The sequence below is a fragment of the Cryptomeria japonica genome, chromosome 9 (genome assembly GCF_030272615.1).
Source record: "Cryptomeria japonica chromosome 9, Sugi_1.0, whole genome shotgun sequence".
NCBI lineage: Eukaryota > Viridiplantae > Streptophyta > Pinopsida > Cupressales > Cupressaceae > Cryptomeria > Cryptomeria japonica.
This window is the reverse complement of record NC_081413.1, coordinates 584123513-584195601: the sequence shown is the minus strand read 5'-3', so window position 1 is coordinate 584195601 and position 72089 is coordinate 584123513. Positions and strand designations below refer to the sequence as shown.

Here is a 72089-nt window from a genome sequence, read left to right as displayed (position 1 = left end):
TTCCTCCCTCACCCACCTGAATGACTCCGTTCTCTTGGTCGTCAGTAATTCAATTGTGCAGAGCTTTCTGATCTGCCGGCAGTACTCTCCGTAGGGGGCAAACACCATGTTTCTGCGCTGGTAGGCCATGTAATGTGCCGCCGCTGAAGGTGGCCTATTTGCGAAGATCAGATCGTGGGTTTTAAGGAATTCTTTGGCCATGGCAGGAGAAGAGGCCACAATCGTGGGTACCGAGCCCAAGCGGAAAGACATGATGGGCCCGTGCTTTTTTGCGAGGTCAGCTAGGGACTTGTGAGGAAGGCTTCCCAAAAGATGGAGATTGCCTATCAGTGGCCATGGCCGTGGCCCTGGTGGCAATCCCAACTTCCCCTTGTTGCTGTGGCACTTCCTCTTTGTGACAAATCTGTATATTATCCAGAGGAGGATGAGCGGAAAACCTAACTCTACGGCAGGGGAATTGAGCCATGCCATATTTGGTTAGCCCGGTTCGCAAGTCTTTCGTATGAGCTTATCAATATTTAACGTAAGGTGCCGGGCAAAAACATAGGAACGTTCCTGTAGTAAATGCTGCTTAACAAGATTGGCTTTGTCAAACTCAATGACGATTGATAAGACTACCTTTCTAATTTGACATTTTTTTATTTTAATTTATTTATTTGGAAGATGTCATTTCTAATAAGACACATGTTTTTTATTTATTAGGGGAGAGGATTAGGAGAGGATTAGTAGTTGAGGTGTTTGAATTGTTGTGATTGTAGTTGTTGATCTAATATTCACATTTGTTGATTTTATGTATCATTTTTATGTTTATATTCTTATTATGTCTTATATAGTTCTATCTTTGATATTATTACATGATTTATGTGTTTTATGCAATATAACAATTTTTCTTTTCTTCTAATTTATTGCATCACTCAAATTAGAGGGAACATATATTATAATTAATGTATTTTCATGATTATGATTACAATGATACATTTATGACAATTGTGATAATTTTTTATACTAGATAGACCTTCAATACTCGTGCTATATTATATTAAATTTCATAAAGTATGACAAATATAATAAAATAATATTATATTATGTATTTTAAATTATATTTATATTATATATTATATTGACTATATTTTATGTTAGAAACCTAAGAAGATGTGTGGGATTTTTGTTGAAATTTTATTAAATATCATTATACAATGTATAAACTTGATGACATACAAGTTGAAAAACTCAATTGGAGGTTAAAAAACATGAAATGGAGGAAAATTAATACTTCAATACTTTAGGCATTTATCAAAACCAACTATAAAGAAAAAAGGGAAAGAATTTTTTTTGACTAAAAAATGTGATTACATTTCATCTTCCACAACACAAGATTGCATCTTTTAAAACATAAAATGTGTTCATATTTTATGTTTCACAAAAGGCAATCATTATTTATAAAACATGAAATATAGAGCTTTAAAACAAATGCAATCCCATCTCTCTCTCTCTCTCTCTCTCTCTCTCTCTCTCTCTCTCTCTCTCTCTCTCTCTGTATATATATATATATATATGTGTGTGTGTGTGTGTGTGTGTGTGTGTCCTTTTGCATTTCCTCCTTTCTCGAGCTATATCTCCTTCCATCTTTCCTTCTCTATATCTCCCTCTCTCTTATCTCTTTATGTATCTTTCCCACTCCTTCACTCTCTCCTTCTTTCTTTCTCAATTTGATTAGTCAATGCAAGCTAACATTTTCAATGGGAAGACCATGCCCCACCATTAGGGTTTAATTATTACCTATACTAGTTCATCCTAGGCCTTACCTGGGTTATCTCTTCATTTTTATTGTTACCAATCCCTCTCTCATCCAATGAAGTAATCACTATATCCATGATTTGAATACTCTCCTCAACAAGAAGCAAGTTTTGGTCCTTCCCCCTCTACACAAGGTAATTTATCTTCTTAGAGCTCTTCCTTGACCAAAGCAAAAAATGTCACTTTTGAGGACCCCTTTAAGCTTACTAATATATCAAATGATGAAAAGGGTCCACTTTCTCTCCATCCTTTGAAGATACTAATTAATATCCTTTTCCTTCCTTCAAGGTCATTACTAGAACCCATCCCCTTCCTCTTGTGGAGGAAACACCTATTAATTTTATTTCTAAAGACTCTATGGATTCTATGAAACACCCATTTATAGGATCTGTGACCAACTATGTAACAAGGTTAATGACCTTTGTAAGGCTTATATGATAGAGAATGGTAAAAAATAATATTATTAATTTAAAGTCTATATCTTTAAATAGTTGATATAAGAAAAACCAAACTATTACATAATCATAGATACTAACTAAGTAGTAGTTTATTGATGTAAAATACAAGTAATTAACTATAAACTAATACATAATACTCCAACATTTCCCCCTTATTACATCAATCCATATAAGAGTGGAGCATTGGAAGGGTTGAACACAACCCTTTTGAATAATTTGATGAAGCACCTTCACCAATCCTCCTCACTCACCTAGGAAACACCAAACTAATTAAATTAGTGGATTTCTTAACTGTAGAACCTGTGACTATCTACACAAAATGACAAAACATAAAGTGTTCCCAAACTCCTTGCACGAGACACATTTCCTCCAAAATTCTATATCTCCTTTGAGTGTGTCTAATGTTGAAAATAATAGATAGCTCGGATACCTGATTATTGAATTTTAATGTTGTCAATGACAATTAAACTTGTCATATGTATTATCTCTCATGTAAATGTGTTATTGGGTTGGACCCAAATGTGTAACGTGAGGAAGCATGTAACATGGAAGGCAATTAAATGTAATTACTAGATTGGACGCAAATGTGTAATGTGAGGAATGCACAATGATAATGTAATATAATTAAATAAACATTCAAGCCGACTTCGGGATATTTGGCGCCAAAAGGTTGATATTAAACTAACAACAAAATGAAGTCATTTGATCATCAATCTACCACGGATACAATTTTCTCTCCTACATTGGAAAACTCTCCTTCACTTCTGTGAACTTATTTAAGGCTATGGTTAGGCAAAGTTGTCAGGATCTCCAAGCGGACTTGAAGGCTCTCCTTGTGTGATTCTGCTCCATCCTATCTTAGACATCTATTGTTGATCACCTTTAGTCATCTACTGTTGATTAGAGCTGCATCCTACATTTCTCTGCTAACTTGCTGTTTGGACACCAATTTGAGATAATTTTTCTATATTGTAATTTCCTACATTTGAGATAATAAACATTCTATTTTTGTGGCTAGGTTTTTCCCCTCCAAGAGGGAGGTTTTCCGAGGGTATTGGTGTGTCTTGTCTTTTTTTTTCTTTACTGTTACTATTCATCTACAATCTATTACAATCTGGTTACATAAAATTGCTTAAAACTAACATGGTATCAAATCTTTAGGTTGATTCAAAATAATTAGATTATTAGTTGTCCTTTACCTTTATTTTGTTGTTTCAGTTTTACAAGATAGTTACAGGTCTAAAGGTAGAAGACAGACCTGAAGGTTCCCTCAATTTCACATCATGGAAGGTTCGTGTCCTCCTTGCTCTTGGAGAATTAGAGCTGTTATAGTTTGTGGAAGACAAGGATCTCACTGAACCTTCAGATCCGGAAGAACTAAAGAAATTCCAGAAGAATGCTCTAAACAAAAGAAGTTCCTTATTGATTCTGTGAAGGATCATCTTGTTCCAGTTATCTCCAAACTGAAGAATGCCCAAGAGATGTTTAAACATCCTGAAGGGATATACAAGATCAACAATATCAGTCGGACACTTACATTGAGGCGGCAACTTCTTCAAGTTAAAATCAGAAAAGGAGATTCAGTCATGTCCTTCTTCATGAAGATTTCAGAATTGAAGAACCAACTCAGCATCATTGGAAGCGAGGTTGTGGACAAGGATATTTTCATGATTTCTTTGAATGGTCTTCCTGACTCTTGGGATCCTTTCATTCAAAGCATAAGTTGAAGAGATGAATTCCCTTCCTTCGATCACCTTCGGTCAAATTGCATTCAAGAGGAGTCATGCCTTGCTGCCAGAGAAATACATAAAGGAACTCATGGAGGAGATCAACATGTGTTTGCATCCCAACATGTTAGAAGAAAGGGAGGCCATTGGAAGAACAACAACTTCAAAAGAGATAGAAACTTCAAACCTCCTTCTTATGATTCAAGGAAGAAGAGAAGGGATCTTTCATGTGTTTGCTGCTTCAAATTTGACAAGTTTGGACACTATGCCAAAGAATGTTAGAATCTGCCCCTGCAAGGAGAGGCCAACCTGAATGAAGTTACAAACTCATAGGATAATGAAGACTATCTCTTCATTTCTGTATTGTCCAGCAACGTGCCAATTGGTAGTAACACTTGGTTGATAGACAGTGGTGCATCTAGACATGTCATGGGATATCGAGAGCATCTCTAAGACTTGATGGAGAAAAAGTCCAACCTTCATGTGGTAATTAGTGATGATGCTTAGTATTCAGTAAGAGGTTTTGGTAGCACTTCTTTAAATTTATAATCTGGGATGTCCTTGCATCTTAGTGATATTTTATTTGTTCCTGGAATTAAGAGGAATTTAATCTCTATTTCTTCCTTAGAAGATAAAGGTTATCAAATAGCATCTTTTGAGAGTAAAGTACTTGTATGGCCTAAGAAATCTAGTATTAAATCTGCTCATGTTATTGAAAATAGATATGATAGTTTGTATAAGCTTTTAGCTAACCCCATCCAAGCACTCATTCATGAAGCCCCTGAATCTTGCGAACTATGGCATAGAAGGCTCGGCCATCTTCACTATCAAGCACTTCCTTCACTTGAAAATATGGTTAAAGGTATGCTTAAACTTAATCAATCTCATGATGAAGCTTGCAAAGGCTATGCATTAGGTAAGAACACTAAAAGTTCATTTCATAAAAGTGAAAGTAGAGCTAAGGAAAAATTAGCATTGTTCATTCTTATCTATGTGGACCCATGTCTGTTCCTTCACCTAATGGATTTCTATACTATATTACATTTATAGATGATTTCTCTAGAAAGACTTGGATTTACTTTCTAAAATCTAAAGAATCCGATGAAGTGCTGCGTAGGTTCAAAGAATTTAAAGCTCTAGCTGAAAATATGTCTGATAAAAGGATTAAAGTGTTAAGATCTGACAATGGAGGTGAACACACCTCAAGTGGCTTCAATGACTTTTGTGTAAAAATGGGAACTAAGAGGTAGTTATGCATTCCCTATAATCCTTAGGAAAATCATGTAGCTGAACGAAAGAATAGAGCTATGATTCAGGATTAGGATCTACAAACCTCCTTATGGGCTGAAGCATCCAAGACTACAATTTATATTTAGAATAGATGCCCTCACCATGTCCTGAAGAACATAACTCCCGAGGAAGCTTTTACTAGAGTCAAACCAAATATCAACTACCTAAAGATCTTTGGAAGTCTTGTCTATGTTCATGTGCCAAAGGAAAAGAGGACTAAGTTAGAGCTTTCCGAGAAGAAGGGTATCCTTGTTGGATATAGTGAATCTTCCAAGAAATTTCACATCTATATTCTTGGTCAAAGGTATATTGAGGTAAGTAGGGATGTCACCTTTGAAGAAAATATTGCTTTCAAGAAATCTAAAGGTTTTCATATTGATAATGATAAAGAAGTTAACGATAATCAAGATATGAATATTGGTACTAACCTTGAGATTCAGAGGGAGTCTATTAAGACTCCTGAACCTATTGAGCATGATGATTCTCTCGAGCCTCCCATTCCAACTGATGGACCTAGAGATATTGCAGTTAGCAAGAAAAGACCACTTTGTGTTAGAAACACAATTCAAGATGTAGTAAAGTTTGCAGCTCCTAGTGGCACTTTCAGAGAAAGTAAGAGACATCAAAATCTCTCCAACTATGTTGCAATGATGTGCAACATCATTGAGGCTAAACCTTCTAGCATAGAAGAAGCTATAAACCAACAAGCATGGAATTTAGCTATGGACAAAGACTATCAATCCATCATTAAGAATGATGTTTGGGATGTTGTGCCTAGACCTAAATGTAAGTTTTTTTTTTCTTCAAAATGGTTGTTTAAAATTAAACATGTTGTTGATGGTAGTATATAGAAATATAAAGCTAGATTTGTAGCTCATGGTTTTCTTAAAAGGAAGGCATAGATTATGAAGAAACATTTGCTCCTGTTGCTAGATATACTTCCATTAGAACTATTATAGCTATTGTTGCAGCCAAAGGTTAGAAGTTACATCAGATGGATTTAAAGACTGCCTTCCTTAATGGTGTTATTATGGAAGAAGTCTATATTGAACAACCTGAAGGTTATGAGATTCATAATAGAGAAACTCATGTGTGCAGATTGAAGAAAGCTCTCTACAGCCTCAAGCAAGCTCCTAGAGCTTGTTATGAAAGAATTGATAAGTACTTAGTTAGTTTAGGGTTTTACAAGAATGATGTTGATCCTAACATTTACTTTAAAGTATTTAATGGTGAAATGCTACTTCTGGTTTTATATGTGGATGATCTATTTCTAACTGTTGAAGATAGTCTCATCATTAGGTGTCAGAAATAATTAACTACTAAATTTGAAATGAAGGATCTAGGTCTAATGCATTATTTTCTAGGGTTATAAGTATGGAAAAGACCGAATGAAATTATTCAAAGTCAAAGTAAATATACTATTGATATATTGAAAATATTTGGTATGATGGATTGTAAACCTATGTCTACTCATATGGAAACTAACTTGAATAAGTTGAGTATTTCTGCAACTAACTCTAATTTTGTAGATCCTTTAGAGTATAGGCAGCTGATTGGATCCCTGATGTATCTAGTCAACACTAGACTAGATATTTTCTATGCAGTGAGTGCACTTAGCCAATTCATGAACCAACCAAAGCATGTTCACTTGGTGGTAGCCAAGCACATCTTGAGATACTTGCATGGAATAGTTGGCTATGGACTGAAGTATCCAATCAACACAGTAATCGATTTGGAATGCTACTCTGATTCTGATTGGGTCGAAAGTGTTCTTGACAAGAAAAGGACTTCAGGAATCTATTTTAGCTTGGGTTCTGCTATGATCTCTTGGGCCAGTAGGAAACATTCCTCAGTTGCATTAAGTACTGTAGAAGCTAAATATATTGCTTTAAGTGTGGCAACTAGAGAAGCAGTTTGGCTTCACAAGCTTCTTGCTGGGTTGTTTGGATAGCCTTGGGAATCCACTGTTATTTATTGTGATAATCAGAGTTTTATTAAAATGTCTAATAATCTCGTATTCCATGAGAGGTCAAAACATCTAGAAACTCATCATCACTATATTCGTGATATGGCACAAAGAGGTGCCATCCAGTTGAAAAATATCAGCACTGATGAATAGGTTTCAGATATTCTCACCAAGCCTCTATCTCAAGTGAAGCTTGGAATTGTGGAGAACACAACATTAATTGAGAGGGAGTCTCAATCTTAGTGATGCAATTTAGTTTGTATCTTCCACCCTCTGCGGGTAATGCAAGGTGGAGTCACCCTCTGTGGGCAATGCAAACTGACATTGTATCCTTCTCTGGGAGAAGGTTGAGGTATAAGACCTCTTCCACTATCTGTGGGCAATGAAAGGTGGATCCATCCTCTGTAGGCAATGCAAGATGGATATCATGAAATGAGTTCATGGTATTTATGTGTTTTATTGTAGGTATACTCTATACAGCTTATACATTCATCCTTGCGGGCAATGCAAGATGAAAGTCATGAATGGATCATAACAAATGGCAAATATCCTCTCTAGCTAAGTGGGAGTGTTGAAAATAATAGTTAGTTCGGATACTTGATTATTGAATTTTAATGTTGTCAATGACAATTAAAATTCATATGAATTATCTCTCATGTATATGTGTTATTGGGTTGGACCCAAATGTGTAACGTGAGGAATGTACAATGATAATATAATATAATTAAATAAACATGCAAGCCAACTTGGGGATATTTGGCACCAAAAGGTTGATATAAAACTAACAACAAAATGAAGTCATTTGATCATCAATATACCACAAATATAATTTTCTCTCCTACATTGGTGAACTCTCCTTCACTTGTGTGAACTTATTTAAGGCTATTGGTAGGCGAAGTTGACAAGATCTTCAAGTGAACTTGAAGGCTCTTCTTGTGTGATTCTGCTCAAGCCTATCTTAGACATCTATTGTTGATCTTCTTTAGTCATTTGATGTTGATTAGAGATGCATCCTTCATTTCTCTGCTAACTTGCTATTTGGATACCAATCTAAGATAAGTTTTCTATATTGTAATTGCCTACATTTGAGATAATAGATGTTCTATTTTGGTGGCTGGGTTTTTCACCTCCAAGAGGGAGGTTTTCCTAAGGTATTGGTGTGTCTTGTCTTTTGTTTTCTTTACTATTACTGTTCATCTACAATCTGTTACAATTTGATTACATAAAATTTCTTAAAAGTAACATCTAATGCCTCCTCTAGTGCTGCACATGACACACCTTTCCTCTAAAAATACACATCTCCTCCAATTATGTCTAATGTACCCTCTAATTTTGGAAACAATGCCTCCTCTACTATACAAATCGCAAACCAAAAATTAATACACCAAAGTACACTTGCAAGAAAATCTAGTTCCCCCTTACTCCTTGAAGGGACAAACATCATGCCAAGCTTCCTTTTATTTAGAGACACAAATAGGGTTCTTCTCATGAAATGAATCATCCCTAAGAAAGAAAGCTAGCTCGATATGATAAAAGACCTCCTATCTTAATTGTCTCCAACCTTTGATTTGAGATTTTCACACTTGTACTCTTCAAAAGTAGCACTAAAGGAAGTAATAAAACCTCTAAGATCCCAATAAGAGGACACTTTTGAATAGGTTCTTTTGTAAGAGAATCATAAACAATATTAGTGCCATTAAAATAGGTCCCCATGAAGAATATTTTAACTTCAATCCTAGCTACAATCATTTTCAAACCTTTTATCTCCATTAAAAAATTAAATCAATCTTTGACATAATATATCTCTTATATCCTCAATGAATCCCATTATAAAAACAAATTTTATCAAATCACTTCTATCACCAAGAATGATTAGGTCAACTACAATGTACTCCACATATCTTCAAATTTGTGATCTATTTATTTTCATTGCATATGTATACAAAAAATTTAGGCACACAATTATATATTTTTTAATATCTTGAAATGAACACCTTCATGCCTATGTTATTACACTCAAACATAGTTTATTTTTCAAAATCAAGAACTATCAATCATTGTATTTCAACCTTTCTCATAGAAAAATTCTGAAGTGCTAACTAACAATATAGAGTGAAAAAAAATTGCAACATCATTCACTTGAATATCTTCAAAATAATAATCACTCATGCAATAACCAAGAATACCTCAACTTAGGCCATTGTTCTCACAAGAAAAATGTAGAGGCTCTCATCTTTCTGGGCATTGATTTGATAGATCATTGATTATTTGAATTGTACTACACGCTTACTTGAAGTATTCTTTAACAACATCCACTTTCTATGAGGATGGTAAATATAAATGTAAAAATACCATGTTTAGATTGATTCTAATTTTCAAAACCTCTATAGACTTGAAACACATTCATCATACTACACTTGTGAATTCATACGATTGCAATGAGGTAAACTGAAATTGCACTGGAAAACACTAAGCCACATTGCTTCCTCCTCAATACATAACTATTATTTAAAATCTCCATATATCTCCCTTAAAATTTAACCTCTAAGCACTAAAAGTATAGGAGAAACTCAATTTTATAGCTCATAGAGGAAATAAAAACAAACCAATATATCTATGTTCTCCATGCCTTTGTTCACCTTGTGCTAGATTTGTCAACCCATTTTGTATTTATAAATCAACATTCAAGTTTCATTTAAGCCATTTCATAGTCATAGAACATTAGCTAGAGATTTATCATAATAATACAAATAAAATCTAATTCAAATCACTCTCTATAATTGCCCTCTATAACTACTCTGATACCAAATGTCAGAGGGTAAAAGCATAGAACTATGTCACGTTTTAGGCTAACTTATCAACACAAGTGAATTAAAATAATTCTAACTAAAAATTAATTTTAGTCAAACATATGGTCTATATAGATTCATTATAGATAAGTTATATATGGACCACAACTTTTCCAATTGGAAGTGTCTACTAAATGTATATTTTATACAAATTTGGGTCTAATTGCCCCCCCCCCCCCCAAAAAAAAAACTTGATATTTCAAGAACTCCCACTCTTATAAATAATTATTTTTTTAAAATGTAAAAATACCCTTTTATAGATCTATAAGTGAATTTTCCAATATATATATTTTAATATTTTGTATTTTGTTTTAATTGAAAGTAGGTCATTAGCACTACAATATAAGGTTGATTTTCTTGTCAAAAAAAATACTAAAATTTTGGAAACAAATTTGAAAAAATATGATGCAGTAGAGAAAGGAATCTATGTTGAGATGATATAATTCTTTTTTAATTTGGATAAATAATTAAGAAAAAGGTTGGTGGGAATTGGAAAGAGTTATATTTCAGCACATGCAACTTTTTAAATTTATTGAAAAATATATATTTATAAAAAACAGTAAAAAAAATATCCATGCACTAAAGTTTCAAGTTATCAATATACACCAAAAATTTGATGAAAACAAAGTAAAATTTACTAAATAAAGTGTGGTGTCTTGTGTAACTTAAATTTCAGCATTGTATCAGCAACTAAATTATAGTGTTTACTTTATAAAAAATTACATTCAAATAAATTTTTTATTTTTTTCTAAAATTACAAACATAAAATAGATAAAAGAATATAAATTTTATTAGTTTAAATCATTTCAAAATTCAAAACATATATTTCAGTTTCTATTTATTTACTTTAAAAATTTGAATCAACATTGACCATTTCCTTTATAAAAGTGTGACACAACTTTGTACTTTTACCCCAGAATGGTAAAAACTTTATATTATTAATTCAAAGCATTTATGCCTTTAAATAGGCGATACAAGAAAAACCATAACCATTACATAGCCACAGAAACTAAACAAGTGGCAGTTTAATGATGCAAACAAAAAATAAAACTATGAACTAATGTAATACTCCAATATTATAACCTTTGGGACAATATTTTAAAATGACAACTTGTTGAACTACACAAACAAAAAGAAAATCTGTAACAAGCCAGAGTCCATTGTCTTGACCGAATCTTTGGATTGGCCAAATGAGATGGTGGATGACGATATTTTGGAGGCCATAAAAGAGTTTGGAACCACCTTTGATAAATAGGCAATCCTAAAGAAACATGTGAATATTATGAAGTAGGTGGCTAGTTATATGTAGGATTGCTAAAAGATGGAATTGCTGGTTCAAAGACTCCAAAAAATCTAGGAGAAAATATACAAAAATATGTATAACATTAGAGTCAATTGCAAAGATACTATGATGAACATGACTGTTACCCTACAAGTGTTTCAATGTGAATTTGTGTAATGATCTCTATTATAATAAATTAACATATTACACAAAATACATAAAAATAAACATAAAATAATTGGACATACTCAAAAATATTAATTAATAAATGTTATTATATTATGACATTATTTCTGAATACATAAACTAAAATATTAGGGATGACATGGAGAAATCATTTTCTTTAATTGAGACCATAAGGTTGAATAAAATAAGTAAATAAAGTACATTATTGAAGACAATCCTGGTAGGTGTCTCCAACTTGCAACCAATGAATGAGAATACCATGAGTGAGAACATCATTGGAGTGCTTTACCACCTAACCTTAAACCACTACACTTTCCCAAAATCCTTCCATTGAAGAGTACTCAACCCCATGAGGATTCCTAGCAATTTGAAAGTAGCAAGAATTGTGGAATATGTTGCAACATGATATATCTACATTATAAATGTTAATGTAACAATATCATAATATTGAAGAGAGAAAGAGAATAAATGATCAATTAGCAAGAATATACTAATGATCAACAAATTCTGACCAAGGAACCAAATTGATCCATCTACTGAAAGGTAAGTTTGAAGTAGAAACTTGCCCTTTTTTGTTTATCCATATATGGCACTTGTTTGACCTCACATAAAAAAAAATTGAAAACTCAAGATTGCATCTATGCATATATAAATTTTATTTTTCAAAAACATGAATGCACTAATTCAATCATTGCAATTCCTTGAAGATAATCATAAGAACAAAGTAATAAGTACAATGCATTACTATGAGTAACATTTTATGAAAATAAGAAAATTTGAAGATTCAAAATGAGGAGGTGAGAGAGGTGAAGCAAGGGTTTTAGGAGGGAGAAAGGCAGAAGAGAAAGATTCAGAGGAGGAAGATGATATTATAGTTTAGGGACCCCTTATACATGACAATTTGCTTTATTTGTCTCCTACTAGTGATTCTAGAATTGATGTGGTGTATCTCCCCCATGTTTAGGATTTGTTACGCTTGGTGCCTACTTTTTATGGTGATGGGTTTTATGGCTACTTTGACCTCATTGGTTGCCTCGTTGGAGGCCTCTTTCTTGCAGCTAAGGGTCCAACATAGTCTTCTTCTTAAGATAATATTTAGTGTTTGTAGAGTTTGTTTGTCTCATAGTTATGGTTGGATTTCTGATATGGTGTATGGTGATTTTGTTGGCTTGTGTGCATATTTCCTCTCTTTAAGTACAATGGTACTTCCTTCTACAAATCTTTGATGGGTTGTGGCCCATCATTTTCCCCTTCCCTATTCTTAGCTCTTAGTTTCACTAAGGTGATAGAGTGTGTGCTTCCATTTGATCTTTCTATTTGGTTGATGATGTGGTTGATCCTACTTTGGGGAATTTTGATGTGTGGGGTTCTAACTATTTTGGGCCCCTATCTTTAGTGAAGGCTAGAAGGATTTTTTATGGTGCAGAGCCCTATTATAGTGTTGGTGGTGGTGGATAGGGTTTCAGTGGGCTCCACCTACTATGTTAGAATCCTTCTATGTTTGTTTCCCTAGTATTTATTCTACTAATCTCTATTTAAAACTCTTTTTTGCCTCTATTTTTTCTTGATACTCCCAAGCCTTTGGGTTTTAAGGTGGTTATTGAGGAATTTTTTTTCTCTTCGTTTGGTTTACTTTGTGTCTTAGCTTTTTTCATCATTTGCTATCCTCTCTTTATGGATTGACCCTACTAAGGCTACCATCAACATTTATACAAATCATTATGATGTTGGTGGTGCTTAGATGGGTTTGGTAAATTTCTTATTTAAATTTAAAATTTACTAATTGTTAATTTTATGTTCTTTTCACTGGCTTCTTAGCTAGAGGTTGTTTGGGGATGATTTAGTGAGGGATCCTACTACTCATTGGATTCTCTATTTGTTATTGGTGGTGCACTTGATGTAATTTTCTCATTCTCTTCTTTGGGGTCTATGTGTTTGTATGATAGTTCTAACTGGATGGTTATTCATACAAGGAAAAAGGACGTAAAAATGCATAATATGGTTTATAATCTTGTTTAGCCCTATTCTAGTTAAATTGTTGTTCAATTTAGATTGTTTGGGGTTAAGGTTCTGAAGGTTGTTTCTACTCTTTTTCAGTCTTTCCTTGGGTTACCTATGGGGTAACTTTGTTGTTTTACCTTGGAAAAAATCTTTCATGTGTTGTTTGTTCTAGTTTGTGTCTTCGCTTGTTCATTGGTGTTTTGAGGCCTTGATCTCCAAGCTTGATTTTTAATGGTTTTTGGTTTAGATATTTTATAGATTGGGGCCCTTCCCCACTTTATCTAATAAAAACAAAGTAATGATTCAATAAATGAATGTTTACATGTGATAAAAAAACTTACCAACACTTCCTCTAAATATACATGAGATACAGTATGACATATCAAGGTGCAAATCATTACAAAAAGTCAACCAAGATATGGAATATCATAAATTTATCAATGCATAAGAAGAATCTTCAAAATATGAAATATATTGATATCTTATAAGTTGCTAAAGAAAAAATACTTGAATCATTACTAAAGAACCTAAACCTTCATACCTATACTCAATATACTCATACTCCTAATAGGTTCAAAAATATACATAATAGATCCTAACCCTAGGCATACTTGGGCTTTATCATTTTTTTAGAGAATTTTAAATAATGACACCAAGAATAAATCCATTAATACTGTAAGGAAAGCACAGTGTGGAAATGCCTTCCTAATGTCAATTAATAGGGACGGTCATGCAAGAATGCAGTTTAAAACTTTTACAAAACGTTAAGAATAACATAGACAAAACACATAGAATCAACATAGAGACAGAACAACAAGAATTACGTTGGAGAACCCTTTGGAAAAAAACCCACCACCAATAGTTGAAACACTTTATTTCTAGTAAATTAATTTACAATAAAGTTTCAGTCTGCAACTATAGGTATTTGTTCATAGATTCTTACAAACTGGACACTACAATCGGCATACGATAATCTGTCACTTTTTTTTTACCATAGTTATCTAATGGCTACATATATCAGATTGTTGACACTTCATCTGAGTAGCTACACAAATGGTTTGAATTCTAACCATCTATGTTGGTCTACATTCATGAGAAACACAATGTCCCACATGCACCAAGAAGTCGGGTCGATTTGTATTCATATACACTGACAAGACCATCTTTAGTGTCCAAGTGTTTATCTTTTGGAACCGATATCAACTTGATCACAAAATGCGACATCATTGGGTATCGATGTAGAAAACAACCAGTTCTCCTGATCTTTGATAATACCTCGATCATCAAAGGCAATTCCATTGGGTCGTCAGCAAGACAACCAAATAGCTATCGCAATCATCCGATCTTCCTTGATCTCATTCTGCACTCCACCATGTGGCACCCCATTGATTGGCTCTGGGGTCCCTGTCTTGCCACCTTAGCATGACCTCACAAACTGCTTAGATTGAAGCTCTTCTTTGTCAGGACCCACCTTGGTCACCCAATTGTGGAGGGTAAACTTGGTGTATCTTTCCATAGTGGTATAGCAACAATCGTCTGATCATCCTGGACTTTCTCACCAGTTAACTCATCTAAGTTTCTTTCTTGTCGGGTCCCACCGTGGTCACTAAGTCACAGAGGATAAATTTTGTGCATCTTCCCATAGCAGTATAGCGAACATCGTCTGATCATCCTGGACTTGCTCACCCGTCAACCCATTTGAGTTGCTCTTTTATCGGGCCCCACCACTTAGTCGCCAAGCCACGATAGATAAAATTCGTGTATCTCCATCATGCGGTATAGCGATAACTGTTGATCTACCTTCAACTTGCACGGTCTTTAACAAATTTCTTTTTGCATGTTCTTTGTCACCAAGGTGCAAGGATTAATTGATGATCATCATCCCATAGCGATAGAGCAATAGCCGTTGGATCATCTTGGACCTGATCACCCATTAACCGATCACAAAAAGAAGATTCCATCAGTCCATCGGCAAGAATCTCATGGGCAACTGTTCAAATTGGATAGGTTACTTTAATCAGTCTAAACATAGGTCAAGTTAATTTGAGGCACATATTTCCAACAAACTCCCACTTGACGAGGAATTCAATGGGTCGATTCCCATTTTAGACGTTAGGGATAATCATGGGTATCAAGACCCATAGAATTAGAACACCACCTGAACTTGTGAGTGCTCACTAGTTTCGTCAAGCCGTCTCCAACATTTTCCAGAGTGTCTACCTTGTAAAGGTAGACTTTTCCATCTTCCACCATGTCACAAACAAAGTGATATTGAACATCATTAAGCTTTGATTTGGCATGGAAAGTAGGATTCTTTGCCAAACATATGACACTTTGACTGTCACTCCAAATTTCAACTTGCCCTGCATTAAAACCAATATCTGAACTCAAACACCTAAGCCAGACAACTTCTTTACAAGCATGTGTGTCCTCCATGTATTCTACTTCTGTAGTGGACAAAGCGATTACAAATCACCACTTTCTCATCCAACTAATTGCTCCACCATTCATGACAAAAACATATCCATTGGTGGATCTTCTGCTGTCTATGTCTCCTGCTCAATCAGAATCCATAAAACCACATACACTAAGAGTTTTCTTTGAATCATCAGAATGACCATGATAGCACAAAGCAAAATCTCAAGTTCCCTTCAAATATCTAAACACCATCTTTACAGCATCCCAATGCGGCCTTCCTGGATTCAACATAAACCGGCTCAGTACTCCCACTGGTTGGGCAATATCTAGTCTTGTACAAACCATAGCATACATCAAGCTACTAATAGTACTTGCATAAGGGATGTTCTTCATGTCAATAATCTCTTTTGGAGATTTTGGATTTTCAAGCACAAACAACTTAGTTCCCTGCAAGATGGGAACAACTTGTGATTTACAGTCAGACATATGAAACCTGTCAAGAATATTGGTTATATATTTTCTCTGGCTGAGCCAAAGTTTCCTCTTGGATCTATCTCTTTTGATCTCCATTCCCAGAATGTAATTTGCTGCTCCTAAGTCCTTCATTTCAAATTTCATAGATAGTTGAGATTTTAAATCTGAGATCATACCTTTTGTATTTCCTACGAACAACATGTCATCTACATACAAAGCTATGATAAGAATCTTATCACCTTCAGTTTTATGGTAAACACAATGATCAACTTTTGATCTCACAAATCCCAAGGACAAAACAAAAGTATCATACTTTTGATACCACATTGTGGGAGACTATTTCAAACCATATAGAGACTTCTTGAGTCTGCAAACCAAGTGTTCTTTACCTTTTTCCGCAAAGTGCTTAGGTTGAGACATATAAATATCTTCTTCAAGATCACCATGAAGAAATGTTGTCTTCACATCCATCTGCTCAATCTCCCAATCATATGCTATTGTAAGTGACAAGAGAAATCTGATAGATGTTAGCTTAGGCACAAGAGAAAAGATCTCTCCATAGTCAATACCTTACTTTTGAGAATACCCATTCGCAACCAATCTTGCTTTGTACTTGTCAATGCTGCCATCTGGACCATACTTCTTTTTGAATACCCACTTGTAGCCTATAGGCTTTCTACCTTTAGGCAATGGCACCAAATCCCAAGTTCCATTTTTATCCAATGATGACATTTCATCATTCATGGCTTCCAACTAGGAATCTGAATCAGGCATCTTAATAGCTTCTTTGACAGTCCTAGGCTCATCGGTATCTACAAGTAAAGCATATGCACAATTAACATTCAACATAGAGTGAATATACTTATTAGGTGTATACCTATTAGGTTGTCGCCTCTCCCAAGTAGATCTTCTCAACTCTAGTGTTGAGGCTTCTTAGGGTTCAACAGGAGGCTCATCATCACGTTCTTCTTCATAACTACTTGAACTACTTGAACTCTCCTCATCTTTAGGTATCTTTGGATATTCTTTCTTACCTGGAGGAATTTCAACCTCAACTTCTCCTTCCTTTCCTATGTTGTGATCTAGTGACATAGGTTTCAGCTCATGAAGTATCACACTTCTGCTATACATAACCTTACCAGTCACTAGATTCCAAAGTTTGTATCCTTTCACACCAACTCCATAGCCAATGAAGATACATTTCACAATTTTGTTATCCAACTTAGATCTATTAACATCAGGCACATGAGCATATGCCTCTGCACCGAAAACACAAAGGTGCCTTAAAGAAGGTTTCTTACCAAACCAAGCTTCCATAGGTGTTTTGTCAACCAATGCTAAAATAAGAGAATGATTCAGTAGGTAACATGTTGTAGCAACTACTTCAACCCAGAATTTTTGTTCCAGCCCAACTCTGCTCAACATGCTTCTTGCTTTCTCCATTAAAGATCTATTCAACCTTTCAACAACTCCATTATGTTGTGGAGTATAAGGTACAATCTAATGTCTCTTAATTCCATGATCAACATAGTACTTGTTGAAATATGCACTACAATATTCACCACCATTGTCTATTCTTAAACATTTAATCCTTCTCCTAGTCTGATTTTCAACAAGGTTCTTAAACTCCTTAAACCGACTGAACACTTCTGATTTACTTTTAAGAAAGTACATAGATGTCCTTCTTGAATAATCATCTACAAAAGATACATAGTACTTAGACTTAGACAGAGAAGGAACATCCACTAGACCAAACACATCAGAGTGAACATAATCTAGAACGTCAGAAGACTTATGAGAACTAGAATAAAACTGAACACAATTATGTTATCCATATATGCAGTGTTCGTAGAATCGAACTCAAAACTACAATGATCTAGACCTTCAACCAGATTCTTATTCTTCAAAGCTTTTAAACCTTTTTCACCTATGTGGCCTAACCTATTATGCCAGAGCATTGTTTTCTCAGCAAGAAGTTTAGCTTCCAATGAATTAGCATTATGCATCATTATAGTTGTCTTAACAGACTTTTCAGAGGTTACATTACAACATATAGGTTCAGCATTGAACTTATATAGCGTACCAATGTGATCACCCTTTTGCATTTACTCACAGAGAGAAGGTTTATTGTCGAACTTGGTATATGAAGATCTCCATTGATCCCCTTCACTCTACCATCTGGGAATTAAATTTTAATTATGCCTCTCCCTATAATATCAAATATAGAATCACTAGCCAAGTATACCTTTCTACCAGCATATGGTTCATACTTTGAGAACCACTCCTTATGGGAGGTCATGTGAAAAGATGTGCCAGAATCTACTAACCAGGTGTCATCTGAGGTAGGCACTGCCACGACTGCTACAAATGCATTTGCATCACTCTGAAAAGATTTAGTGTCAGAATACTTGTTCTTCTTCTTCTTCTTCTCCTCCTCCTTACAATCCTTTTAGATGTGCCTTTTCTACCCATAGTTCTAGTACTTCATCTTTGATTTCTTGCATGGAGATTTTGATCTCTCTTGAGACTTGGACTTGGACTTCTTTCCTTTCTTCTTGTCTTTGTCCTTCGGTCTTCCTCGAATGGAGAGTGCATCTTTTGTCATTTCAAAAGACTTCTTTCTCATTTCTTCTGATAAAAGAGTATCAACCACAGTATCCATCTTGAACTGGGTCGTAGTACTACCCATTGCCATCACTAAGTGATCCCAAGAGTCAAGCAATGAACATAATAGTAGCATGCAACGTTCTTCTTCTTGAATGGACACACCAACAAAAGTTAACCATGCAAGAACCATGTTGAATGCATTCAAGTGGTCTACCAATTTGGTGTTCTTGCATCCATCTTCAAAGAGTACAACAGAAAATCTTATTCACCAAGGACTTGCCTTGATAAATATCTCCCAACTTATTCCAGAGAAGATGTGCAGTTTTCTCTTCATGGATGTTTAACATAACAAAATCAACAAGACATAGCCTGATTAGACCCCTTGCCTTTTGGTCAGCTAATTCCCAATCCTCTTGCTTAATGCCTATAGGTTTCTATGCAAACATAGCAATCCAAAGGTATTGATCAACCAACAAGTCTTACATCTTGAGTTTCCATAGTTTGAAGCTGCAACCATTAAACTTCTCCATGTCTATGCACCCTGAGGTGCTCGCCATCTTAGCCTATAAAACAAACAAGTAGACACTCTGCAAGACTCCTACTGAAAATAGAACTGGCACAAAAAACTAACCCTACCCAACAAGGATAACAAAATGGGCCAAGCTTTGATACCAATTGTAAGAAAAGCACAGTGCAGAAATGCCTTCCTAATGTCAATTAACAGGGAAGATCATGCAAGAATGCAATTTAAAAATTTTACATAACGTTAAAAATAACATAGACAAAACACATAGAATCAACACAGAGACAAAACACCGAGAATTATGTGGGAAAACCCTTTCGAGAAAAAACCCACCACGAATAGTTGAAACACTTTATTTCTAGTAAATGAATTTACAATAAAGTTCTAGTCTACAACTACAAGTATTCGTTCTCAGATTCTCATGAACTGGACACTACAATTGGCATACCATAATCTATCACTTTTTTTTTACTATAGTTATCCAATGGCTACATATATCAGATTGTTGACAGTTCATCTGAGCAACTACACCAACAGTTTGAAGTCTAACAATCTGCGTCGGTCTACATTCATGAGAAACACAATATCCCACATGCACCAAGAAGTCGGGTTGGTTCGTATTCATATACACTGACAAGACCATCTTCAGTGTCCAAGTGTTTATCTTTTGGAACTGATATCAACTCGTTCACCGAAGGTGACCTCATCGGGTATCGGTGTAGCAAACAATTAGTTCTCCCGATCTCTGATAATACCCCGATCATCGAAGGCAATTCCATCAGGTCATCAGCAAGACAACAAAACAGCTATCCTGATCGTCTGACACTAGTACATTCAGGTCAAGATTTCAACAGTAAATCATCGGAATTCCAACCAAATTTTGTCGCACTACCAACAAAAAAAGTCATCAAAAACTTTCTGTCAGAAGCTCTGACTATCCTTGTGGTTGTCGCAATTCCGACATCACCTCCAACCTTTTCGATGGCCACCATGGATGGTCATACCCCGAAAGAATACCGTCGCAATCTTGGGCTATTGTTGGAATTCCGACTCCAAAGGATAAAATTCTGATAGAGGAGTGTCATCAAATGCATAGCATCCTTGTCAGGCGTTTCATTAGTTATTGTCAAAATTTTGACAATGAGAGATGATGTGGGTCAAATGGCTTTGCCATCAGTGAATGAAAGCATTGATCGAGTTCTATTTTTAAAAATTGCATTAAACATTTTAATTTATTTGATTCGGTGTTATTTGCAAAATATGATTATCAATGATGTTTCCTTTCTCCAAGAATTGTCTAGGATCTTTCCATCAGATAATATGTAACATCGAATGACTAAATTTTTTCTTTATAAATGCTTATTTAATTTAATTATTATCTAAGTGTGAATTAAAATTTATATTTGTACGGAAGCAGAACATACAAGTTGAAGAGTCTCTTGCAAGCAAATTTCCTAAAAGAAAGCAAGCAGGCATTATCTTGAATGACATGGAAACAAGCTCATCAGCTACCTAGAAGAGAGCAATTGGAGAATGGCAGAGGAAAGTGTTTAAGGTTGATAAATAGATAGATAGTATGCAATACAAACAAACAATGTCTGGAGTGTCTGATGTGACGTCTGTAATTTATGTCTGGAGGGACTAACTGGTTTTGGAGTTCCTGCGAAACTTATTGGGCCACGCTTGGAGGAAATCAATGTGTTCATGCAAGGAGCACCTTTTTTCGATTATGAGAATGATACTTTTGCACCGAGGGATATTTGGAAGTCAATATCCAAAAATTTCTATAGTGCGGAACAAGAGTTGGCGGACTCGAAGTATAATTGTCAGCTTTCAGAAGACCAAGAAGTTATGTACACAATCTTCCAATAGAAGAGCAATTTCAAGAATTACCTCTCCCCCCCATGACTATTCAGGAAACACTTCCTCAAACAGAGGACTATTGGCCTCCATGGGATCAAAGAAAAAAATTAAAGCATAGACTCTAGACGATATGGTGGTGTCCTTCATGAAGAACTCTACACTATAATTGAAAATTCACGAGGGAAATTGCAAGATAGTGAATAGAAATACAATCTTGAAAAGTGGGAAGAGTGGATCTTGGTTTAGGTGGGGCCAAGTCAAGTGGTTCCTCTAGAGGTTGATGAGATAGAAATCATATTAGGATTTTAAAAAGATCACACTCATGGAACTTTGTGTGCGAATGATCGATTGCAGTGTTTGGGTAATGCATTCCAAATAGATATAGTTGCATTCCAAATGGGTAATGTCTTGATTAAAGACTTTTATCCTGATGGCATGCAACTATATCTATTTGGAATGCATTACCAAAACACCACAATCAATCACTCACACACGAAGTTCCACGAGTGTGATCTTTTTCAAATCCTAATATGATTTCTATCTCGTCAACCTCTAGAGGAGCCACCTGAATTGGCCCTAGCCAAACCAAGATCCATTCTTCCCACTTTTCAAGATTGTATTTCTCTTCACTATCTTGCAATTTCCCTCATGAATTTTCAATTATAGTGTAGAGTTCTTCACGAAGGACACCACCACATCGTCTAGACTCTATGCTTTAATTTTTTTCTTTGATCCCATGGAGGCCAATAGTCCTCTGTTTGAGGAGGTGCTTCCTGAATAGTCATGGGGGGGAGAGGTAATTCTTGAAATCACTCTTCTATTGGGAGATTGTGTACATAACCTCTTGGTCTTCTGAAAGTTGATAATTATACTTTGAGTCCACCAACTCTTGTTCCACACTATAGAAATTTTTGGATATTGACTTCCAAATATCCCTCGGTGAAAAGTATCATTCTCATAATAGAAAAAAGGTGCTCCTTGCATGAACACATTAATTTCCTCCAAGTGTGGCCCAATAGGTTTCGCAAGAACTCCAAAACTAGTTAGTGCCTTCAGACATAAATTAGAGACCTCACATCAGACACTCCAGACATTGTTTTTTTGTATTGCATACTATCTATCTATTTATCACCCTTAAACACTTTCCTTTGCCATTCTCCAGTTGCTCTCTTCTAAGCAGCTGATGAACTTGTTTCCATGTCATTCAAGATAATGCCTACTTGCTTTCTTTTAGGAAATTTTCTTGCACATGACTCTTCAACTTGTATGTTCTGCTTCTGTACAGATATAAATTTTAATTCATGCTCAGATAATAATTAAATAAAATAAGAATTTGTAATGAAAATATTTAGTCATTCGATGTTACATATTATCTGATGGAAAGATCCCAGACAATTCTTGGAGAAAGGAAACATCATTGATAATCATTTTTTTCAAATAACACTAAATCAAATAAATTAAAAATGTTTCATGTAATTTTTAAAAGTAGAACTTGTTCAATGCTTTCATGCACCGACGGCAAAGTTGTCTGACCCACACCATTATGCATAATAGAACAAATCAATATAATAGGCTATTATAAAGAATATATACAAAAATATGAAAGAACATTAAATTACCATTACAAACCCATAAACCATTAAATAGTGAAAATAGATATAAATTTGTAAATGTCTCCCTATAAACACCACAACCATAACCAAAACAAAAAAAATTCTTACCCACAAAAACTTAGCTGGTGAGTTGCAAGTCTACAACATCTCTCAGATGATCAAACCGTTTCTTAATTTTGTTCTTCTGGTTATCAATGGATTTAGTTGCATGTTCAAGTTTTCTATTTGAAGCCTTCTGTTTCCATATTTGAGACATAATAAAATTATTGTGAGTAGGAAATTGATTCAGGAGTTACGTGTGAAGAATTTGGCAAAGTAAATGATGACAATTAAACTCAAATCTTATCTGTCTTGATTAAAGACTTTTATCCTGGTGGCATTAAATTAAAGTTCTTTCTCTATTTTTTGGTGATCTCTGGAGTAGAGGTTGCTTTGCATTGACCTGGGATACATTTAACTTGTGTTGTATCTATGGAAATATGTATCCTAGGATGATGCAATGCAACCTCTGCTCCACCAATACCAGATAGAAGAGAAAGTACTTTAATTTAAATTCATCATGATAAAATGCTTTCAAGACATGTATTAGGTATAAAAGGAAGCCTACCCTATCATTTGAAGGGGTTTACCTACAATTCAAGTGATCTCTTAATTATAAAATCAATTCAATTCCAAGTGAACATGCAATCAAGCATTCATCAAGAATTGAAGGAGAAATCAAGTTAATAAAGATATTTAATAAAGATATCATCTTTTAAATTAAGAAATGAGCAGGAGATGAAGAATACAAACCTTCCATATTGCACACTTCAAGGTATATTAAAATCAATTTAAAGTGTATTCATTTAGGGACCTTTCATAAAATATTCTCAACTTACATATCATAAAAGGATCTACTCCACCAATACCAGATAGAAGAGAAAGTACTTTAATTTAAAGCCATCAGGATAAAATGCTTTCAAGACATATATAAGGTATAAAAGGAATCCTACCCTGTCATTTGAAGGGGTCTACCTACAATTCAAGTGATCTCTTAGTTATAAAATCAATTCAATTCCAAGTGAATAGGCAATCAAGCATTGAAGGAGAATTCAAGTTGGTGCAGGTGAATTTGGAAGACAAAAGGATTCAATGAAGCCATTAAAGACTTTTGAAGGTCTTAGGAGTGAAGAGCCAATAAATTATGATGTCTTAAGGGGGCAGCCTTAAACAACACATGCTAAGCTTTGACTGCTTAGGTGTGTTGTGGGCCCATTCCTTCCCTTGACGTCCCTTCCCGTCTATTTCCATTAAAAAGACAATCACTGTTAGCATTTGAATTCAAACAATGTCCTATCATTTGAATGCAAGTGGCATAAGAAACACTCATCTACCTCACAGCTTTCATAGAATACCTCACTGGGGAGATATTCTCATGTCCTTTCCTGCTTTATGTTGTTGATGAAATACATAAGCGTCCTCACAATGCAATCAATGCGACAAATAGATTTCCATTTCGATCAGTTTTATTTGCCAACGTACTCTCTACCTATGCCAAAATGGGAGCTTCGGAATAGAATATGAGCTTCCATCAAAGCAGAAGGTAAGGGCAATTAATATCAGATGCTTACGGTTGGAAATTCTATGTTTGACATGTTTGGAAAATGTGGAAGTATAGACATGAAAGCACATGAACTGTTAGTGAGATGCATCAAAGAAACATGATCTAATGGAATGCTATGATTGCAAGATATGCACAAGATGTGTTTGAAATGGGTTTAGAAACTTCCAACCAAATGTGATTAGTGAGTATAGATATTGTAGTGCAACTGCCCAGGTACACATGCATGCAAAATATGTAAGCTTAGATAAGGCACATGAACTATTTGACATAATGCCTCAAAGATCACCCAATATCCAATGATGGTTGGGAGAAAGAAAACATCAATTTTTTGATAATCTTAAATATTTCTTTATTCATCGCTATAAATCTATTATGAATTTAGTCTCAATATTGCAGAAATTTATTCTATTATGAATGCAGGGATGTAATCTTTATATTTTTTTTCAATTAGGAAAAGGTCCTAATAGAATCCCCAACTAATTAATCTATAGAAAGATACCACTAAAGAAAGAAATTCAATCCTCACCACTATGGTCTTGAAGGCTTTTAAGACACTTGGATTCCTATTTTGGCCCGCTTTTCCTTGACCCTATGTTAAGATAGTAAACTAGTTTGAGAGAATCTATTGGGTGGGAAATTGTGTATGGTTGCAATTATTTTCATACATGGAAAGTGATTTAAAGTTTGGACCAATAGAGGATAAGTATTTCTTGAACCTTCAAGGACATGTGTAGAGCACTGCATGGATGTTTCTGCATTATTGAACTCTTTGAATATGTAAGTAAATTATGTTTGGTTGATGACACAATAAGTGTGGTATTTGTCTTTTTGATATGTTGTGGATAATATTAATCAAATATGGAATTTTTTTGATGCTATATACACTATGTTTTGGATTGAATTTAGGTAAGCGAAGAGGTAATGGAAGAATAAAAGATGTACACAAAGGAAGAAGAGTGAAATAGGTGGTTTGGGATGGAGGTTACAAGTATATATGATAATTCGTATGGATAATTTGTTGTCTATAAAGAGGCAAATAAGCTATCACAACTTCAACATGAATGAATGCCTCATCTAAAGAAGCAAAAGGTACCTCTAATGGTTTCAAAATTTGTCAAAATAGTTATGATATACCAAATAATCAAGTGGAATATCCTTTAGGTAACTAATATTATCTTCAAACTATTTATTTTTATTTTCATCATATCCTTTCCATGTGCATTTCCCTTGGTTTTAGTCCCATTTTTTCTTTATTTTATTCAAAACAAAATTTATAGATGCCTCTATTTGTCTCACCACTCATTAATTGTTTGGGATTTTCATTCCATTCACCAAGGTTGGCATCTGTTCTAAGACTTTGTGTCATGGCCAAGCTAAATGATTTGCCTCTAGTTTCTCTCCAATCTAGTCACCTAGTAGCATGTGAAATCTATCTCTTCCTAATTATTATTCTCTCCATCTTGTTAATGACCATTTCATTAATGAATCCTTCCTCATAATTTTGGATAAGTGAGACAATGTTAGCTCAAGGAATCTTTTCAATCCTCTTTCAAGATTCTTTCCCAAGTAATAATCTTGCATATTGGAAAATAAATTATGCTACTATTTTTCCAAGCTACTCTTCCTTATAATGTTTATATTTATTCTAAAGTGCTCATTGTGACTCATGTTTACTACTCTTCCTATTAGTCTCATTCCAATATCTCCTACAAAAATATGGAATGATTACATTTATATTTTATTTGTGTCTCCTAAATATCCACAAAATTTGGAACAATAATACAATTTTTTAATAATATTTACTTGTAAAAGATAGGATTAAAATGGAACTAAACATTCTAAATAAATTAATCAGGGTTAAAGGGATAACTAGGATCAATTCATGAAGGCAAGATCTGTTATCTCAAAATTAATAGATTCATGCAAGAAAAGAAATATTAAATCTAGAGATAAAATTCTTGAAAAATTTAGCTAGCTAAAAGCGAAAGAATGCTGTCAAGCTCTCATTTTCGCACAGACTGGCAAAGGTTGTAGAGGAGAAATCACTATTGAACTTACCCTTGTCTCATATAGCCCTATGTTGAGACCTTTCTTAGTAGGATTCCATCTAATCATTCATCCATCTTCTTACAGTCTAGGCCTTAGAATAGATTTTATTAACACTTCACCTTTTGCCCTTTCTTCAATTCAAGTTAGTTTAGGACAAAAAGCATCACAAGATTGAAATTTCAGATGATCAAGTTCTAGCTATTCAAGCATTCGACAATTCAACGTAAGTCCCCTTGTGATACCAGTAATCACATCAACCAACTATGTTTATCCACACGTTGTGACCCAACATACTAGAACCTTGGAGTTGTCTCAAGTGATCCTTAAGCAAATCTGCAGCATTTGAGTAACTTTGTTCAAGAGAGGATAAGATACTTTTGGGTATTTATTCTACATTTGCATGTGCATAAAAAACACATCAACACCTCCCAGTTGTCAATAGATAAGCTAAAGTTTCTCTATAATGAATGGTTTATAAGGCACACCACTTGATGAAGGTTTTGTAAATGGGGTGGCAAGTTGAATGGGTTTGATCTTGGGACAATCTACATGGTTAAATGTGCTTGATTTAGAGTAGTATTAGTATGGGTGACCTCCTAGGAATCCCTAATGCTTCACCGCTATAAGCATCACTTTGATGAAATGAGTACTTAGTGATCCATTCTTATGAGGGGTTCATGTAAACTACTCATGAGAATGGGTCATCTTGACTCTAAAACTATGCAAGTGAATCTTGATATAAATATCATAGTATGAAAGTCTTGTGAAAACACTCATTCTTCTAGCATTGAAAGTTGTGAGAGAGTTATTAAGGGGATTCTTGTGTGTATAGATTCAATGTATAAGTTCAAGACAGATTTTGAGGTGATATTTCTTTCCTTTTGGTACATCTATCTTTAAATTGGATGTTCTTTTGCCTTCATGGTTGGGAGTAAGTAATTTTTATGTGGGTTCCTTTTTTCATTCTTGGATTATTAAGGAAAACATAGTTTGTGAAGAGGAGGTTTTGCTTGTTATCTTATAAGAAAAAAGTGTCTTAGCTATTATAATAAATGATAGACAAAACAATGTCCTCTAAGGCTATTGAAAAGAAATATCTATATGATGGATTCTCTTCCCAATTTATCTTCAAAGTTATTTAGTAAATATTTGGGAAACCAAAATAGGGTATGTTGATTTTCAAAGGAAGAACTAAATAAAAAAATTCCCAAAAGAAGATGTGTTAGCTAATTATTTTTGTTCCTTCGATATTTTGGAAGTTGAAATGTTCCTTATATCTCTTCAATCTCCCAAGCTTGTTCCAACAACCATAAAGTTTTATGATTGGGATGCAAGGGAGATTAGTGGATTTCATGGGTTGGCTTTGGCTAGATTCACCTAAGATAATTGATGATTTATTAGGCATTGTTGTCATTGAAGCATTGTTAAGGTTATTATGGTTGATTATCAAAGCTAATGGGATTCAAATATAGAGGCGTGTTTAAGATAATTCTTACCATTGGTTGGTTAATAAAAATATGGTTTCAAGATCGATGCACAAACATATTAGAAGGGCACTTTTATGATGTATGTGAAATAATCACATTATTAAGCAAAACAATAGGTAATCTATAGGCAAGAATACTCCATATATAGATATTCTATATGAGGGACATGACTAATTCCACAAACTATAACATTGACTAGGATTTTCTCATTAGTGGAATCATATAATAGCTAGTGTGTATTGTTTCCTAGATGCATGAATTTGTAGTTTCCATACAACTAAGAAATGATAATGTTTCTAAGTACAAACCAAGTGGGAACTATGGACCCACTAATCTTATTTGTAACCACTCGCCATGACTATATTATGATAACTCTCTTATTGATAATAGAGAGTATCTAATACATTTATCAAGACCCTGATTATGGTCATGGTAGACCACACAAAGAATGACTTCCATAGGAGGCTAAGAAGGTGATCTATGAAAAAGAGTTTGTTTCATTCAATCCTTAACATTAACTATCATTAAGGTGGAAGAATTTAGTGAACAACCTCTTATGCTACCTAGGTACCCTAATGTCATATTATATTAGAATTAAACAAGTAGTTAAAGTTAATTCTATTTTTAAATACAAGCATAGAGGGGGGACTATAATGATCCATCATCATTGAGTGTTTTTAATTAGATAAGAAGGGATTTTGAAAGGGCCCTGATCCCTTGTGCAAAGAGAAAGATGAAGCATTAATCCCAACAAAACAACAAAACAAAACAGCTCCAAAACAACAAAACAACAAGAGGCAGAATAACTAAAGAAAAAATGAACCATCCTAAAATTAGGGTGGTTTAAAAAATTGATCCAAAGCTCTTTGATTGAGCACAAAGGAAGGACCCTTGTCTCCAAATCCTATTTTCTTGAGACAATGAAGGGACATAATATCATTGGCACATCCATCATTAGAACCCAAATCATTATATATCTTTGAACAATCCAAAGGGGAACTCCCTTGATTAGAATCAATATTTTGAATCTCTTGGGAAATAGGGAAAGTTTCATCCTTATTTTTCTCCTTACAAGCATGACAAATAACTGAAGAGTACTCATACTCAAACTTCTGCACCCATTTTCCAAATTTAGAGATAGGTTAATCTAAGTAGGGAGAGCTTGATCACCATTGAGTGAGGATGCCAAGAATATCTTTGATATAGATTAAAAAATGGGATTAAACTAGGGCTCAAGGACCCATCTACACAATAGCAATCATATGACAAGAGTAACCACTGCCATGAGATATGAAACTTAAAACAATGTGACAAACATATTACTATGTATAACTTGAGAGCATTCAGAATTATACCCTGATTTGATCCAAGGGGTTATATGGAGGAGAAGATAGTGAGAAAGTATGTTTATGTGACTAATTTAGAGATTTTTTTGGAAGATTTTGCCAAAAAATCTCAATTTAGAGAAAGTGATTATTGTACTACCCTACTTTGTTTTGTCTTAGCTTGAAAAAAAAGTCTAGTTTAGATTATTTTCCTATAAAGAAAAATGCTCTAACAATATTGTTATCAAATGCAAATATTTAGAAGCTATTCCATATGATATTCTTGATAAAACCATTTCTTTTATAGAATCTAGAAAGGTAAATATTTTAAAATTTGACTATGGAGATAGCCACCCAAGATCTAGAGGTCTAATGGAAAGCACAACAAAATGAGAAGATCAATATGACACGAATAAATTATATTCCTATCAATGAATGCAAGTTTACAATATGAATGAATGAGATTATAAATAGAACCCCTTGATTATATAGGTCAATATGAGACATGTATTATATGATAAGATTATGAAAGTATCTTAATCTTATGATATGAGACATAAAGTGATAAGTATCCTATGTATACCTTAAGTAAACTTAAATGATAAGGCATAAAAATGACCTAATAGTGGAAGTAGCTAGGTAATATCCCTATTACACCAACAATTATTGCTACTTGTTCTTTGATTCATCTCATTGGTATGGCTCAAACTGAAATAATTCATTTCATCAATCAGAACAAATATATTCAAAATTTTACTAAGCAATAAAACAAGTCTCGTGATCCTTACTTTCCTTAAACTGGCCCCTTTGGTTGCTAGCCCTTTACTCACAAGCATTACTCTCACAAAAAATACAAACTCATTTTTTTGTAAGTGATCCTTTAATCATCATCATTTTCATGCTCCGAACACACTTACCTTTGCAAGTGCAAGTATCCCAAGCCTCGATCCAAAACTATAATCTACTATATTTGCAACAAGCTTTGCCACATCACTTCAAATTGCTCTTGTAAGAACACAATTGTTAAATTAGTCTACATGACTAATGCAATATCATGGAGGGGTGTAGTAGAAGAAGACATATATCTCTATAAACAATATGACTTTTTTGAATTTGTTCTCAAAGATCAATGATGAAAATAATGAAGATGGGGTTTTTAGTATGATATATGAATTAACTGAACTACATACTATAAGAATGAATAGGTCTCAAGAAGATCAAGGAAGTAGAGGAGAGAGGATCTCCCTATACTAGTAACAGATTTAGAGGAAGGTAAATCACAATCTTCTTTTAAAACTTTTATAGTGACTCTACAAGGTACTAGACCTTTCCTAATTTCTTTCAAATTAGTAAACTAATGAAGACTAGTTAATAAATAAGTTAACTAAGAAGACAAAACTCCTTCATGAGATTCATATAAAAGGCCAATATCTTAATTGTGCAAATGGGATATAGAAGTGAAGAAGAAGATTTTGAAGAACAATTTTGTGGAAGATTCAAAGAAGGGTGTTCTTCTAGCCATCCTACCATCATTCTTAATTTTGAAGAAATGAAAGATGAAGAAGCAATTTCCCATATTCATAACTGGTTCCATTTAAGAAATCAAGCAACCTACACACCTTGAACCTAAATGTATAAATTGAATGACAAGATGACTTCTTCCTCCGTCCGTAGCTCTTATTGCTATTGATGGAGGCCCGGGCGTCGCCGTTTACACAGCCCATTTTTGGCTCCCTTGCGGTCGTCCTCACTGGTTATGTGCCAGCCCTTGGCACTTCGTTCCCCCATTCCCCGCTGTGGCCATGTTTGTCACACCAATGATCTTCCCCATTGTGGCTGTGTTTGTCACACCAATGATCTTCCCCGCCATGATTAAACACACAAGTTTTCTACAGAGGCAGGACAAATGAGAGGCAGGATTTTGTAAATAGGCGGGATTTATGAAATGACTTGGTCTTTTCTTTTTTTTTAAGTAACGCACGCGGTCGTCAGAATTTCGACGAATGCAGGCACTTTTTCTAAAAAAACCCTAATGTCATTGCCAATTCCTTCTCCATTGAAACCAAATGTTGCATTATCATTGAAATTCTGATGAAATCAGGCATTTTTTCAAAAAAAAATCAAGTTTCATCATAATATACCTTCTCCATCGGAAACCTCCATCGGAATTTTAGGCTAAATGTATTAGTGCGATCTTCCTTGATCTCTTTCTGTGCTTCACCATGTGGCTACCCCTGATTGGCTTCAGGGTCCCTATTCTACCACCTTAGCACAACCTCACAAACCACCCAGAATGAAGCTCTTCTTTGTTGGGCCCCACCTCGGTTGCCAAGTTGTAGAGGATAAACTTCGTGCATCTTGCCATAGCAGTATAGCAACAATCATCCGATCATCCTAGACTTGCTCACCAATTAACTCAACCGAGTTTCTCTCTTGCTAGGTCCCATCATGGTCGCCAAGTCGTAGAGGATAAACTTTGTGCATCTTGCCATAGCAGTATAGCGACAATCGTCCGATCATCCCGGACTTGCTCACCTATTAACCCATTTGAGCTTCTCTTTTGCTAGGCCCCACCACTTGTTCGCCAAACTATGATAGATAACGTTCATGTATCTCCATCATGTAGTATAGCGATAGCCGTTGATCCAACTTCAACTTGCACGATCTTTAACACATTTCTTTTTGCACGTGCTTTGTCGCTAAGGCTCAAGGATTAACTGACAATCATCTTCCCGTTGCGGTATAGCAACAATCATTCGATCATCTCGGACCTGATCACCTATTAACTGATCATAGGAAGAAGATTTCATTGACCCATCGGCAAGAATCTCATCAACAACTATTCAAATGGGATAGGTTACTTTAATCAGTCTGAACACAGGTCAAGTTAATTTGACACATATATTTCCAACAAATACTATTATACTATAATTCTTACTCAAGTGTTGGTAGAAATATGATTATTACCATAAATAGACAATTTCTTCAACAATGAATTAACTCTTAAATAAATCAAAAGAATATCTAAGATAAAACACCCAACAAAGTAATTTACCAAGATGGATTAGTATGACATCAATATTGTCAAGAGATAGATTTAAGCCATAATTCCATATAACAAACTTCAAGTAAATTGACTATCCATTGACCTAATAATTATATCATAAAAAGCAATCTAATTAAGAGTTATTCTCATGTTTAATAACATATTGAAATTTAAAACATGAATTCTGGATTTTAACTAGATCAACTAATTACAAGAATATATATTAATGGAACTTCTTTAATCAATATTTTAAAAATAATTTTATCTTCTCATAAATCAATCATTTTAAAATTATCATTGAAGATCTTAATAGATAAAGAAATATATTTTAATATACTTCCTTTCTATTTATTCTATTTCAAATTGCCTTGAATTCTAAATGATAATACCCCAAACCCTATAACTTTCATTGAAACCATTTACATTCGAGTGTTGATTTGTCGATTGAAGGAAATCATAGGTCAAGGCTAAGAAAAGCTGTCAATAATTGTTTTAGGAATCTTCAGTGGTTGTCTATGTATTGACTAAGGAAGAAACAAAAGTTGCTTGGCATGATATATTGATCACTAAATATTTACATAAAAGATATCCGTTAATGGCAAAGAAGGGTCAACTACATGATTATATGAAGCTTTCTCAAAAGGATTCTATGGAATGATCAGTCAAAAAGTACTACACCTGTGACAAATATAAGAATGATTGTAGATTAAAGATGACATTTATATAGATTTAGAGAAAGCGCAAGGGACCCAAAACTTGACAAGATGAAAGGAAACTACAATACTTTCTTCTCCTATGCGTTGGATCTACTTATGAAAGGAAATTTGACAAGATTCCTAAGTAATTGTGTGTGTATTTCATTAATGCCATATTGTTTACAATGTTAGACTCCCTCTGTCTGACGATTTTCTCTTGTTGCAATGGTGTCAACTTATCTATTGCACGCAGGAAACAACACTAACTTTTTTGTCCAAGATAGTTCATATAAATAAAATCCAAAATTGAATATTCCTCAATTATTTTTCCTTGTTCAAGATAAGTTTGTCTTGAGTTGATACTTAAAGGTTATACATTCAAAATTACAAATAAGTAGAGCCAATTGTTGCATGTTTTCCACAAATCTTATATCACATTCATGTACGTGCTAGGAATCGTTGTACTAGATCATGAATAAATAGTTTTTGAGATTCTCATATTACCATCTTAATATCTTTAGACACATTAAAGTTATATCTTACCTTGAAGGAAACGTTTAGTTTAACTTATTTGCAAATTTTGAAATCACTATCTTGTTTACCTTCCTAACATGATTTACATAAACTACTTATCATATCAATATGTATCATAACATTTTTTAGATGAGAACCCAATTAACTCACTCAATCTCACATAAGGATTAAGCTATTTATATCATACATACTTGTACTTGCCATATCCTTGCCATTGATTATTGACAATGTTGTTAGGTATTTCCCAACATTACCATGGTTGTGCTAATTTTATCTTGTTCCAAGGATGAACACCTCATAGGAAATTCAACAAGAGGATCATATCAATATCTAATATTATAATATAAAAAAATTCATTTAAAAAATATTGTCGCTCAACTAAAAAATAGTATTAAGTTAGATTGTGACTTGATCATATATAAAGAATAAAGAATAATTTATTTATTCATATATTTTTACGTATGATAGAATTGGTGTGTTCACATATCATCCATGCACACTCACAAATAACATAAAAATTTAGTGGACCCACCTAACTAATCATTTAACCTAGATGTTATGTCCATCTCATCACATCATGCTTTATAGTACAAAATCTACACCATTGATATTCTATGAATGCATTGACTCTAAGTTGATCAAGGAACGCCAATATGGAAATATAAAATTGCAAACACACTTCATTCATATTCAATCATGTGTATGTGTGTTAAGAGGGTGCTCAAAAAGAGGGTCAAAAGTGGCCACTTTTTTTTTTTTAATAAAATTAGCTCAAGCTAAATTTGGAGGAGCAATTTGAAACTCATACACTCAAAACTTGAAGATATAAGTACAACAATAATTGTAATACTCTGAATCTAGTTTCTAAACTACTATTTTTTTTCAAAAATAGATAAGATTAAGAGGATCAAATGTTTCAGACACACAAAATAGTTCCCTTTTTAAGCAGACTATAACATAATGTCTAGTGTGTGCCTCTAAAATTTTTTAGTTGCATTTGGTGTTTTAAAAAATCCATTGCTAGAAATATAGTTAAGAGTGAGTACTAATAGTTGTAATTTTTTATTGTAAGTTTAATTGAGTACCTTTTTTTTAATGATTTTAAAAAGTGGATGCATCGTGAAAATCAAATCACCAAGCATGTGCATCACTTAACTAGCACAAAAATAATTAAAAATGTATTTTTTCCCCAATGTGTAAATAAAGAAGTATAGAACTATATATATATATATATATATATATATATATATATATATATAATTTGGACAAGTAGGTCAAAAGTTATTAAAAAATGCAATACATGTCTCCAGTAACTATGTAAATGTTAGTTTTTTGGAATGGTTGTCTGGGTGACTGCATGCGACTGAGCTAGGGCTTCACAACCATAGCTCGCGTGTGGTGATCGGGTCTAGTGCGGCAGGGGAGGGCATTGTAGGTGTCGGGGGTCTGGCAGGGTTGGAAGTGTCGGGCGGGGAGCAGAAGTGGTGGGGAGGGTTTCGGGGCTGCGGGTGAGGTGGACGTTGCGCAGGGGTGGAGCCTTGGCTACATGGGGGTGGTGTTGAAGCAGTGCAGGGGTGGGGCTCTGGCTAGGGGTGGCTTGTGGGTCTCCCTTGTGCTTGGGGGGCCAGCTAGCTTTGACCTTTGGTGGTGCTCAAGAAAGGTGGGGTCTTAGTATTCGAGCCGCTTTGAATAGCTGGCTGGGGTGTGGTTTTTTAGACATCCTTATCCTATTTTTCATTGCGATGTCGAGTTTTGGGGGTGAGGCCTCACAGGTTGTGCCGACTTTGGATTTTCGTGCAGTGGTGGGATCAAAACCCCAACCTCAGGGTATGAAGACCTATCACAATAATATGTATGCATCAGATTCTGGGCTGGGGAGTGGTGCAAACTCTCGCATGACGAAGATTAATGGTTGTCTGGAGAGATGTAGCAAGCAGCCAAAGTTAGTTATCCCTCCAAAGTTGATAGCGGAAGACATTGAGTATTTTTCAAAACACTCGCTATTCTGCAAGTTTTTGGAATGAGGGTTTCCTTGCAGTTTTTGGAAAACTAGGCATGGAGGACTTGGGCACCGGAAGGGGAAATGGAAATCATGTTGTTAGCCAATAACTACTTTTACTTTCAATTGCATGGAGGATCACAATAGGGTCTTTGAAGGGGGCCCATATTTTTAAAACCAGGTGGGATTATTCATCAAGCCTTGGCATGTGAGGTTTAATCCCTCTGAGGAGCTACCAAATTGGGTTCTAGTATGGGTTCGGCTACCACATTTTCCAATGGAATGCTGCCAAGAGGATGTGCTATGGATGCTTGTTGCTCTACTCGGGATGCCTGTGGGCTCATCAACACAAACCCTCGAGAGAATGGTAATGACCTATGCTTGCATCTGTGTTGAATTTGATCTTAGTAAGCCTTTGCCAGATGCTATAAATATGTGCGTAGGCTCTTATTCTTGGGTTCAGCAGTTAGATTATGAGACTCTATTGTTTCGATGTCAGCTATGTCATGAGTATGGTCATCTACAGCATAAATGTACTAGATATAAGCCAGTTGCGTGCCAACCTCAGCAGTCTGACCCGAGCCTAGATAGGGCTGAGAAGGGGAAAGCTCCCATGATGGTCGAGGGAGAGGGTGCTAATGGGTTTGTCCTAGTTAAGAGAAAGAACAGGAACTGAGGACAAAAGAGGCCATTACAGGAGCGTCAAGAGGGGTACTCATTAAATAGATTTGAAGTCCTGGATGACGTTAGCCTTCAGGAAGTAAATTTGGGGTTTACCCCTTTGGATCAAGGTTCTTCAAGGGGGGCTCTAGAAAGAGTAATTGAGAATCCTACCCAGGCCTTGCTTGTGGCTGGAAGTCAGCAGATGGAGATGGATCAACCTGTAGAGGCCTAGTTGGAAATCTCTCCAGGCCTTGAGGTGAACTCAATCATGGGGGAGGGGTCTCTGCTAGCTCTGAAAATGGAACCAACTGGAGCTAGAAGTAATAAGCCTTCTGTTCACCTAGGGCTGCATCAAAAGGATATTAAGAAAAGTGCTTCAGCGAAGAGTTCAAAGGTGGGCAGAAAGAAATATCTGGAGAAGATAAAATTGATGGGGGAGAACCTGGTTGAATTAGGGTCAGTGAAGAATTTGGATACTCACTTTTCAAACCCTCCTAAATGATTGTGCTTTCATGGATTGTGAGGGGCTTGAACAGTGGCCCTAGACAAAAAGTTGTTCGAGATTTGATTAGAAATCATTCTCCTGATGTCCTATTTTTGCAAGAAACTAAACTTTCAGTGGAAAATATGATGGGTCAGGTGCCAAAGCTATGGGGGCGAGGTGAGTGTCAGTGTGTTGGGGTAGATGGTGCTTCTAGAGGAGTGGGCTGCCTTTGGAACCCATTAAGAGTTCGCCCAGTCTGGTGGGTTGCATCCAAATCCTCAGTATCTAGAGTTATGTCTAGTTTGGAGACTGGGGAACTTATCTTGTTTTCTAACATCTATGCCCCTACAGACTATTAGGGTAAGAAAAACTTATGGGCCCATATTTTAGGTGTGCGAAGATTGGCCGCCTTTCACCCTTGGATTATGGCAGGAGATTTTAATGCAATCCTCGAGTTGAGTGAAAAGAAGGGGGGGGTTATGAGGTTGGAACCCTCTTCCTACCTATTTCAAGATAATATATCTTTGTTGCACCTTGTTGACATTAAGCCTGGAAATGGGTTGTTCACTTGGAACAATAGGAGGGTGGGAGAATTTTGGATAGCAGAGAGGTTGGATCTCTTTTTGGTCTCTAATTTTTGGATTGGGGGGGTTGGTCTACTAGTTTTGAGATTCTGGATTGGAGAGGGTTAGATCATTGGCCCATCAAGTTGGTTTCTTCTTCAGCTCGGGTTGCTCACTCACCTTCTTTCAAATTCCAACTTATGTGGCTTCAGGATCCTACCTTGCAGGATCTAGTAGCGGGATGGTGGAGGAAAGGGAGGCTAGCGTTTGGCACAACTATGTACTCTTTTGCCAAGTAGCTTCAATTTGTTAAGCTTTAGCTTAAGCGGTGGAACCGTTAGGGTTTCAGGAACATCTTTCATGCTAAGGAAGCTGCTCAGAGCATGCTAAATGGGATCACCAATGAAATCAGAGAGCATGGGTTGTCCGAGGACTTGCTTAAGGAGGAGGACAGGGCTCTCAAGGTGGTTGAGGAATGGGAGCTTAGGGAAGAAATTTATTGGAAGCAGAGAGCTCATATTGATTGGCTGAAGGAGGGGGACAAGAACATTGCTTTCTTCTTCAACTCAATGAAAGCAAGAAAACATGGAAACTCCATCCCTATTCTGGTTAACGATAGAGGCGAGCAGTGTCTATCCCTGCAGGAGATTTCAAGGGAGTCACTTCATTTTTTCCAGACCCTCTTCAGGGAGGACTCACAGAGGGAAGTGGTGGCAGAGAATTAGGTTCTTCCTTGCATTCCCTCTCTGGTCATAGGGGAGATGAATGAGAAGCTTTTGTGTCCTATTTTGATGGAAGAGCTGGAAAGGGTTGTCTTTCACATGATGAAAGGAAAAGCTCCTGGACCGGATGGGTTCCCAGTTGAATTCTTCCAAGAATTCTGGGATATTATCAAATTAGATCTGTTGGAGGTTATCCAGGAGTCTCAAAGGAATAAGCAGATGCTTAGGGTGTTGAATGCAACTTTCATTGCTCTTATCCCCAAATGTTAGGGGGCTGACCGGTTAGGCCAATTCCAACCTATCTCTCTCTGCAATGTGACATATAAGATCATATCTAAGTGATTGCAGACAGATTGAAGCAGTGTCTGGGGATTGTTATCTCTGAGGAGCAGAGTGGTTTTGTGGAAGGGCGACAAATTTTGGATGGTGTGGTTATTGCTATGGAGACCATTCACTCTATGGCATCATCCAAGGAAAAAGCTATGTTCATCAAGCTGGATATGGCTAAAGCGTATGATAGAGTTTAGTGGTCCTTTCTTCAGAAGATCCAAAGGGGTTTTGGTTTTGCTGATGAGTGGGTCCAGTGGGTTATGAGTTGTGTTATGTCAACCTCATTCTCCATTCTTATCAATGGTGACCATACGAAGTTATTTGGGGCTTCTAAGGGTCTTCGCCAAGGGGACCCCCTATCCCCCTATTTATTCATTCTTATGGCTGAGGGTTTGGGAAGGCTGATCAAGCATAATATGGGGCTAGGTGTTATTCAGGGATGGAATTGGGGTAATGACTTGCAATCACAATCTCATTTGCAGTTTGTGGATGATACGGCCCTGATGGGGCTTGCTCAGATCAGGGAAGCTACTAATCTGTGTAAGGTCTTGGATGTTTATCTTCCAGCCTCGGGCCAGTTGATCAATGAGGATAAATCTTCAATCCTATTTTTCAACACTCCTAATTCTATTCAAAGAAGGATTCCCTTATCTTGAGATTCCAAGTTGGTGTTGCTCCCCTAATTTTTTTGGGTATTCCTATTTCTCTTGGTAACCCTCCTAGGGAGACCTGGTAGGGTTTCTTGGATAAATTTCACTCGAAGGTTGAACATTGGACTCATAGATGGCTATCCTTTGCTACAAGGGTTCAGTTGATTTAGTTGATGGTTCAAGCTCCTCCGATTTACCATTGTATGCTTCATGTGGCTCCTAAGTGGTTCTTGAAGGGACTGGATTCTCTGGATAGGCAATTTTTTATGGGTAGGCAATCTGTCCTCTTCCAAATGGAGTCTGGTCAATTGGGACTTGGTGTGTAGCCCGAAGTAGGTAGGGGGGCTTGGTTTAAGGCAGTCAGTTCTTTTTGGGGAAGCGTTGGCAGCTAAACTTTACTGGAGGTGGTGTGTGGAGCAGGATCGAGGTTGGGCCAAGATTCTGGCTAACAAGTATATGCAGAGGATCCTGAGGGAGGAAATCCCTAGATATCTACTGGAGGAAAAGGGCTCTTCAATCTGGAATACTCTCAAGAGGGGGCCCTCTCTCATTAAGGATGGACTCTTTTGGATATGCAGAAGGGGGGAAGAGGCCCTTTTCTAGTATGACTCTTGGGATGGTTATCCTCCCATTTTGGACCAATTTCCTAACCTTGGGAATTTGTGCCTGAGGTTTTTGGAGGCAGGTTGGTCAAGGGTGATTGACTTTAAGGTTACTTATAGGTGTGGTTGGCTGCAGTTGGAGCAGTGGAAGGTTCCTACTGAGTGGCTAGTTGTTGAGATGGAGGAAGAGTGCACTGAGCTGCAGGGCATTTTGGTGAGTAGACATTGTAGCTCCCTTAAGAGTAGGGATGGGCTGGCTTGGCTACCAAATCCTAAGGGCATTTTTACTGTGGCTAGTGGCTATCAAGAATTGGTGAAATGAAGACTAGAGGGAAGAGAAGTGGTCTGGTGGAAATAGGTGTGGAATAAGGTTTCTTGGCTGAAGTGTAATTGTTTCGCTTGGACTTTGGCTTGGAAAAGATGTCTAACTTGGGACAATATCCGCAAGCGGGGACTTTCGGGACCCTCTATCTATGCTTTGTGTGGTTATGGGGAAGAAGATTCCTCACATTTGTTCTTTAGATGCCCTTTCTCGCAGCTTATTTAGCATTACTGGTGGGGGGCATGGAAGAATCCTTGTGTCCACGTAGATTCTCTGGTAGAGTTTTGGAATAGATTGGGAAGACCTCCTATCCTATCCCACTTCCTCCAAACTCTCTGGTATATTGGGCCCATCTTCATTCTGTGGTAGATATGGCTTAAGAGGAACATGAGGATCTTTCGGGAGGACAGATTGTTTGTTCAACAAGTTTGGAATAGGATCATTGCTATGGTCCGGGAGACAGTGGAAGCTAAATGTGAGGTGAATTTTCCACTGAGTAGAGAGGAGACTGATTTGGTGAGTAGGCTTGGCCTACAGGAGATGTCTTCTGGTTCAGCTTGTGTCAGGAGAGGTAGAGGGGCTATGAAGAAGGTGCAAAGGGTGGGAAGGTGGATTCCACCCCCGGAGGGGATTCTCAAGATTAATACTAATGGTTCTTCAAGGGGGAACCTAGGCCTGGTTGGAGTTGGTGGTGTTGGCAGGAACAACGGGGGGGAGGTTGTGTTCCTCTTTTTTGGTGCATAGAGGGTGGTAGTCCAATAACATAATGGAGGGATTGGTGATTCTCTATGAACTAGAGAGGGCTTGGGAGAGGGGTCAAAGGAAAGTGAATTGTGAATCAGACTCACAAATGGTTGTTAACTTGCTGAATGATTAGAAGCTTAGTGGGATTCAGTGGCAGTTGGCTAGGATTGTCGAGTAGATTCTCCAATTTAGTACTTTAATGGAACAGGTGTCTTTCATCCACATCCCTCGGGAGTGGAACAGAGCTACAGATTTCTTGGCCAAATGGACTTTGGATCATGATAGTGACTAGAAAGTTGATGGTTGGGAGCTTCTCTCCAGGGATTACAATCAGGACTTACAGAAGATTCTTATGGAGGACAGGGATGGTTTTGAAGTTGGTTAAGATGGGGCTGGTCTTGTGGCCTTTGGCTGGGGCCTTTGGGCTTTGACTCTCTTTCTAATTCTTCTAGTTTTATTTCAATAAAGTTTTTACCCCTTTATTCAAAAAAAAACTATGTAAATGTTAGTGAGAGAAATTAAAAATAAGTATGTTAATGTAGTTCAAATATAAAAAATATTAGATGATTAGAATGCTTAGAAGACATGTCAAATTATGGTGGTAATTTATTAAGACTCAATATATAATGTGTAAATCTAATGACAAGCAAGTTGAGAAATGAGAATGGAAGAAAAAATCATGTCAAAATTAGGAAAACGAACCATCTAAACCTAAGGATCATCATGAAAGCTATAATATGTAAGTTTATAGTACAAGCCAAAACACATACATTTTTAATGCAGGAAGCTCCACATAACGCATAAACATATTTTTTTTTCTGACAAAAAGAAATAAGTTCTTGAATCTAACTTTCCATCTCTCTCTTCCTCCACCTCCATCTCTAGCTCCCTCTACATCTTGGTATGTCAATATTCCTCTGAATCCCTCAAAATCTCTATATATCTCCCCTACTTCTCTCTCCTTCCCAATATACAATTGAATGGGCATAAGGATGTGCCTTAAAATATGTTAAGCTCTTCATTATTCCCCTTTTGGTAAAATAAAATTGACTTGCTCAAAATTTAGCATAAATTTACATCCAAATGTTTGCTCTTCCAATAAAAGTGTCTACCCATTTGCTAGTTAAAAATAGTCACTTATAAAGTAATTTCATCCCAAAATTCTCCATAATATTTCTTATATGCACTCTACCATTTTCTCAAAATTTTAATTGTATATGCATTTCATTTTTCCAATGTTTTATATCTCTACATGTTTATATATAATTATAAATTAATATTTTTTCCAAAAACCAATTGTTTTTTATTTATATTTTTTTAATCAATTATATGGTCATTTTTTATTTCAAAACTATTGATTATATTCCTCTTGTATTATTTACATTGTTAATGATATTTTTTTTCCTTTAGAAAACTCTCATGCATTTGTTTGCCTTCATATTTTAGTTAAAACTTTTTTTTGTTGATAAAACAAATCCAATTTACATCCCTTTATCTTAGTGATTTTGCCATTATTTTTCTTTAGATCTAATGCTCAATCATCATACAACACTCCTTGTTGGAAGGCTCAAAACTCTATTAAAATATTTTAATTTTAATTGAGCATTCTTTCATCCTAAAGATAAACCAGAAGCAAAACTATACAACTATCATGGATTGTGGAAAATTATTTGTTTTATTTCAAAACTTTTTTCATAGTTACTTATCATTTTTCCTTTCAATAGAACATTTTAAACATTATTAGTCCATCCAAAACCTTTCTTGGACATCCAAAAACCTTGTTGAGGTGGTAAAGATAGTTAAGAGAGTTTTCAATGTGAAAGAATAATCTCCAATATCTTACAGTATTTTAGTAATTATGAAAACCTCCCATTGACATTTTTTCTTGTTATTGCATTAATTGGAATGCAATACATTTTCATTTATAATATGGGGCCACTTTCCTACTCATAATGGGTGATAAAACGTCTCATTTGACAATGAAAATCAACATAAGTTTTTTTTCATTTCTTTGAGAATTTTTGTATTCAAAATCACCATTATTCTATAGCTAGAAGAATATTAAAAATGACCCAAATAAAACTACCACTCTATTTCATTATTTCCCTTACTATATATCATATTTTAGATGTAGGAAACATTCCCAACTCATGATAGTGTGATGGGTATTTGTTTATTCTTCAACAATCTAATGTGCATTATAATAAAAAATAAATGGATGCCCCCCACAAGTTTAAAAATGTTAGAATGTTTCTAATATTTTATGTTGTCATTAAGATTACTGATATGACTTTTTAGATGTGAAAGCTTAATTAAAATTCATGATGGCATGATGGGTAGCATTTTATTCAACAAACTTCCATCATGCATAATTCATGAGAAGATTTATAGAAACAAGTTAAAATGCCCCTTCTTTATGCTTTCCTTTAGTTTTATTAATTAAAATTTTTCATTTATTATAATTTTTTTAATTTAATTTTCATGAGGTTAATAGGGATGTAACAAATAATAATTTGAACCCCAATGCTAAAATAAAATAACTTGATATTTTTTTTAATTTCTCCCACTGAAATATAGTGAACCTATAATCAAATGTATTCCAATCAAAATTATGAGATTTGTATCATGAGCTCAAATGATGTCGAGAGGTTATAAAATTTTGTGAAAAGTATTTATATAGTTTGTTAAGTATTTTTCTATCTTTATCTAGAATGTGAGCAACCAACCTTTTTCTAGGTGTTTCTTTGTAACAATGACCAATTTGTAGGTAAATTGAATATATGTTTTCATGAGGAAAAATATTACTTGATGACCACAAAACTGAATTTGGAGGCTCATTTTGAATTATTAACACCCATTCTACTACAAAATCTAGGTTTAAAACTTACCTAATTGACTTGAAAACAAATGTGGAAGATTTATTTTGAAATATTGATCATTTTGAAATACCAAAAATGGATAGTTAATCCCATAGTTGGAGATTCAAGTGCATGAATATTTTGACTAGTCTACTAGCTTGAGGCCTAAAAAAGACTTTCTCCCTCAAATAGAAGGAACAACTTGAAAAATGAGACACAAAGAGAGTTCCAGTCTCATATAAATAAGCTTCTTAGCTGAATAGATTTGAACGATTATTGTAGTCTTTGTATTGCAATTCTTTTTAGTTTGAGTATTCATATCTTTATATATGAATCTTCTATATTTAACTCATAGTATCTTGTGCTTATTCCTAGCATAATTTGTATGCGTCCTCATTCTTTTTTTAGACCTATGCTTGCAGATATAAATTATAAGACTATATTAGTTATTACAAATTATATCATAAAATCTATTTCCTTGCCTATTAGAATTATTTAGCTTCATGTCCGCACTAAAAAGAAAGAAAAAAATAATTTTATTAAAATATTAAGATATAATTCAATCTTTAATTACAAGACAAATTCTCTATCTAATTTTAAAATATATTATCTTATATATTATTCTATTTCATATTCTCTCAAAAACAAATTAAAATATATTAATAATTTCTTTTTTGATTGGTCAATAGAAATATATTATCATGATCAGTAGAACAAGTTATGGCTTTGATTTTTGAAAAAGTCAATAACACACTTTGGAGCCAGTTTAACCGTGTCTTATCTAAAATTGGATCCATCTACAATTCAATCCACATGTACCTATTAGTTGGTTAAGTAATAGATAAAATTATAATAAAAAATTCAGAAGTTTGGTTATAATATTGCTATGAAAGGATGTGTATTTTCATCCTAGTGCATCCATAACTAAATGAAAAAATAAAGTCAAATTTATACATGAAGGGAGTAATTTGGAAATGGGAAAATTAAGAGTCAATGAAGGTGTTTCCTTTCCATGGCAGTTGCCTCGAGGAAGTGTTTTTTTTCCTTGCTATTCCAATTGGGGTTACCGAGGCATGATTTATGAGATCTTTTAGTTTTAGATAAGTGTAAATCAACATTGGTTACTTGAAAAGAATGGCATGGCTTCACATGGAACTACAATTCCATTCTATTAGATTGTAAATCTCCATTTTTGTAGTAGAATCTGCCATCCATGAGGCCACTTAAAGGATGAAACAAAGATTACATTGGAGCTCGATGTGAGCTTGATGAGTTGATTTTATATCAAAATTGAAAAGTAATTGATCAAATTCTTCAATCGTATCTATTTTTGCAATCAAAGGTACAAAATGCAAATTTAAATATAATAGGTGGCAGATGGATGATAGGTGGCAGATGGATGAAAGGGTCTTATCCATTTCAATGAAATGTTGATGATCTACAAGAAACTGAATATTTGGGTACATAGTTTAGAAATAGATCGCAAAAACCTATATTTTGAGATTTTTTTCTATCGTTAGGATATGAAGGCTATTAGCAGCAATTCCTTCTATTAGAATCAATGACAGTCCCAAAGACACTGAGAGAGGGGGGTGAATCAGTGTCTAATTGGTTAACATAATATTTAAACTTATTAAGAACTTTGCATCTCAAAACAGTCTACCGGTAAATAAGAATTAATGCAACAAATAAGAATAACAAAGACAGCATAGAGAACACACCATAACACAAGATATTTAACGAGGAAACCCAGTGTGGGAAAAACCTCGGTGGGATTTATGACCCACAATATTCACTCACTGGCCAATGAATAAATATTACTTACAATGAGGGGCCTGCACATGCAGGAAGGCTAGCAGCCTAGAGCTCACTGCTCAACTACAAAATAGAAGTTTCACTGACTTACAAAATGGATTATCAAAATCCAATACAATTAACTGCTTCAAATCAGCATCAACTATGCCAGGTTCAGTACCGGTTTAGGCTCATTCTATAACCAAAACCTTTGTTGTCAACTATATCACCTTATACAAAATATCATCTATATTCCTCTCTCTCATATCAAAATGACCTATAAGATCTCATACATATATGAGTCTTTTACAATATGCCATGTCGGCTTTTACAAAAGATAATTACATTATAAAACAATAAACAAAAGTTTATTCCATGTCAGCTTGAGTGGGGGTAAGTATTGTTGTCACTGCAAGTGAAGTGCCTGTCGGTGTATGTAGAAGTCTATTGCCGGTGCAGGTAACTAGCGGTGGGTTGTCGGGTGATTTCCAGTTGGTTTCCATGAATGACAACATCAACTATTCTCATAAGAGTGTAGAATGCCAACAATCTACCCCTTTGGCATTTATGGCAACACTCATGAGAAAAATCCAAAAACTGAAGTCCAGAAAGTTTCCAAAAGGATGTTCTCCCCCTGAGAAAATGATCTCCTTTGTATAAGAATTTTCCTCTCCACTACTCCCACCTTGATATCAATGACAAAGGTTGTCAAAAATAGTCAAATGAGTGCAAAAATTTCACCTCAAAGTCTGTAACTGGTTGGTTACAATCTGAAAAATATGTGCCAAAACTAGATTTAGGCTTTGCATAAACCTTTTGTTGTCATTCAAGGTTGCCTCAGTCTGTTGGATCGTGCCAATGAGATAATGCATGTGATCTTCCAGTGATCGTTCTCCTTGAAGTAATGCCTCAGATATTTCAATTCTTAGAGAGATAAGATTGTCCAACTTGGGACCAAGTTTATTTTCAAGTTCTTGGGCATTTGACCTTATCCTTGCCTTCTCTTTCTCAATTTTCTCTAATTTCTCCTCAAAACCTACCATTTCCTGCTCAAAAACTGATATATGTCAAGATGAACCAATTATGTTATCAACTACATCATCAATTTCTTTTTGAGTTCTATTGATCTACTTATCTATGTCCTCTGTCAAAAGGTGAGGTTTGCATGTTTCCCTATATAGTTATTTGTGCTCCAAAATTGTAGAGTTAAGTGTCGGTAATAATGTATTCAAGTGTTATGTGCACTTCTTTATGGCGTCTTCAATGAATTTGTCCTTGTCTTTTTTAACTCTCTCCTTTATTGTGTCCTCATTCACTTTGTCAATAGTTATTACATTGTCAGCAATAAATTTAGACAATGTGTCCAATTTACCTAAAGAATCCTTAATATGACCTATGTTACAATTGGGTGTAATCAATTTAAGAACATGTAAACTATTATCAATTGCCTTGTAGGCCAATGCATTGCAATCCATTGTCTTCTTGATTGAATCCAAAAGTACATCTATAACATTGGTAGGTCGGAATTCACTTGTTAGCAACGTAAAAACTCACACAATCAAATCTAAAAAAATAACAAGCACATCAGTAAAAATTTTGTGCATTCAGTTTCATTAACCAGTTGCGAAATTTCTGCCAAAACCTCACTAACCAAAAAGTTCACTTCTTTGATAGGATATGTTGAGTGCTAGAGTAGAAATATCTGCCACAACTATAGAATGGGAAATGACTGAGATGCTGAGAAACCCTCAAGTAATGGCAAGGGCACAACAAGAGATTGAATTAGAGGTTGGGAGAGATCACATCATAAGAGAGAGTGATCTGGTAATCTTAGACTACTTGTGATGTGTTGTGAAGGAAACAATTCGATTACATCCACTAGTTCCCTTGCTCATACCACACGAGTCCACGCAGTGTTGCAATGTTGGAGGATACTATAGAATTTTGAACCTGGCCTATCCTCTCTAAACCAACTGATTAGCAAACAATAATAGCAAAAAGAATCGATTGCAAAAAGAAATCACAATTCAGAATAAAAAACAAAGTGCCTTGTTTTTTGGAATTTCACACACCAATTTCTTTATTGAAGCTTAATTAAAAAATTACATAGAGGCTATATATATAAATAATTTGCACCCTAGAAGAATAAATAATAACTACAATTCTAAATATATTCCTAGCATTGCATGGAAAGCTACTAAGGCTCTCAAACTAAAAAATCAAACTACTCGCTAAATTAAGAATATAATAAGTGCATGCACAGCATGCTTTATTTACTAAAAACAAACTCATGCAAAAAACAAAACTAAAAATAGTCCTAAAGATTAATGCATATTGGAGTACATGCTTTATTTGCATGAATAAACAAAAAACTGATTTAAACTAAAAATAGCTTATACATGGTGATGAATGGATAGCTTCATGTCCAAACTAGAGTTGCATGGAGTTGCATGCTAGGGAAGAATCACTTATCAACATACTCCCCCTTGATGCTGAGAGGGCTCACAATCTTATCTCGTAGTGCTATAAACTGAGCTTTCACAGCCTCTTTGGTGAATATATCTGCTAGCTGATCCTGGGTGTTGATGTGCTTCAATTCGACATCCTTCTTCTAGACCAAATATCATATGAAGTGATACTTCAAATCAAAATGCTTTGTTCTACTATGATGAACCGGATTCTTAGCTAACTTGATTGTACTCACATTGTGACAATAAATTACTATAGGCTGAATTTGTTTTTCTCCAATTTCTTCCAAAACTTTTCTGAGCCAAAGAGCTTGTGTACCTACTGAGGTAATTGCAACATACTCTTCTTCTGTAGATGAGAGGGCAACAATAATTTTCTTTTTTGAGCTCCAGGTAATCAAACCAGAACCAAAAGAAAAACAATTTCTAGATATAGATTTACTACCTCCCCAATCTGAATCACTAAAGCCTACAAGATTGAACTTTTCAGAAGAGTAGTAATGAATACCAAAACTTAAATTCCATTTCGCATACCTCAAAATCCTCTTGGCTGCCTTCATATGTATTTCAGATGGATTTGTCATATACCTTGAAACAAGTGAAACTAAATAGGCAATATCAGGGCTCATGTGGATTAGAAACATCAAGCTCCCCACAATACTTCTATAAGTTGTCTCATCAACTAAATCAGCACCATCATCTCGACATAACAAAAATCCATGAGCACTTGGAGTGGAGGCAGGGTTACAATCAGTCATATTAAATTTCTTCAGCATATCTTGTGCATACTTTGTTTGACAAATGAAAATCTCATCCTTACTTTGATAAACCTCCATCCCTAGAAAATATTTCATCAGACCAAGATCTTTCATCTCAAATTATTTCATCATAGCAGCTTTGAATTCATCTTTCATCTTAGAACTACTACCCATATGCAAAAGATCATCAACATACAAACTTATGATGAGAATATCAGTACCTTCTTGTTTGTAGTAAAGGGTAGGATCACTCTTACTTCTCTAGAAGCCATTCTTTTGAAAGTATCCATCAATCTTGGCATACCATGCTCTTGGTGCTTGCTTGAGGCCATACAAAGCCTTCTTCAACTTGTAGACATAATTATCTTTTTCTTCCACTTCAAAACCTTGTGGCTGCTCCACATATACTTCCTCTTCTAAGTACCCATTCAACAAGGCACTTTTCACGTCCATATGATGTATGCTCCACTTCTTCTGAGCTGCTAATGAAATGAGAATTCTTATGGTCTCTTGTCTTGCTACTAGTGCAAATGTCTCTTCATAATCAATTCTATACTTTTGTGTGAAACCTTTAGCAACTAATCTCGCTTTGTGTCTTTCAACAATCCCATTACTGTTAAAATTGGTCTTGTAGACCCATTTGGTGCCAATCCTTTTTTTGTCATGTGGAAGTTTTGTTAACTCCCAAGTGTCATTCCTATGAATGGAGTCCATCCCTTCTTCCATGGCTTTCACCCAAATATCATTAGTACATGCATCTTCAAAACATGATAGTTCAAAATCAGCCTTGGCTAATAAAGCAAAATTCACTGTCTCACCTATTCGGTTTTCTTCATGTACTTGATTTCCACTCCTCTGGTAGATATCACTCAATTTCCTTACTTTCCTTATAGAACTTGGAGAAGAAGCTGGACTTGAACTTGGTACTGAAGAACTTGATGAAAGATTGCTTGGTGGAGTTAAACCACTGGATATAGAAACATTAGTTGGCTGCTCATGATCAATATCAGCAATTATATCATCATTTAAAATAGATTTTGGCTTCTCAACATGGCCTTTTTGATGACCATAAACTCCCCCTTCATCAAAAATCACATCTCTTGAGACAATAAGCTTGTTAGTGAGGGGATTGTACAATCTATAAGCCTTCCTTTTCTCACTATACCCAATAAAAATACATGACTCACTCTTTGCATCTAACTTCTATCTATTCTGATCAGGTACATGCACATAAGCCAAACAACCAAAAACTTTGAAATGATTAACATTATGCCTTTTACCATACCAAGCTTCATAAGGAGTCATCTTTTCTAGTGCACTGGTTGGGCTATGGTTGAGGATGTATACTGATGTAGCAACTGCATCTCCCCAATAAGAATTGTTCAATCCCTTGGTTTGTAGCATGCACCTTGCCATTTCAACCATAGTACGATTCTTTCTTTCAGCTAGCCCATTTTGTTGAGGTATGTATGCAGTAGTAAGTTGCCTCTTGATGCCATTAAAATCACAATAACTTTGGAAATCATTTGAGCAAAACTCTCCTCCATGATCAGTCCTTAAACATTTGATCTTGCACCCTTTCTCATTTTCCACAAGGGCTTTAAACTTCTTGAATGTATCCAGGGCTTCATCTTTGGCCTTCAAAAAATATACCCAACAATTTCGTGAGTAATCATCAATAAAAGTGATGAAATATGATGACTTACCCAAACTCTTAGTCTACATAGGACCACATATATCTGAATGAACAAGCTGAAGTGGGTGATGAGTCCTCCATGCATTGCCCTTTGGAAACTTTTCTCTTGCATGATTTCCTTTAGCACAACCTTCACAAACCTCCTTCTGTTCCTCAACCTTGGGCAAACTAGAAACTAATTCATGTGAGGTAAGAAACTTCATACTATGAAACTTTAAATGCCCATACCTGAGATGCCATAACCAACTTGAATCCTCATAAGCCATATTTGCCAAACTGTTGTTATGTTCACCAAACCTCAAGGGAAACATCCTATTTCTTGTCATAGGAACAACAGTGATTACCCTATTACCCTTATTCTTATCATAGATAGTACATGTCCTATTCTCAAAGACTACTTTATAATTTTTCTCACATAGCTACCCAACACTCAACAAATTGTGCTTCAATTGTGGAGTATAATAAATATCATGAATACTCTTTATACCTTCTTTTGTTTGGACCTCCATAGCTCCTTTAATAGCAACCTCCAGTGATTTATCATCACCAAGCTGGATCTTGGATTTGAAACTTCCATCCTTTATTGAGAATAACTTCTCATTCCTTGTCATATGGTTAGAGCATCCATAATCTAGGTACCAAACATCTTTATTATTATTTTCACCCTTTGCATAAGACAAAAATAAGTGATCAGGAGGATTCTCACTACTTTCTTGAGAATAGTTAGCACTTTTACCTTCTTTCAATCTATGTTCTCTTTCAAAGTGGCCATACCTATTACAATGGTAACATTGAACATTTCTCTTATCAAATCTGCCTCTACCTCTTCCTCTACCTCTTGAAGAATTTTGGCTTTGTCCTTTACCTTGGCCTTGATTGAATTTGGCACTACTACTGCTTGCATCTTTATTTTTTGTGATTAGCAATTTAGAGGAAAACACTTTCTCAACACCTTCAAAAGAATTTTTCAATCTTTCTTCATGAGACATCGGGGATCCAACCAGTTGATCAAACTGTAGTTTTATGAAATCCTTGCTTTCTTCTATGATTATTGCTACATGATTCCATTTGGGTGTCAAAGATCTCAACACCTTTTTTATCAAAACTTCATTGCTTACAGTTTCCCCAAGTGTAGCCATTTTATTGAACACATCTTTGACTTTGAAACAATAATCACTTATACTTTCAGCTTTTTGTATCTTCAAATTTTTGAATTCTCACTTCAATGTTTGAAACTTGACCACTTTAACTTGATCACTACCCTAGTAAGCTTCTTGTAGAGTCTTCCAGGCATCTTTGGCAGTTGTTGCTCCTATTATTCTTGGAAATAAGCTCTTATCAAGAGCTATCTGAATGTGAAACAAAGCTTGAGCATTCTTTTTCCTTGCTTCCTTTCTTGGTATTCTATCATTAGCTGTAAGGGCATTCCAATCAGTTGGCTCTTCATAACTTGATTCTATAATCTCTCACAAATCTTTTCCAATAAAAAAGGTTAGCATCTTAATGTACCAATAATCATAATCATTCCCATCAAATTCTGGAACGGGCATATGGTTAGAATTCGACATGATTAACTTTGGCAAAATTCCAACAATAAAACTTTCACCCAAAACAATTTTACCTACTCTGATACCACTTGTAGAATTTTGAACCTGGCCTATCCTCTCTAAACTAGCAGATTAGCAAACAATAATAGCAAAAAGAATCAATTGCAAAAAGAAATCACAATTCAGGAAAAAAAAACAAAGTGCCTTTTTTTTTGGAATTTCACACACCAATTTCTTTATTGAAGCTTAATTAAAAAATTACATAGAGGCTGTATATATAAAGAATTTGCAACCTAGAAGAATAAATAATAACTGCACTTCTAAATATATTCCTAGCATTACATGGAAAGCTACTAAGGCTCTCAAACTAAAAAAACAAACTACTCCATAAATTAAGAATACAATAAGTGCATGCACAACATTCTTTATTTACTAAAAATAAACTCATGCAAAAACCAAAACTAAAAATAGTCCTAAAGATTAATGCATGTTGGAGTACATACTTTATTTCCATGAACAAACAAAAAACTGATTTAAACTAAAAATAGCTTATGCATGGTGATGAATGGATAGCTTCATGTCCAAACTAGAGTTGCATGGAGTTACATGCTAGGGCAACATCACTTACAAACAAATACTACATCCCACCAAAAACAAGGTTGCTTGTGAATGTTTGGGCAATTGGAAGAGATGAAAGTGTTTGGGAAGATCCTTTAGAATTCAAGCCCGAAAAATTTATTGGCTCAAGCATAGATGTGAAATGCCACCACTTTGAATTGTTGTCTTTTGGAACAGGAAGGAGACAATGCCCTGGGATTGCCATGGGGCTTTCTGTTGTTCACTTGGCTGTGGCTCAACTCATACATTGCTTTCATTGGAGTGTGGAGGGTGATTTGGATAGGGATGAAGAGTTTGGATTGACCGTGACAAGGAAGTTTCCTATCTTTGCTCTTCCCTCCTGGAGGCTCACCACTAACGAGCCACCATAACATTGGATGTATAGTTGGGACATAAAGTACTAATATATGCATACATATAGCCATCCTACCATTGTAATTGCACCTTTATATGGGAAGTTATGTACACTAGCCTCTGGTTGGTTTAGAAAATAAAAATAAGCAATGAATATTTAAATAATATCAATTGTTGTATGTTTGTTGAAGGTGTTTGTTTATGTTGGAGTGTCTTTTTCAACATAATATATTATATTATAATATTATATGCAAGAATTTTGATGCAATTAAATAAATAAATAATTTCAAAATGAATTGATATTTAAAATTCTTTGAATTTAAAGAGAAATAACAACTAACATATTAGAGATGGTTTGATGACACTCTGTTTTGTATGCTTGTTCTTTTTTTATATGTAATCTAACCAACATTCTTTTCTTGTTTGTAGTTAGCAGCTTGTCATGTTGATGCTACTTTTTGTTTAGGATGCCTTTTTTCATTTTAGCTAACATATTACAAATATAAATGTTCATTTTTAATGGCGAGGATACTCTCTTTTTTATGATTGAACATTTTTATATGTAATCTAGGTGACGGCCTTTGTTTGATTCTAGATAGCAATTTGGACATGGTGATACTATATTTAGTTTGTATTTTTGGGGGGTTTCATCTCTTTTTGAGATTATTAATTTGTTGTCCTATTTATTTTATATTGATCAATACAAAAAAAATATTAGTAAATTCAAATTTGTCTTCTAAGATAATACAAAGTAGAATATTGTGTCAATAAAATATTTCTTCAAATTATATGTAGAATCAAGTTGTTTTAATCAAAGAGTAAAGTATATCTAATTTTTTATTTATTGAGATTTAACTTCTCTTTCTTGTGTTTAGCATGGACATAAAGTTAAATAACTCTTATAGACAAAAAATAAGTTTTTATAATCTTTGGACTAGGTGCTAATGATCTAATCTATGACAACTAAGGCATAGTGACAATCTTTAGTTGAAAGCATAGAAAAGAAAAATAATTACACATAAAAATTAAATTAGAAATAACACAAGATACCATGAGTTAAATATAGAATATTCGCATATAAAGATACTCCAATTAGTGAGAACTACAATACAAAACCTACAATAATTGTTATACTCTATTCAAATCTAAAGTTTATTTGCACAAGATAATACAAATCAATATGGTTGACAATCTAGATAAAGTAGGAAAAACATTGTCATTGGCTTCAATTTAAGTACTTTATACACTTATTTATATTTGCAAAGAGTTGCATATACACATGCAATACAATTTATTCAAGATAAAGATAAAGGGAAGAAACCTAAATTTCTCATTAAAAATATCTTGATTGCAATTAAAGTGAGCTCTCACTATGAAGTATGTTTGAAATATATTTTCTAAAGTAAAGAAACCCTTAAATCTATTTAAGAAAAGTAAAGTCTAAAGGTTGAACTTTTAGAAGGTCATCTAAAATAGTCATCCAAAAAAATAACTATTCGGAACCTCGTGTTGTATAGTGACATATAAAAATATTTTATATTTTATAATATTGTGGTTGATGTAATGTAAGATTTATGAGGGAAATTGTATGTGATATTATTTTATTTGAGTGGCACATTGTTTGGGTCATGTTTTAGTGGTCACATGATCAATTGGGATCATTAGAGAAATGCATTTAGTTTATGAGGTTCATTGTAAAATGTAGTTAAATCTTAGGACATATATTGTAATCCAACTTTATTTGAGACACTAATCATGGTGCCTTGGAGTTTATGCAAACTTTGACACCCAACTTGCAGATGCTTAGTGTATTGATTATTGGTGCTCGGGTGCATTAAGTAATGGTAGTAAGAAAATTTAGTAATTTTTTTCCTACTTGTTACTCACTTTTTTAGAAATAAGAGGCTTGATGTTATTGAACACTTGATCATCTAGTACCTACTCATCACGAATGGATATTATTGTAGGCACTAAGAGGATTTATTTAGTTTTGAAATAGATTAAACTAGGAGAGGGCTTGAACCCAATACATAATAGGGTGAAACTCACAAGAAGTGAGCCCACCAAAGCCTACAAAGCGGAAACCATTTATAGAAAGAGATGCTTTTGACTAGAGCACTCAACCGACGGGAACAATGATCCCAAATCCTTAAAGTCTATACTAGCAGCAAGCCAACCAAAGAAACAAAGAACAGTTTTTGAGAAATCCAAAAAAATAAAACAACAAACCCATTCCCAAATGGAACCACCAAAGAACTAAAGGTGTTAGTAGAAAAAACACTAGACCAAATAGAAGATGACAGTTCCCAAAAGATATCAGCATTCACCACTAAGACAAATAAAAAGGGATTAGAACCCTCTCTAATTAAACACCCACAAAGTAACCAACCCTCAGCACACCACCGCTTCCAACCCACTAGGGGAGAGGGACCATTAGTTGTTAGGGCTAACTTCGTCAACATGTAGCCGTCACATGGAATATCGTAAGACCTCCATTTTTTTTAGAAATGTAAAATGGACACTTAACTATCTACAACTAAGGTTTGAAGGCATGACTCATCATGCAACTCGTCAAAATAACACGTCTATTGCGAAGTGTCTAAAAATGACTTTTTAAAGATTCGACCAAAACTTAATCTAAAAATGTCTAGTAATTGAAAAAATATATATCATTTCTTGTTAGTAAAATATCATATTTTTATTTAAACTATAACTTATATGCAACATAAATGGACCAAATACATATTAGTAACCATAAATAATTGTTATATCGAACTTGTAAATCCAACATAAATGAATTAATAGTTGAACAAAAAAAAGAAATTGTTGTTATAGAAAAAACACATTATTATATAAAATACAACTTATATCTAACACAAATGGACCAATAGTTGAACACTAAAATTTTGAAAATCCTTCTCATTTCATGGAAAAATACAAGGTATTTTTTGTGCTCACCTTTTATATTTGTGATAGAACAAATTATTAATATGAAATACTCCAATGAATATACATTGCTACCCCAATAGTTGTACACATAGGAATACTATTTTTTCACTATGACAACAATACTTGCTTAAGCAAGTATCTTATTGTATTGAATGAGCATCTTATTTTTTAAATGACACACTTATAGTGGATAGTTATGACATTTTATTTCAAACAAAAAATTATTTATTTCACTTGTTAATGAATGTATATTTCTACTTTTTATATAACATTTACTGGTTTTTATGTGTTCAAGTATAGGTCTATTTTGACCAACATTTGGGTGTTTTTTTATTTACATGTGGACTATTTATTTATAATATATAGTATAATTTTGTGGTAAGATTGGATATTATGTGCACAATTGCTATAACGACTATTAGACCCCGTTCAACTACTGGTCCCTCTCCCTTACAGTAAGCCAAACACCAAATCCATAAAGTAAACAAGTCCTCGGTCCAATCAAGCGGAGAGGAGCCTAGAACAGGGCAATAAACAAACCTCAGCCCAAGCTCCCTGGACAGGCCACAGGAAACAGATAGAAAAGTGAAACCCATAAAGAGACACGTGCGCATAAAACCCCACGAAAAGGGGAGCACGAACACCCAACAACCAAAATCTAAGGTTAAAGTTGCAGAAACAATACACGGGAGAAGCCACCAAACAAGGGCATTCTTAGTAGACATCTCTAATAAACGCACTCCACTAGTCCCACAAACTGAGTCCAACGCCTACACCAGATCGCACAAACCAAAGCAGACACAAGGACCTGAAACGCACCTCTAGCATGCAACAAGGAATGGGCCAAGAAACGTATCTCACCAAGGGATGCCATAACATGAAACCCCATCGTAAGGGGAGCACTAACCCCCGACACCCAGATCCAAAGGAAAACAAGGGTCCAACACATGGGACCACCAAACAATAGCAATTAGAGATCGCTGCACTAAACACACGCACTACCCACACCAGAAGCCAGGGGCCACGTAGGCGCTCATACACGTCAAAACGCAGAGCAGGTGCACAGCAAAAAGCCAACCACGCATAGCCGAAGAAGGCAAAGCAAGCCTTTTGGAGCGCCAAAAATAGGCGCCGCCACTAGAATAGAGGGATTTAGAACCATCTTCTTGAAAACTCCTTAGTACAAGAGTTGAAGCAAACAAGGAAATAGTAAACCAGCCGCGGGTTTTGAAAAGCTTTTCACAACCTTTTATTTATAGAACCACCTTGAATAGAGACATTTTTAAACAAGTAAGAAGACAACAAAGAACTGGAGATGCCTAGTGAATTTGTGATCACAAACTCATCATTAGAAATCCATCCAAACAACACAACCTAGACCACCTCAATAGATCCATTATCAGCGACACCATTAACCATAATAACCCCTAAAAATATAATAGCCAAGACCACCTAAATAGGCCTATTGATAGAAGAGCAACAAGCAAGGGACTCCACATAGGAATGTCACCATGCACATTCAATAGGAAACCCTTGTTGCATCCCCCACCTAAATAGAAGCGGTTGTAACAAAGAACTTAATGAACTTGCAACAATAAGCCATAAGCACAACGTGGAGAAAGACCTTAACACAACCCACCTCCATAAGGCTCTCAAGATCCCAAGCAAAATCTCTCTAGAGTAGAAAAAACTCCATACCCACAACAAAAATAGAGGACTCACAAACAACATCCAGAAAGGAATCCTTAGAAGCCCGGGGAGGCGTAGACCAAACCCTAGGCTTCCAAAGAAGAATCCTAGAGGCAAAAGCAGAAATAGAGACCAACTCACCAAGAATAGGGTGGTAATAACCATGAGCCCTAAAAGAACACACTATCACTAAAAAATAACGAGTCCGCTCCTTGAACAAACACCACAAGGATCCATAAAATCCATTGAGGTTGGATGGTCTACATAAGAACAAACACCCTACACCTAAGGGTTCTAGCAACCACCACCCAAATGTATACTATCATGCCCACAACCATGACACAATACAAGAAATGCCTTCATTACCACAGTAGAAATCATAGTTGCCCACAAACCCAAAATATGACAATGGAGGAGAATCAACCCAAGCACTATAGAGTAAAGAGATGCAGGGCAACAACCCATGACCCTTCAAGTGTAGACAATCCAAGCAAGGAGAGGTTCAAAGCCTTCACATAAAACACCAACCAAGAAGGTGGGAAACTATTGCCAAAACCATGACACAAAGCAGTAAGAAACAACAAACCCACAACACTAACCATAGCCACCCTCAAATCCAAAATAGGGCACACAAAGGGAAACACAACCAAGTGTTGCAGAACAAGAAAACATAGGCCATAAAATGATATCCCTCCCATTACAACCATTTCAAGAAAAGAAAGGGTCAGCACCAGTAGCGTCCCACTAAAAGGCACACAAAAAATAGCCAAATAGGAGCAAGTAAGACCCTCTACCAAAACCCTAAAAAATTAGGGCAAACAAAATACCTACCCCCAACTAACTCGCAAACCCAAATCCATCTAGGAATCTCCACTATCATCATCTATCTCAATAGCACCCTCAAAACTCTACTGCATCTGCCTCCTTCGCTCTCATTTCCCATTGCTGCCATTTTCTTATAACAATGTTAGCTTAAAATAGTTTCTAAAATTATTTATTGGTGAGATTGGGAAGATACCAATATCCTAGGTACCTAGAATTGTCATAGACTTATCAATTTAATTAGAATTTGTCAAGAAAGCTAAGGCTATGCTCTAAATTATTAAAGAGATGTATCCTACATTAAGAATGTATAAAAATATGTGTTACAAAGGACAATAATTGTGATTTTATGGAGCTTAGCAATTAGTCTGGTTTGTAGGCATAGGTGGTACTGCAGATATAGTGGGTTAGCAGATTAACCACTTCTAAGTGGTTTTTGGAATCGGTTGTAATTCTCGAGGGTTTCTAGTATGTAATTATCAGATCTTATAGGTAATTATTTCTTATCAAAATAATGGGAGCTGGCCCTTACTAGTTATTAAATTAGCAAAAAAAAATAAAAATTATGATTCCATGAATAAGGTCCTCTTGTACCTATCATTATCATGATAAACTATCATATATTTAGTTTTGGATATATGCCTCTATTGGAAGAATCCTATGATGCTAATTGTACCTTTAGTATTATGACAAAAGTTTCTCTAGCTTATATGAGTGTCAAAATATAAGACTTTGAAGAATTATTTCCTAACTAGAAATTATATTTAATGAGATAAACAATTATTCTATTGAGATGATTATTTCACCTTCCCTTACTCCTCCACTTGATCTTCTACACCTCATTTATTGGGATCAACAAGATCTTGTGTATTAGGATGAATCTGAAAATTACCAATTTAGAGCTAAGTTCATTTGAATCTACATATGAACTTATTCCAATCAGTGAACATACACAAGTTTATTACATAGATGTAGATCCAATCACCTATATAAGGGAACAAATTGAGTTCCTTAATTTTAAAAAAAATAAAAAATAATGGAAAAATGGATTTCCCTAGTTAAAACCCCTTTTAGAGACTACTGAAAAATATAAAAAAACAAACACAATTAAAACTAATTCTAGTAAGGAATACAATTTTTAGGTATCATTAGAAAATGAAATCAACCTTCCATTGAACATTTCAAAGTGGAAAAGCAAATAATCTTGAAAGATCAATTACTATACAAATAAGAATGTCAAATTTTTCTAATATAATCAATATGTTAATAGACACATGAGTATCCCACAAAAATCATAAAGGAATACACATCATAACTTCATTTGAATCCCTCTAGATATGCCACAAAAGAATCATTGTGGATTTTATATCAATACTCTTTTGGTCCCCAAATCTAGTGTCCAAAGATTAAAATTTTCTCATGAAATTTTGGGTCCCCACAATTGAATATATCATGTCATTTGTAAATACCTCTATCATTACCCATTAGAACTTAATCTATCTTGCATCCAAAATAAGTTATTTATCTAGCATTTCCATCTCACCATACATGGTGACCCATCATATCAAAGTAGCTTCAAAGTTAGGTACCTTACTTATATATCTTAATTTGAAAGAGGCTTTTATTTTAACTTAAGTAATTTTTTTATAGTTTGAATGGTGCACACTCTAGTGGTGATATCTTCACCATCAAAATCTATAGATCATGTATGTATTTTTAGTATTGGGATCTTCTGGAAATAAATATGACATTGGTTGGGCCACCTAAGTAAAGCAACCACACACCTTGTAAAATTTAGAAAATGAAAAGTATGCAAGAAACGAGAGGACAAGGATATAGACTCTCCAATAATATGGAATAGACTAACCAAATTGGGAAAATACACTCATATTTATGAAAATAAATATTTACACTAACGCCCCCCCTTAAGTATAGCTTAGGTGAGTGAAAGAGATTGAGTCCCAACAACTTGACCTAATTAGGTAACCAAGTACAAAAAATCTCAATAAAAATCGAGAAAGAGAGAAAACCTACTAGGAATAAATTTCCCCATAAAAAAGAGAAAATAGGGCTAGAAGGATCAATTGAAGGATGATGATATTGTTAAAGTAGATTGCACCACAAGAAGAGCTCATAGATGATTGAACTTTCTCTCAGTAAAAGGTTTGGTGAAAATGTTAGAAAAACTACTTTGAATATTAGAAAAATACTAAGTCAATGACTTGAATATAAATGAGCTCTTGAATACAATGCATATGAGTCTCTATGTGCCTTGTTCATTGATGTTGAATGAAACTCCTGTTGCTTTAGTTGTCAACAAAGTTGACTATGATTTGCCTGAAATATATACCAAACTTAGTGAGAATCCCATAAAGTCAGTGGCCCTTGTTTCCACATTGACAACTCCCCTATATATTGCCTCTATGGATGATAAATAAATAGAAATTTTCTTCTTACTAGACCAACTAATAAGATCCAAACCTAATGAGAAATTGTAACCTAAAGTATACATATAATTTTCAGTATAGGTAGCTTAATCTAAGTCTAAGAAACCAATTAAGTCAATTTCAATACAAACACATAAATAATCCCAAAATTGTGAATGCCAAGAAGGTAGTGAAGAATGCTCTTGGCTACTTTTTGGTGCAACTCATGAGATTCCTTTATGAACATAAAAGGTATGTCAAATGCATATGAAATGTCCATCCTAGAGTGAATTATATTGATGAGAGTGCTAGCAAGTTTTCAATTCAAAGTAGCATCAAGATTGACTCCACATGAAACAAATTCTATGATGGTTTACATTTAGTCATATTATAACCAAACATTTAGATCAAGAGTATACTTATGAGTTATACTATCATGCCAAATTTATCTTATAAAGCTAACTTCACTACTATAATAGCTAATGGAGAGCTCCTAGTGATCAGAAGATCATCAACATAAAGAAATAGTATCAATAAAAAATCAACCTATCATATCGAATGTATACATTTGGATTTGAAGGACACCATGTAAAACATGAAACTAGAAGAAAATAATCACTCTTGGTGTACCAAGACTTATAGGTCTATTTGAGGCAATAGAAAGATTTCTTATGTCTATAAACTAAGGATGAATATTAAACAAACCCTAATAGCTACTCCATGTAGATTTCCTCCTCAAGATATCTATGAATAAATGAAATCTTCACATTCATTTGGTGCACATTCGAACAATGTGCAGTGGAAACAACAACAATGAGTTTGATTACAATTCATGTTGGCAACAAGTGTAAAAGTCTCCATGCACTCAATGCCTACCAGTTGTGAAAATATTTTGACAATTCACACCTTATACATATCAAATGGCCCATATTCAACAAACTTGGTCTGATACACCCACCTGCATTAAAAAAATTCTCTTCCCTTAGGAAGAGATAATTCCCTACTATGAATTTATATTAACGAATCACAGTACTCATGCATAGAATTATGCCACTTAAGTATGCTTTAAGCTTCATGAAATTTTTGTGAATCAAAGGTGAAGTAAAAATAAGCATGTCACTTCTCTAATGATCTAACTATGTTCATCTACTATCTAATTGATCCCCTACCCAATTTCACATATTATCAAGTGGATTCCTATCCCAAAGAGGGTGAGCAATGAGCTAGTCAAGAGCTTAAATATAAACTTCCTAATTAAGTCGTATAGGAGGTGAGGATTAATCTCCATCATTATCATCACCATCAAAACTAGAAGATGAAAAAAATATGAGCTAAGAAATTTCTCATGTATGATCTAAATATTCATAAGAATTATTGATATCTAACGAACCCATACTAGAGGGAGAAATGTCAAGGGTTGATTTGGAAGGAATCTCTTGAAAATTAATACTTCTCTAAATAAAAAAATTATGTGTGGTTAGGTGGAGTAGATGATATCCATTTATACTATCTTGATAGACTACAAAGATACAATTTTTGGATAGTGATTCCATTGCCTTGAATTTATCTGATAGAATGAATGCCATAGTTGGAGATTGGAAGACTCTAAAATGCTGGCATAAAGAGGACATGAATGGTGGACAAGAAGTATGTTCTGAGTTGACAAATTCTATCACTGGTAAATCTTCTTCATAACAGTTGACAAACTCTACCGGTAACCTGTAATACCAGTTTACATCAATGACAACTCAATAACAATAAATTTGTGGATAGTGGTTCCATTCCCTTTATTTTATCTGATAGAATGAATGCCATAATTGGAGATTCGAAGACTCTAAAATGCATTTCTTCCTATCTAAGCCTCAAAGGTAGTGATGTATTTCAAGGATTTTTGAGGAACCATTTTTCCAATGTAACACACATAACTGATTACTTCTGCCCAATACTATGTTGTAAGGCCCTTGGAGTGTATCATGTAGTTAGCCATCTCTTTTAGGAATATTTTTTAAATTCTGCAACAACATTTAGTTGGGGTTATATGGAGTTATGTGCTACAAAAATATCACCTCTAATGTAAAAAAGTGTTCAAACTTGATGTTCATAACTCACCCCCATTATGAATTTAAAGAGCTTTAATAATATTTCTTTATTATTTTATAACAAGTTCCTTGAAGTCTACAAATATTTCAAAGAATTCAGGTTTATTATGCCAAAGGAAATAGACACATGCAAACCTAAAAAAAAATCTATGAAAGTGAGAGCATATGTTTCCTTAATAAAATATAAATGGCAAAATACCCTAAGTACATCATTGTGAACTAGCTCCTAAATTTTTTGTTTCCCTCCATCCTTTTCCTTTATTAAATTCCTATTCAAAATTCTTTCGAAGAGAACAACCCTCACAATGACCCATAGAAAAAAAACTCTAGGAAACCTTGTAACCATGCCATAATTTTCTCTAGGAAACTCTTGACTCAGTTTCTCAAAGTAGAAAAAGTTAAGGTGGCCAAAACACTCATGCCATAATTTTCTCACATCATCTAAATGAGTAGGAATTGTAGTGGGAGAAATATGAAGACAAAAATGTGAGAAGGTATACAACCTAGCTTGGTTGTCTACCCTTCCCAAATCTATCAATTTTTTTCTATGTAAATCTCTTATCTCAAAATTAGGGGAATACTAAACTCTCATTCCATTTCTTATGTTAGTGATCTAATACAGTAATAGGAAATTAGTTGATAAAGAAGGCACACTTAGAATATATTTGGTTGCCCAACCTTCAACATTGACAAATTCTCTCCTCACAATTGATGTTGGATTTTTATCACCCAAGATGATAGAAGACATAACAGAGGGCTCTAAGGAAGTAAAATAAACTTGTGTGGAACTCATGTGGTGTGAAACACCCAATTCAATAGTCCAAGATGGAGTTGATTTAGATATAGTGGCACCTAATTCCTTACTCTTAGGTTTATCTTTACCTTTATCCTTTGCTTTCGTAGAATATTTTGTGGATGAAGATTACATGGAAAATTTAAGGCTAGCTATGTTATTATTTTCAAGAATATGATAAAGGTGGTCTATCTATTTCTTCATAAGCTTGTGCCCATCATTGCTATATTTGTTGAAATGGGCACACTTTACTTTTTCTGTTTTAGGAGTCGCTTGGTTTGAAGAGCTTGCAATATTGTCAGTTTTCTAATATTTTTTAGTTTATTTATCCTTTTGATTGTTTTTCTTCTTTCATTTATCTTTTGAAGACTTTTGTTTCTCATTATCAACAATTAGAGCTTGAGGCTTTGAAAACATCATTGTACACATCTAATTAACTTGTGTTTCTCCCTAGTGAATTCAACAATAAAGTTCTCCAAGGATTTTTTCTTCCAAGTGGCTCCAAGAGCCCTCTTGGTGGAATAGAATGTTGACATAAATATTAAATATCATGAACCTATTTTGGAAAGAATATAAAGGACCAGTTGATTCCATTTTGTCAACTCCACATTCTTTTAACTATAACCTCAATTACTTGTACTTGGTGAAAAAGTCTTTCAAGGTATTGAAGGTACTAGGGCTTAGACTTATGATCCCGTTCTCCATTTCATTACTCTTTATTTCATCGAGATCCCTATAGAGATTTTCAAGAGTTGTCAAAATTCATTGAGAATTTTTAAAGCTTTAGTGTGAAAGATGAGTTCTTGAGAAATAGTTAGACACAAAATGTTAGATGCTTGATTAAAATTGTTGAACCATTTAACTTTGGCCTCATTGTTAGTAGGTTGAACTTAAATACCCATAGTTATTTTTGAACACTTAGAAGATGTTGATAGGGGGGGTGAATTAGAATGAACAAAATATTACCAACTAAAGATGTCAAAATATATTATTCATTCACTCTAAATACGTAGCAAAGTAGATAACATAAACAATAAACACATCCACACAAGAACATCATATTATTATGTAGAAAACCGAAATTGGGAAAAACCAGAGTGAGAATCAAACTCACAATATGTATATTCTCTTTTTATAATAAATATGACTATCGGCTAGAGAGAATATTGCTTTGGACTTGCAAACTAAGGAACACTACCTTAGGCAAGATACAAAAGGGACTTACACAATTGAAGAACACTTCTTCAAGGAAAGGTATAGAAGTAACTATATAGATACAATATGCAATATAATTTGAACTATAAAGAAAAAAAAATCTCTTCAATGCTAACAATAGTTCTTAGTTTAAGCACACATTTATCTCTTCTAATAATTCTTCGGACCTTTGATCTTCTTTTGATTCACACTATTTGAATTTCTTGTTACCACATCATCAATCTTCCCATTTTAAAACAATTATAACATCTTTATATCATTCAGATCAAATATATACATAGTTAAGTCAACTAGGAAAAAATATGACATGTGAATAACCACCAGAATAAAAATAACCAATTCCACAAAATGCGAAATGCACCAAAAATGTGTATATTGAACTGACTTCAACAACTACAAGAGATTCATTCATTCTACATGCTACTAAATATCCACAAAACACATTTAAAGGGTAGGTTGCAATATACTATCCCTGAATCCAGACCAAGATATGATCATCACACACTTTAGAAGCATATTCAGATAATGACACTCGACTTTTTGGACCACTTTAGGTACGAAATAATCATCTAGATAATATCTATCTCATATATACAAAAAATGTACATAATTGAACAAATACCAAACAACTTTTGGACCTGAGGAGCTGACATCAATGACAAGCAATAGGCATATTGCAACAGTTGTCAGTTATAGTAAATAAATTATTAATGAAATTATACGGTGAAAGAAATTGTAGGGAAGATGGAAACCATATGTCAAAGTGCTCACACATGCAACACCACATGATACACTACCCTTGATTATGTTTTTGATTTCCCCAATTTGTATCGCTTTATAGTTTAGTGCATAGAATGGTTTTCTAGAATGAATGAAATTATGTGCTTCTTTGTATCCCATAAGCTTGAAATGGAAAGCTATTACAAGTTAAGTCTCAATAGAGAACAACCAAATCAAGATTTACAAAGCTTTTTTCTCTCTTTTTATAACTTTCAATAGAATAATTTAGAAAATGCCTTGTTGATATGAGGAAGAAATCAATGCATCCACTATAAAAGACAAAGAATGATCACTATGCCTTGGAAATACAACAAGGTAGTGATCTAAAAGTCTCCAATACAGTCATTTTAGAAGATTTTGTGAAATAAATAAAATAGATTGAACCAATTTTAAGCTTGATCAAGGTGGATTGATCTTCAAATGACAGCCATGATGAACTATTAGAAGATTTAAGCACTGTCCTTCACAAATTCTAACACCAAAGAATCGCCTTCACAAGAAAAAGTTGTCATTCTTTCCTATTCCTCCAAAGCTAAATTTGTGGCTAAAATAAGACAAAAAAAAATTCATAGATTTTTTAACAAGTCAAAATCCATTAAAAATAATCCTTCCAATTTTCCATTCTAACACAAGAAAAACAATGTTAAAACAGAAAATTTTGAGCTAACAAATTTGATGTTATCCCTTGCGCGATGGATGAAAGATCTGATATGAGAATTTCACCAATGATTAGCAAGCAGTCAAAAGGTTAATATAAACTTCAGAACACCATTCAATGCCAAATTAGTCTACTCTTCCTTTAGGTACCAGATCAAGTTCTATCATTTTGCATAAAAAAATAGATCGACCTTTTAGAAGGAGATTTATTTGCAAACAAAGTTGATTTTCATGATGTTAATCCAAATAAAAACATCCATCAAAATTATTCAAAAATCCTAAATAAAAAATGAATTGATATCTTTAAAAAAATTTAAATCTCTTAGTTATGCAAATGAGAAAACATTTCTAAAATAATTTTGCAATAAAAACAAAACCATAATGAAACTAGCACTTTTCTGTCAGAACTAGGATCTTCTAGAAAGAAAAGGGACATTGGTTGAACCATATAGGTCAAGTAACTACATTCCTTTCAATATTTACAAAGGAAAATGTATGCAAGAAAAAGAGAATACATGGATAGAGACTATCCATGAATATTGAATAGATTCACCAACTCAACAAAATACAACTGTATTTATAGTGCAAAAATAGTAAATGGATAGCCATTGCCTATAAACACTATAAAAATGGAAATGAAACCTAAACAAGGAAATATTCTAAAGATAACATATCCTAATAATTTAAGAAATAAATATTTACATTAATAGTAGAAATCATAATAGTAGATTCTTGAAATATGCAAAGATGTAAATTGCAACCACAAAAAGAAAACCCGGTATTGAAATTCAAGAAGAACTAATTACATCTTGCAGATAATATATCAAGCATTACAATTAACAATCTTTTACAGAGGTTGTGGCCTCTAGAGCTGTTCATACCATAACATGCATTGCATGCACCATATTTTGTAATTGCCAGAGTTAAAAATAAATCATTGCAAACTAAATCCTAAATTAACTCACTAAAAATATAAATAAGCATTTTCTTCAATGAACTGCAACATGCAGCGCATGCGGTGAATGGTGAGTATAACAGTGAAAGCTAAAAAATCAATCTCGAAACATTTTAGTGGATCTCTTAGTAAGTTGGGAGTTCAACAACAAATCTCTACATACTCCCCCTTGATGTTGAGACTCACAACATAATCTTAAAGCTTTGACAAACTAGATCTTTGCAACTCGATGTGACCTTATAAGATAACTCGATGTGGCAAAGTCCTAATCATTGCAACTCATGTGCAACACCAATCATAGCAAGCAGTCATCAACTACTTGACTCGAACATCCAAATTGTGTCCAATCACTTCTTTTATTCACATGCGAACATTTGGCCTTATACAACCTTCTGAACATATTCATTAACTTTTGCCAACATGATCGATCGATCCAATCATAATCAATCTACATACAACCTTTCTTAGATTGTCCATTCATCTCTGTGTTCCAACATGATTTTTCACAATGATTCTTCAAACCACAAATTGAACAAGGATGAAGATCCCAACAATTCACTTCTTTATGTCCTTCTCCATGACAATGCAAACACTGGATTATTTCAGCTGATTTTATTGAACTTGTAATACTCGTAACATTAGATCTATCCTTCTTACAATATCCAAGACCTTCATACTTGGGTCTCATAGCTTACTTAATGGGCTCTTGAATTCTTTGTTCATGTTTTCCAAGTCCTCTTCCTTTATACCCATTTTCTGCATCATCTTCCAATGACATTATTCTCAAAACAACCTTTCTCATTAACATCACAAATCACCTAGAGATTCTCATATCCTTACCTTCAACATGACCATCTTCACCTGAACAAACTTTTTCTATAGCATCCATATCAACTGAAGGACACAAATCACTTGTATCACATGCAACATTGCATACTGAAGACTTCAACCTTAAACTTAGATTTTCTTTGGCCAACAACTTTATCTATTTTTCAAGATCTTCATTCTTTTTTTTTGAACTTCCTAAAAAAAACCTTAACTTTTCTTTTAATTCTCCATTTTCCTATTTAACTTTCTCCATTATTTCTTGAAGAATATCATTATCACATGCACTTTCATAAATACCTTTTCTTTAACTGCCTTATTTTTACTATCAAATCTGAATTACACTTTTTGACTTTCACCAATTCTTCTTTTAAAAGATCTTTTTCTCAAATTAAATTTGCAGTTTCTTTCATAACTCTTTTCCCTATTTTCCCCATAATTTTACCTGACACTGCTTGCAGTGGCTTCTTCAAGAGTTCTGAACAACAAGGTCTTCTTCGTGGCTCGTAATCTCCTTGCAACAGCCTTAACAATTCACCCTAGCGCTTTTGATGTCTTCAATCAAAATCTGCAATTTCCACTATTGACAACTTCTCTCACCTGCACTCCAATGAGTGGCTGCAAACTGACAATCTTAGAACTCCAGATTTCGTCTTTTTTTTAAAAATAAATAAGGACATGCAGCGGCTTTCCAAATTCTTTATCCTCTAATCAGCACTTAGAAATCCTCATACAACAATCAACAACGACTTCTTGGCAATCAACAACGATGTCTTGGCAATCAACAGCGACCCTTTTATCAATTAGGTGACAATTTCTTTTCAGATGGTGATTTCCTCCTTCACTCTCAGATCAGTGCACCTTTCTTCTACAGCGATCTCAATTTTTTTTATTTTTTTTTAAACTGACTCACTAACAGTGATTACTGGTAAAACTCTCTGCAGCAATTCCTACCACCGATTCCTTGATACCTGCTTAACAGCGAACACTGCAATGATCTTCAACAATTTAATCTGCAGTCCCAATCTTCTTAAACCTGCTCTGATACCATTTGTAGATTCTTGAAACACCTGCAAAGATGTAAATTACAACCACAAAAAGATTTAACACACACAAATAGAAAACCTTTATTGAAATTCAAGAACCGATTACATCTGCCGTTCATACCATAACATGCATTGCATGCACCGTATTTTGTAATTGGCAGATTTAAAAATAAATCAATGCAGACTAAATCCTAAATTAACTCACTAAAAATATAAATAAGCAATGTCTTCAACGAACTGCAGCATGAAGTGCATGCGGTAAATGGTAAGTATAACGGTGAAAGCCAAAAAACCAAAAGAAAAAAGCGCTCAAGCTTGGAACATTTCAGTGGATCTCCCAGTAAGCTGGGAGTTCAGCATCAGATCTCTAGAATAATGTCTAGATCAAAGCTGCCTCAATGCCATTAGCAACTTTGACTCATATCACAATAGTATTAGTTTGAATCACCAGGAGATCAGAGTTTAACCATTTTAGATAAAAACCTAGTATCCAACTCCATCACTTCAAAATTTATTTTGATGAATACACCAATTGTTAAAAAAAATAAAAAATAAAAAATAACAAATTTCAATCATATAATATAATGGAATACAATGGTTGCAGGTTATGTACAAAGTAGATGAGCTGAAGAAGCTTAAAATTTAGATCAATAAAATGCAATCGGCAGGTGCGGAGATAAACTCCACATTCTCTGCCATCATCTCCTCGCGGCTTATATGGCTTTTAAAACTAAGTTAGAATAAGAATTGTCGATTCTATAGATGCAACTGCCTTGGATGTCATTCTCATGGTGAAATGTGGAAGCATAGACGGTCTGCGACTTGTTTGATAGAATGCCTCATAGAATCCAATAATTTCAAGATATGCACATAATTAATTTGTTGAAAAGGCTTCTGAAATTTTCAAGCAAATGTAATTGCCAAGCGTAAAACCAAATTCCAAGAGCTGTGCAAGTATACTGATGGAAGACATGTCAAAGCAGCGGTAAAAGATTAGTCCTGGATATAACTGGTTTGTAACAGGGCCTGTGCATGCCTTATAAGGAGCAGACACCAACCATAATGAGATAAAGTAATACAGTGTTGTAGAGCCTTGTAGGGTTGATAGAGCACCAAGAGTCCCTGATGCATCCTTTTAGAATTCTCTTGCATAAGAGTATAATCCTCTGCGTAGAGGATCTGGAGGATCTATTCCAATCCAATACAACCAATGTAATTAAGAGCTTCAAGAGATATACTTAATAAGTCAACCTTATTATCAAGCTTGTGAGTTTGAATTATGGGTTAGGGTTTCTCTTAACGTTTTAATAATGGAAGAAGCTAGAGACAGACCTTTATGATGAAAGGAAAGCCAGTTAGACATTGCACAGATTCCAGATGTTTACAATTCATCTAAATGGTGTTATTCGTAATGAATATGACATTGATCTTTTCGTACGTATTCTTTAGTTCCTATGTACTTTGCGAGAAGAATATCCCATCTTTTTACATTATGGCTTGTTTTATATTTTCAGCTATTTCTGTTTCTTGTCATCATTTTAAGTATGGGAAGGATTTCAATTACGACGCACTAGTAAAACTATTGGACAAGGTTTTACATTCAATGGCTCAAATAGAAGATTAATAGTTGGTAGTGTTTTGTCATGATCGTGTAGCAGACATAAATATTAGTGATGAAGATATTATAACAGGCAGATTAATCCACTTGAAATTAAAACATACGGTTGGAAGGTTATAAAAGAAACAGATTTTATGCGTTCATGAGTATCCCAAGCAAGCACTAATGTTCATCCCCTATTGATTCAAGGATAGAATTTAATGACATCTCATCCACATCTTTTGTAAATATCAGCCGTAAATTGTAACCAAAAGTTATCAGTACCTTAGCATAACAGCTATAAGTTCAAAGTTACAAGTTTCTAGATGTCTTTTTGAAAAAGTGATTTATGTTATTTATTGTAATATAAGAGTTAGAAAATAAACCTCATTTTTAGAAAAATGATGCAAATCCTAATCAATTAAGACTATTGTACTTCAAAAGTACTTAGGAGGTAATTGCATGTTACAAAGTAGTTATCAAGAGAAAGCCTATAAATGCATGCTATTTTGTAATGCAATGGGACTTTTCAAAATGGGAAAATTTTGGAGAATTTTTTAGAGAGACATTTTGATGACTTTTGTAATTATACTTTGTGTAGAAGAGTTTTTAAGATTGTAAATATTTTTGAAAATAATAAAAAATGGATTTAACTTGTTTGTTCTAGATGTATTTCCAAGTTATTATTGTTGATTTTTCATGTCAAATTAGTAATTTGATTTGTCTACATGGAAATTATTTTTCATATACTAAAATGCTTATAGTCTATGCAATTGATGTAATCAAACGCAATTGGGATTTAGTTTGAATGTGCTAGAGTTACCCACCTCTTCATATGTTGAGTTATGTCACCTTTTTTTAGCGTCATTGCATATCAATACATACTTTATCATGAAAACATTTTTTTAATTGTTATCAATCATGCTGTCTTATTTGATATTTGTATGTTTAATAGTAAGGTTTCTATAATTCATTTTCACTTAGTTTTTTCTTTTCTCCTCATTGTAATTTGAAGTTAAAAGTACACAAAAACCCTTAAAACCCCCCATCATACAAGGTAGTTGCCCCTCTCAAATGCAAAGTAAGAGCATTATTCCATAGTGATCTATCCAACTGTTGGGACAATTGTCACTACTCGTTGGGTGAGTCACATTAGAATCTACAATGGCAAATTTGTTTACCAACACCACTAATATTGGAGCTAAATGTAGTGTTATAAAATATAATCCTTGTTGTGGTGGTCCAATTTCACACTCTTCTTGTAACATGCT

The 72089-nt window shown here is 34.5% G+C and overlaps 1 protein-coding gene across 1 annotated transcript in view; it reads right to left on the bottom strand.

The window, feature by feature from the left end:
* LOC131032516 (cytochrome P450 750A1-like) overlaps nucleotides 1–471 on the bottom strand; it is a 7199-nt gene extending 6728 nt beyond the window's left edge. Inside the window, exon 1 of the mRNA XM_057963528.2 lies at nucleotides 1–471. This exon is cut by the window's left edge and continues 408 nt beyond it. Coding sequence (XP_057819511.2) covers nucleotides 1–471 — 471 coding nt within the window.
* Between the last annotated feature and the right edge of the window lie 71618 nt (nucleotides 472–72089).